Source organism: Athene noctua, chromosome 16, assembly GCF_965140245.1.
Source record: "Athene noctua chromosome 16, bAthNoc1.hap1.1, whole genome shotgun sequence".
In the NCBI taxonomy this organism is placed as follows: domain Eukaryota; kingdom Metazoa; phylum Chordata; class Aves; order Strigiformes; family Strigidae; genus Athene; species Athene noctua.
The window spans coordinates 14765697-14831560 of NC_134052.1; the positions used below are offsets into that span (position 1 = coordinate 14765697).

At 44.2% G+C, this 65864-nt stretch overlaps 2 protein-coding genes across 18 annotated transcripts; both read left to right on the forward strand.

The window, feature by feature from the left end:
* The first annotated feature begins 7209 nt into the window (after positions 1 to 7209).
* ARFGAP1 (ARF GTPase activating protein 1) lies at positions 7210 to 31765 on the forward strand. 15 transcript variants are annotated; one of them, XM_074919937.1, is made up of 14 exons: positions 7210 to 7334; positions 10856 to 10919; positions 11844 to 11953; positions 13302 to 13473; positions 14658 to 14758; positions 15511 to 15600; positions 16253 to 16352; positions 19016 to 19072; positions 20072 to 20104; positions 21406 to 21435; positions 23304 to 23360; positions 25396 to 25455; positions 26672 to 26748; positions 27215 to 31765. In XM_074919937.1, the coding sequence occupies exons 2-14, from the start codon at positions 10860 to 10862 to the stop codon at positions 27567 to 27569; spliced, it is 1302 nt and encodes a 433-aa protein (XP_074776038.1). In that variant the 5' UTR covers positions 7210 to 7334; positions 10856 to 10859; the 3' UTR covers positions 27570 to 31765. The 15 variants fall into 15 exon arrangements, with proteins under 15 accessions (XP_074776038.1, XP_074776041.1, XP_074776039.1 ...); XM_074919940.1 differs by having other exon boundaries at positions 26678 to 26748; XM_074919938.1 differs by having other exon boundaries at positions 16256 to 16352.
* A 10816-nt stretch (positions 31766 to 42581) lies between these two features.
* On the forward strand, positions 42582 to 60185 carry LOC141966916 (DEP domain-containing mTOR-interacting protein-like). Of its 3 annotated transcripts, none has more exons than XM_074920168.1 (9): positions 42582 to 42778; positions 50652 to 50830; positions 54030 to 54153; positions 55361 to 55539; positions 56157 to 56342; positions 56699 to 56839; positions 57163 to 57233; positions 58660 to 58764; positions 59950 to 60185. In XM_074920168.1, exons 1-9 carry the CDS (start codon positions 42693 to 42695, stop codon positions 60073 to 60075), a joined length of 1197 nt encoding a protein of 398 aa, XP_074776269.1. In that variant the 5' UTR covers positions 42582 to 42692; the 3' UTR covers positions 60076 to 60185. The 3 variants fall into 3 exon arrangements, 2 of the variants coding, with proteins under 2 accessions (XP_074776269.1, XP_074776270.1); XM_074920169.1 differs by lacking the exon at positions 42582 to 42778 and adding an exon at positions 48846 to 48910; XR_012634631.1 differs by lacking the exon at positions 59950 to 60185 and having other exon boundaries at positions 57163 to 57373; positions 58660 to 58720.
* Positions 60186 to 65864: the final 5679 nt, after the last annotated feature.

Consider the following 65864-nt stretch of genomic DNA (forward strand, 5'->3'; position numbering starts at 1 on the left):
CTGGGCGAGCGGTGAAGCTTCCTGCCACAGGACACTGTGGACGCTTAAAATGTATTCGAGTACAAATGGATCAGGATAAATCGTCTGCCTGGGTAGGAAGAGGAAAGGGCCTCTCTCCTGTCTCCTCAAAAGAGTAATGTTGGATGCAGTGACAGCACCTAACTGCGGGTGACCAGAGGTTGCCACCACTCACCTTGGGCAGCCAGGTATAAGAACCAGACCCTGTGATATTCCCATGTGTCTTACTGAAGACTTTTTTTTTTTTTTTTTTTTTTGTAGAAAAAGATTACTGAACCAGCTAGAAAGAGAGATCGAGATCGTGAAAAATGTGTGAGGACTTTTGACCTTCTCATTTTAAACTTGTAATTTTTTTAAACCTCCCATTACCTCGGGGTAATAACTAGAGAGCTGTTACAGAGCTCAGCTGCTCTGGGACTGAAGCCAGCCAAAGCCAAGGCTATCAAAGTAGAAGACCTAAGAGAGGTGACAATAGCACAGACATGTCCTCCTTCTCTCCAGAGGGACCAGAGAAGCCCAAACTGAGCAGCGCCGTAGTGGTACACCCTCAGCAGGCGATGTCCAAAGGAACCACACTCTGCTCTTCCCCTCCTATTGCAGCCTGGCGAGTACATCGCAGAGAAAAAGAGCCCTGGGAGAGCAAAGCACAGTGTTTTAAAAATTGTTCTCATCACTACACAAGAAAGGGAACAATCTCAATGACTTCCATGCTTTGAAATGGTTCCCCAGCCGCCCAGGGCAATCTGTAAAATTTATCAGAACCAGTGTGTGGAATCTGTCATCTTCTCTCTGATCCCTGTGAAGTCTTGGATGTTGGGGGGGGGAAGGCGGCTCCTAATCAGGCTTTTCAGCATTTCTGCACCACCGTCATCTACATTCTGCATTTGTAATTCCCTAATATGAACTTGCTGAGCCGCACAACAAATTCTCATCACCCTTTGATGATCAAGTGGAGGACGGCAGAGGTGGAAGGCAGATTCACTAAGCTCTCTGGTATGTCAGAATAACAGCAAGGTGAACAATTTGTCCACATCTCGTGGATGCAGGTACCTTGTTTCTATCATCAAGGGCTTGTACAAAGGAAACACGACTGGTATCGCCCCTCCCCTGGATCAAACACATAGGCACCCTTTTACCACTACGGTGGAGTCAAGGTTCAAATTCACACTTTTACAGCTTTAATAAGATGCCTTGACAATTCTGCCATAACATCCCACAAGCAGCCTTTCAAATAACTCCATTTCTACTTCTCCATGGCTGTAAAGGAAAAAACGTAGAGATAGAAACACTCTGGAACCTGCCAGCATTTTTGTTAGTCTGAGGGGGGTTCCTTGTGCCACGGGCCATCACCTCACCCAAGAAGCAGCACTGAAGAGCCTCCCTCATTCACTGAAATTCCCAGTCTGTCTTATTTATAACCGAGAACACGAACCAACTACTGAACTACCTTGGGAAATGCTGCTCAAATTAGGGTTATAGCAGCTCTGGGGATTGCACGCCAGCATTCTGGGTGAACGACACAGGTGCTTTCATAGGCACGGCCTGGAGTGGAGAGGAGGGAGTGCCCCAAGGGTTAATTCATGCAGGAAAAACAAGCTGTCACAGCTGACACCCCAGCATCTCAGCCCATGCAATCTGAGTAGCTGGCATGATTGCAGCCACATTTCCAGCTGCAATTTCGCTAGGCACTGTGACCAAGGAGTAATTCAATGCAGCTGCCAAGGTCCTTGGGTATTGATACCAAGTGATTATTCAAGGTTTCCATGCAACAGTTGCATTTCTCAAATGATATGATTAAAAACAAGCCAAAAGGGTGAGAGCAGTCTCCAATTTGGGGCGGTGGCTTAGGGCGCTCTCATTTAGACAAGCTGCTTCCCTATTTGCTTAGGAATCATTTTTTCCTCTCAAATGATTACAAACTGCCTCAAGGTAATTTAACAAGTCTCATGCGATACGATGGAGAAGAAATCAATAGCAAGTTTCTTGTAGAGTGTCTTTTGAAGGACATCTACAGCAGTACGTGCATGAGTGTACGGTGTCAGGAGCCGGTGTACATGAGTACTGCCCCGAGGTGGGTATGAAATGTGCACTCAAGCACATGCATACACAAAACACAGCTACTTTTCTGCCGTGTTTCCAGTGATATTATTTCCAATCCCAGCCAGCGAGAGATAATATGTATTAAGAAGTCAGCAGTGTCGGGTGCCACCAGGCTGAAGGAACATTTTTTACACACGTTTACTTCAGAAAGAATTCATTGCCTTGGAATTAAGCCACGTGAACCAGCCTCCCAAAGTTCATTCGGAATATCCACAGAGTAGATACAGGTAGCTGGCAGCACTTCCAGGCTTTTTCATCCTGCCTGGGCCATGCTAGGTGGCCACTCTGATAGCTTTGATTGACAATGGTACACACAAAATTAAAGCTGTGTGTAGTAATAGCTGCTTGTTAAATAAAAGCTTTTGCTTTTCTGTTTTAATATCAGAGGTAAGGCTTCCTGCTGTCTCATACGAAGACTTTCCAAATTTTGTCTCATTCCTGAAATGAAAAAAAAGTTCATAGGCAGAAGGTCTGATGGAGGTCTCTAAACACAAGTAGCTGCTTAAGCTTTTCTTCAGCTCTAGCTATGAAGCGGAGAAACATAATGAAGCAATGTCTTAGTAGCCTGATTGATGGGAGAAATGCACACATTAAAATGCACTCCCAGCTGCATGGAGGAGCGGGCACAGTGAGCTCAAATCAAAAGTGAATTTCCTATAAATATGCAGTGGAAGGATGGGGGTTGATTACTCTCCTGATCTTGTCTGTGCTTTGAAGAGCTGGACATGAAATTCAGCACTGGAAGTCTGCAGTGTGTGATCCTGAGTGTAGGCAGGACTCCTCATTTTAGCTGTAGGACTAAACTTCTGCTTAGTCTCTCGCTTCTCTTGCCTCACCACCAGTAGGGCTGTACTGGTAATTAGATGGAGTTACAGATTTCGCCAGTGTCAAGTTGACTGAGGAAATGTATGAGAAAAGCCCTTATACACGGGTTTCTCAGCTGAAAAGTGAAGGACAAAGTAACGTTCCCTTGTACAATGAGAGGGAAGTGATTATTTTATTAAGTGCATGTGGCATTTCTATAACCTGATGGCAATATTCATCGTAGCTGGGTAAGGTTGCTATGCTGTGGCTGCCAAATGCAATGAATGTCAATACCCCTGAATGCTATAATTAATAATAAATAAATCTTATTTATTCAGCATAATAAATACTACTAAAAAACCTAAACATTTATTAACAACTGTGCTGATGTTTGGCAGAAAGTATTTCACACATTACTTTTCTGATCTTTTTTGTTAGGTAACATAATGTTAGTAGCAATGAGCCTCTGTCAAGATTTACCAAAAAAATAACACAGGCCCTGAAATCACTCTGAGTTCTCAAGCCTATTAAGTTAAAAATGAGATCAAGTCTTTGGTGGCTCAGGTGACAACCTGCTTACAGTTCCCAGGGTGATATTCAGAGCACGCAACGCACAGAATTACCAAAAAACCCTCCAAGAAAAGGGTGTTATCACATTCCCGTCAATTAATGAGACTACTTATGGAGCTAAAAGGGCTGAGTTTGGGATTTTATTATTATTCACACAGTTATAGTTACATAAGTCGTAAGTAATGACAACGCAGAACTGGAATGGTGACATTTATCACGCAAACAGGTCTATTCCTTGCTCTTTGCTCTTCAGATTTATTAAACAGATTTATCTAACAAGGGTATCTACGCTTCTTTTTGTTCCCCTCAATTTAAGCGTTGTGACAACCTGCACATTACTCTGATATAGTGTCTAATCTCAGGTGTGTTGGGAGAGAAAAACACAATAAAAATCCACAGCTTCTCAGTCCACGACAAGTGCTGCTAGTACCGAGTATTGTATTCAGCCCACATAGGTATTAATAAAAAAGTCAAAACAGGGTTTTGCTACTTCTCTTTTTCCTTTAATATTTGAAGATTTATGAGGAATCCCTCCCAACCCCATGCTTGTGCTGTCAGCTATTCTGCAAGGGCATTTTTCAGGTATTTATGTGCAATTTAAACTGAACGGTAATGCCACTTCATTTATGTCAGGGACTGCAATATTTAATAGCCAAAATCGAGTCTTAGTAACAGATTAGAAAGGTTTGAGAAATCTGTATAAGAGGAAAAAGTGAAAACGAATGCTCTTTGGTTTAAATCTTCTTCCGGAGACTTTTTTAACTAAGAAGTTTCAAAGTCATCATTCAAAATCATTAACTTACAAGCAAAATTACACAGTAGGTAGGTTACCTTAATAAGCTTTCACTTGCTATTTGTCTTCCTCACTGCAATTATGATGAATATATTCACAAAATCTTTGCAGAATTGGGCTCTACTTGTTTTCTGTGCTCTCAAATTGGACTACCCTTTACATGTTTGAGTATTATTCTTTCCGAGCCAAGCAAAATTATTTCTATCTGAAAAATCTCAACATGGAAAACAGCTCAGAGAGATTGTGCCTGCCTCACATTTGACTATTTTATCCTGTAATTTGTTTCTTATCGTCGCATTTCATATGTGCTTGGCGGTGGGCATAACAATTTTAACAATGGCAATTGTGCTAAAAATATTTGTGACTTAGTTTCAAGCTAGAATCAGTTCATAACTAGAGAAAGGGAAGAAGTAGGGAATACAAAGCAGGATGCCTTTGCAAATGTTTCTTGTTGGCATTACCTGTTATCTTAGAATAGCCATTTGTCACACATTGCAGAGATGGGAAGAGAGCTACGCACCCCTCCCAAATTCCGAGAACAGAACAAACTGGACTTGCCAAGGAATGGCGTGCATTTATTTGCTTGCTAAGAAAGGCAAATGTCTGTGGCTACCCTTTATTCCTACTGAAAAGCAGACAGTCCCACCCTGCAGCCTTCACTCGTGCAGATTAAGTCTTTGCCGCTCACTGTACATCACGGATGCACATCAGGACGACTCCTGGTTCAAGGCAAAGTGGCAATTATTATTCCTCTAGTGAAAAAAAACAGAAGCAGTATTTTGTGATCAGGATTGCTATTTGGTGGTAACAATTCTGAGCCTGAAAAGACAAAGCTGCCACTGCAAGAGTTTGCTGCCCAGAGTGAGTGTGAACATGCGTGTTTGTGAAATGAAGACCACGGGAGGCATCTGTCTCCTAGCCCGGCATCACAGCGGATGAAAAATGTTGCCCAACACTGCTCCCCTGAGGCTGTGAGCACAAGTACTGAGCGTGCAACACTTCCAGACCCGCTGCAGGACCACCACCACCACCAGCCACTGGACTATCTATGAATTACACGGAAAAACTAAGATTAATATTCTCATTAGACCCTAAAATACAGAGTCTGTGTAATCGCAACCTCATTGCCCATAGGTTCATGTTTACCAGAAAATAATGGTGCTTATCAGAAGAGACCGCTTTCTCTTTAACTGCAAATTATTTAAGCCGAGTTTGCTTTATATTTCGTACCTCTCCCTCTGTCCTTCGTTTGCGTGCACACTGAAGGGCCCGTTATCTTGATGCAAGGGGGTTATGTATGTAGCTAAAATTAATGGTAATGAAAATGGTTCCTGTTAATCTCCTGCGCACCGAGAGTGAGACAATAGCTCACTTCTTAAGTATGAAGGCCAGACTAGGAGTTGCACTGAAATGAGCAGCGCATTGTCTCCGTGGGATTCATGTATAAATGTTAAAGCATTGTTCTGTGCCTACAGTTGATGATTAAAAGGAAATTAGTGCATACAGCATAAAGGTGCTCTCCTGGCACATGCCTCCAAGCACCACAGAGCAGCTCCAGGTCCTCTTCCCATCCGATACACCCTCACCTTTGGGGAGGATCTCTGGAGAGATTCCCATTATCCTCCGACACCAGGCGAAGCGAAGTTTGTGCTTTCCAACCAGTCCCTCAACCTGCTCTCCCGGCCTAGGAACAACGTGCAGCCTCAGCTGCAACCCCCCCCTCCCACCCCCAGTCAGCTCACAGAAATAACCACCTGAAAACCCCCCCCGTAATTTGATATAAAATCACCTTCATGGGCCAACCTCCCCTCAGCGCTAAACCACCGAGCGGGGGTGTGATTTTGTTTTTCATTTTTCCGTCTGGAACCGAAGCGAGCGCACACAGTTCGCTGTAAAGCTTTATTTCGGTTTTGCTTGGTGGAAACAACTCTATCTATATTTTCTCCCTTTTGTTCCCTTAAATTCGCTCTCAAAAGAACCCCCTAAGACTTAGTTTGACGTTTTAGAAGGCAGGCACTCCTTATGCCCAGGCGATCCTTCCACCCAACGTGCATACGCTACAAGAAAAGTTTACCCTATATACTTTAAAGTCAGGAACACTCATACATTTTCCAAGAAATCTCCACCTTTCTGCTTATGTACTACATTTACAGAATACTGTACACTACGCACGCATGAGGGGGTCTCGGGTTTGGGGCATAAGCCCCCTGACTCCTTTTTCCGTTTTATGGTCACAAGTCTTTTGAGGATAATTTCTTCTCCTTGGATGTTTCCCAACTCTGTTGTCCGGCCAGTATGTTCATCCTTACGCGCCTTGTTTGAGCGTTTCCACGAGGATGTATCAATTCACACGGAGAGGAGATTTTTCTCCGGAGCTTTTAATCACTCAGGCCTTGGGAAATACGAAGTTAAACATCGCTTGGGGAAAGAATTTCTTAACATTTAAGGTGGAATGGATGGCTAATTATTACAGGACACAACTTGAAGGCACCAACTGCAGAAAAAGTGTGTTTCTTCCCTCAGTTTCGCGGCTCAGTTTGGCGCCGAGGCCCGGCGGGCTCAGGCCCGGCCGCGGCCCGGGCCGCAGCGGGTTAAGGCGGGCTCCCACAATGCCTCGCGGCCCTGCAACGTCGCCGGCCGCGGCGGGGGCAGCGGCTGCGCCGTGAGGCGCCGGGCGGGACCGGGAACCGGGGGTCTGGCGGTGCCGCGGCAAGACCCGCCGGTGCGTTTATACCGGGCTCTGTTAACTCTCCCGGGGCGGTTCGGCCATCCCCGTAGACCCTGCTCGGGGCGGCGCGGGGGGGTGGTGGTGCCGAGGCGGCCTGTCACACGGGAGGGTCGGAGGCCTGAACTTCTCCTCCCGACGGCCTTTCCCTCCCCGCTGTTTTACCCATCTCTTTATTTTTTTTTTCATAGAAAGGAGAAGCCGGTGCGCCCGCTGGGAAGCCGGCCATGTTCTGAGGGAGGCCTCCAGCACTCAGCGTGGATCCAGCTAGCGCAGGTGTGCGGGAAGAAATCGCCCTCCTCGCCTCCCCCGGAGGAGCTCTCGGTAAGGCGGCTGCGCTTCTGAGCAGGCAAAAACCGCACGACTTTGAAAACATGCAGCAGCTTCTGGTAGATATTTGAAAGTGAGCCTTGCCTGCGCCGTGGAGGTGGTTTGGTAGTTTGGTTCATCAGCTGGCGAGGCCTCTGGGGATTTTTTGCCCACAGGGAACCGTCAGGGCCGTGGAGTCGTGCAGCCCACGTCACCGGCTTAATCTTGGCGCACTGAACTGCAGAGCCCTTTACAGCTGGGCTCTCTGAATTTGCTGCTGCATCAGAAGAGCAAAGTCCCATTATAGCTCGCTTCCACTTAAAGTGTCTAGTGCCACTTCTGCCTTTTTGCTTGCTAAAGATTCCTAATGTGGAAACTCATATGGTGCATGTCTGGTATTTGCTCTGCAAAGAGGTTGTTTGGGAAATAAGAGTGTGAGATTGGTCTGTGTGAAGATGTCTGTTTCGCCTTGGAACCCTTAGGCCAAAATATTTATATTCTTCAATGAAAACTGATTCTTAAATGAAACACTTTCTTTACTGCTCATGTCCATTTACATCAGATCAAAACAATATACATTTATAAGATGTCTGCACAGTTTTACCTAAGTTTTTACTCCTGAAATAAGCTATGTGCCCAGTCAGGTACTAGGGCTCGGCTTTTGGATGGTAAACAATGATAATTTGATCACTTATAACTTTGTGGGCAAATACAGTTGACAATAGGCTAAGCATCTCTAAAGATGTTACCTGTTAGAAAACGTAAAGCGGGTCTCTCTTTTTCTTATCCTATCCCCCTTTCCTTCATTTCCAAATACTTTGGTGGATGAGAGAAGGGCACAAAGCTGGTGGCCTTGGTCACTGCCTCCTCTTGGATGAAACTCTGCTTTCCCACCAGACGGACATGGTGATCTGGTCAGGGAACTCAGTGCTTCTGGAATGGGCATGTGTTTAGACTGCAGCTGGCCAAGGTCTTTCTTTTTAAAAGTCTTTTATCAAAAAAAGCAGTTAGAGCAGACAATTGCTTCCTCTGTCAGCTTGGAGTCAGAAATCTGAAACTTGTACTGTATGTAAACACTGACATGCTGTGGATTTTGGCTGTTGTAGGATGTGGATATTGTGGATATTGCCTGTTGTAGGATGGATGGCTCTCTCTGCTCTATAGAAAATTCCTGGCTCATGCAGAATTGGGAGTGGGAAAAGGCTTTCCTGTTCAGCTCCAGCAATGATCATTTGCTGTTGAGGCTGGAAAGCCTTTGCAGCCTCTAGTCTACCTCTGTGTGTTATTCTGAATGAAAATGTGAGGAAAGGGAGGAAGAAATGGTAAAGGAAGGATAGCAGTAAGGTGAACAAGCAGCCAGCCAGAGAGAGGAACCTTGTAACTTGTTGGTAATGTAAAGAAGTTGCTGGGGAAATACAGCCCTGAGGAAAGGGGAGTTGGCATGGGAAGAGAACATAATAAAAATGGCAGAGAGGAGGGCCTGATTGTCTCTCTGGCCTGTGACTGCTATGGGATTTACTTAATTTCTGTACTGTAGAGGAAGAATTTTCCCTTACCTTGCCAGTGACAAACAGTGGAATTGAAGACGTGGACTTCGATCCATGTAAATGTGTTTATGTCTCTGTTTAGGACGTGAGCAAACACGTTTTATATGTAGTGCTATTTCCCTCCTCACATGCATGTAAGTTATGTAAAATTAAATGTTGCTATTGGAGAAAGTTTGTTTCATTATACAGGGGGTCATTTGCCACACTTTGTTTCCCATTTCTGAAAGTTACACAATTTCCATTTGATAATTGATAAAAATAATTCTCTCCAGTTTTAATTTGATGCAGGATGACTAGAAGATATTACTCACCATTAATTACAGTAACCTTTTCAGTTTAAGCCACTTTTTTTTTTTTTTTTCACAGCTTACCTATTTTTGTCTAATACAAATTAAGATCAAAAGGTAGCCTGTCAGTGAAAACACTGTCCCTTAAATTACACAGAACTAAGTATTTGGCAGTGAGATGTTTACGAAAGAAGAAGTGCTTTAGATAAAAGGCAGTGAGTTCTGCCACAAATAACTTCTGCTTTTAACAGACATAATAGGTAGGTACAATGTTGAGCTTATTTCTCTCTGAATCGTGTAGTCTTCGCTGGTGTGGAGTGTAATTGTGTGTATTGTACCACTGTGGTTTCAGTTCACAGAAAGGCTGTTCTGCTTTAGAGATTTCTCAGAAGTTGATGTCATGTTCAGAGAAAACTAATCTTTTCTTACCTGTAGCATTTGTCTTTTTAAAAATAGATTTCCTCTTATAATTAAAGATTTGTTCTCTCTCCATCCCCTACTGGGTTGTGGCAATTGTATGTAACACTTAATCATTTACCTTCGAAATTATTGGAAGATTGTTAATCCTATTGATAATTTAAGGATTTATGACTGTTTAGTTAAATAGCACACTGAACAAGTGTCGAAAGGTTTGTATAAAGACATTTCTGCCTCTCAGATCAATATTTGATGAAAATGTTTACCTGCTATTTTTTGCTTTGTGTCTTGACTGACAAATAAGGTTGACATTTAGTAGTTGTTGAGGTTTCTAGCCAGCCTCGTGACTTCTCTGTCTTTTATTATGTCTTCGAAATTTGTTTTCTAGAGTAGAAATGAAAGGGATGGATTAGAAGTAAAAAGATATTATTTATTTAAATTTAATTTAAATATCACACTACCAAATTCATTGGAAATATGGATTCATTCTTTATCTAAATTGCAGTCTTGTGCTGCACCCTTGCGCTTTATTTCTTTTAATCATGAGTGTCTTGTGTACTTCCAGTTTTTTCAGGTTGTGTACTGTAAGTCACATTTTTTTTCTTAATGTGAATTTTATCCGTAGCTTGGCACAGCTCCCTGCTGCTGCATTTCATGCTCCATAAAAGTTAAGAGTGAGATGATGTGGTCTGCTAGTGAGACATGACTGTTGGAATTAGAATTCTATTTTGTGTGAAAGGTCCAAATAATTGCCTTATTTTCTTAGAATTGAGTTGATAAGCAAACTCAATATTTCTGGAAAGTCAGTTTTTTGTATTTTCCAGTGACGTGTTCTTAACAATGTGTTCAGGACTCCGAAGTGTAAGAGTTTTCCTGCTATTTTTTGCTTAGTCTGTTTAGTTGTACACATGTGATCCCGTGTAATCAGGCGTGACTGTAAAGTGCTCTCAGAAAGGGTAGCGGATGGGACTGGCAGCAGCATCAAGTAAGAGTCTGTTTTTATACAACACGTGGCATAGAAGAGTTTCCATATTTGTCACTCCTGTCCCCTTTTCAGCTGTGGCTGAATTTCACCTTTCCAATGAATCGATGAAGTTGACTAAATCCCCCAAAACGTGTAAAGTAAATGGAAGAGTAAGGCCGTGGGTTTTATGGTGGTTTGTTTGTTTGTTTTTTCCCTTGCAATTGGTTGTGAATCAGTGGTTTAGACCGCAAGGTGCAGAACATCTTACCGATATCGAATTCTTGAATTTGACTTAGTTTTTTCTTTTTTGTACCTTTGTAGAACCATGGCGAGTCCAAGAACAAGGAAAGTTCTGAAGGAAGTCAGAGCACAAGATGAGAACAATGTAAGAAAATGATAATCTCAATCTGTTTTAGATAGGTTTTGTAGAACTGAATTTTCTTGTTACCTACTCCAGATATATGTTGTGCTCTACTACAGCTAGTGCCTTTATAGCACGAGTATGGGTGACTAATGGTGACCTATACATTGAGATATCTCATATTTGTGTTAGCTCCAGTGATTTTTATTCACATATGTATTATAATACATTGCTGCATGTTTGGCACAAGTCTTTCAGAAGTTCTAGTAATGCTGTAACCCCCAGAGTCTGTTGAACAAGTGATGTCTTGGGCACAGGTTAATTAAAATGGCCAATTTCTAGTAGCTTGATTATAGGATACCTTAAATGTGATAGCCCATGGATAGGTTCAGGTATGTTTATATCAATGCATTAAACATTGAATGGTGATTCCAGTCTTAGGAACTTAAGTTGTTACACTCTATGAGCAATAAAGCTATTTTTAATCTATTTAGATCTGCTATCATTTACTGCCAGACTGTAGTATGACTGAATAAATGTTCCCAACTTTAAATGTTGCATCTTTATTTTGCCAGGGAAACCTCAAGAATTCAATTTAGTTACTTTCTCCTCCTTCAAGACAATGTGAAAAGGAAATCAAATTGAATTCTTTGCTCATTATTTTCAACTTGCTTATCTGTATTTCCTCACTGGTTTTTGGTAGCCAGTACAGTAATTTTTATAATCCAAATCAGGCAGGTTAATGAATATTTCTTTCCATGCAGCATAAATAAATATTTGAAGGGAGCTTATGCTGTCAGGGAAGGTGTTTCCAAACACTAAGAACTCTCCCTTCTGAAATTATTTTCTGTGTGTAACATTTTCATGATTTGACTTTTTGAGCTCTACTGTGAAAACTTTGCATGGACAAGAGATGGCTGAGTGTTAGAGAGAATTGTTTTTCTGCAGGTCTGTTTTGAATGTGGTGCATTTAACCCCCAGTGGGTGAGCGTGACCTATGGAATCTGGATCTGTCTGGAGTGCTCAGGAAAACACCGAGGCTTGGGAGTTCACCTCAGGTCAGCCTTTCAAGCAGACGATGGACTGAATTCAGTTACCTCGGGGTGCATTAGGGTTGTGAACTGAATGTGTTGTTTCGGAAGGCTATAGAATGTCTCAAGTCCAACATTTCATTGGCAGTTTTGCTTCATGCTATAATTAGTTGGGGTGTGTGCTGCACGGGTGCAGCTGTATTATGCCCCGTTCTGGAAAGCAATGTCTCTAGTTGCAACTGGAGGTTGTGTGGTGGTGTTTGGTAATACTGCATTAGTCCTTGTACTTTATTCTTTTAATTTTGTATAATCTTTACAATTAAAACCAAAGTAGTGCTAGAGCAGCTTGAGAGTTGAGCAGAAAAAGTCACAGTATGCTTACAGAATGTTTCTGTAGTGTATGCAAGCATATAAACCAGTTTTATTCTGTTCAGGTGATTATTTTTTTTAATATAAATGACAGGTTTTGTTCAAGAAACATGCTCCACTGAGATGGGAATGTATGGAATAAGAACTGTTACGTGTTCTGGAGACACACAGTGTGTGTGTATATATAATGGGGGCAGAGCATGGGATAGTTTCTCAAATGAGAAAGGGAGAGAAAGTCCAGGGGAGAGATCACCAAAGCCAGGAGGCCATTCAGAAGTACGTGCTTGGCTTTTCAAGGAGTGATTTAAAGCTCATTAGTGAATAGAAATTGCATAGGAAATGAGAGTTTGGAATTATTCCATATGTTACATGAAAGAAAAAATGAAATTACTGAGATGAGGATATGATGAAGGGTATTTCTTTAGGGACAAAAAGAAAGCAAGTGGTCAAGATACAAGTTGTTTTTTTGTGCTTTTTTAAAAATACAGTTTCATGAGCAGTAGCAAGAATTTATGGCTCAGAGTTGAGATGCTAGCTGCAGTGACAAATGCCCTGAGATGGGGTCAGGTTATAGGGTGGGCTGTTTTCAACAGCTGATGGTCCTTATGAGCAGAAGCATGGAGTGGGACAAGAGGTGTCCTCGCAGGTCACTTCAGTGTAATTGTGAAAATAAACAGGAAAAGAAAATGGCAGAGTGAAGAAGTATGGGAAAAGTTTCTTTTATATAGTGGATTAGATTAATTTCTGGACTTGAAGAAAGCTTTTTTCTGTCACTTGCCTTCTCCTGACAGTCTCCTTGGAGTGCAAATAAATGACATGATTTTAGCTTGTATATGAGCACCTTCTTATGATTTTCTATCTTTCTATACTTGGAGAGTGTTCTCAAACATGTTTGCACTCCCAACTTTTAAGATATTTTTGTAATAAGCTTTTTTATCTCCTTGCTGATATAGCAGGAAATTATAACAAACTGCTTTTAATTTTTTAAAAAAACCCTGCTTTTCAGTTTTGTACGTTCTGTAACCATGGACAAATGGAAGGATATTGAGCTGGAGAAAATGAAGGCTGGAGGTAATAGCAAATTTCGAGAGTTCTTGGAGTCTCAAGATGACTATGATCCCTGCTGGTCAATGCAGGAGAAGTACAACAGCAAAGCTGCAGCTCTTTTTAGAGATCAGGTAAGCTCAGTTGTGTGTGTCCTCATCCTCTGCTGTCTGAAAACATCAAAGTGCTTTGTAAGCGCTTGTTTATGAAGCATGGGGGAGAAGGAAAGTAGCAAACTTTTGAACCTCTGCTGTGGTTCTTGAAAGGGATAATTTTTAGAGTGCTTCTTCCCAACTTCTGTAAGAATTTTCTTTAGAAACTTTCTTTACTGTGTTTAGTTGAGATGGCTCAGATGTTCATTACTGCAGTTTGTTGCAACTAGTTAGCGGAGCTGTCCTAATCCACAGCAGACAGTTTACTGCTTCAGCACTAGAGTTTTATCCAAGTGATTGCTGGTGTGTATGTAGTTACAAAACGGTAAATTAATATGGCAAACACTGTCAGGCTAATAAACAAGTAAATTGGTAGTTGTAATGGTGTTGTTATTTTTTGGGAGGTTTGGAATTTCCAAAAATGAAATGACAGACATCTTGAATTCATGAGCTTAGAGACTTAGAAAGATTCTGTATTTTATTCTGACCCTGCCATGGAAGTGGTAAGAAGGTACATTCTGGGCTCACTGGGATTTCCATGCAGCTTTGAAGTTTGTTGTGTGTGTGGTCTCTTTGCATCTTTAGGAGTTGCTAGGAATAGGAGCTGGTTGACTGGAGTATCTTGCTGAAAGCAGAGAATTCCCAAGTTCGGTGCTGTAGGCCTTTTAGTACATGGAACAAACTGCAGAGCTTCTGTGGCAGGGCCTTTGGAAATTTTTTATTAACTTGCAGAAGTTATGACTTGGATTGGAGGAGCAGTATGGGGTGAAGAGATGAAGTTCAGGTCCTTTGAAGGAGACAGGGAGAACATTTAAATTCTGTGCATGTGTTTTAGCTGCCCTATGCTAGAGAATAAATCCACCTCTTTCTGTTCATTATCCTGTGATTAGTACTTAAGTCTCTGTTAATCTTGTCTTTCCTCTTCAAACTAAATTTGTCTGTTTGAAGAAGTTGCCTGAAATCAGTTGCCTGAAATAAACTCCATGTTCAATTCAACATTACTAGCCTGAGACTCAGAAAATCAGTTTCTTGTGAAAACAGAACAATTGATCTATGCAGCTGGCAGCAAACTGGAAAAATGACTGGTCCTCCCTTTACAGGACCAGTGTATAACTTGTATGAAAAATTTGACCTAGCATTCTTGATTATTTTCCTACCTCTTCTAGGTGGCTACAGTAGCTGAAGGCAAGGAGTGGTCCATTGAAACTTCTCCCGCCAGGAACTGGACCCCACCTCAGCCTAAAACGTCTCTCTCTTCCACTCATCGGTATGTATTCTTGTTATTTAATGTTGATATAGCTACAGCAGGATCAAAACCTGACGTTAGAATGTCTGCTGGTTTTACTCTGTTGATCGTGTTGTCGGAGCAAGCATTTCTTTTGCTGAAGTTAAGGAATATGAGGTAACAGGGCTTTAATTTCTGTAATAATTCCCACCTCCTCCATCTGAACCGTAAATTATGGCAAAGTGAGAAGAGCAGAGGACAAGCCTTGCTGTTGTCATCTTGACTTGCTGTGACTGACAAAACAACCCGAGACTAGTCGTTGCATCAAGTCACACGTAGTGTGTCACACCTTACCTTAACTCACTGCTGTCCCTGTTCGTGCCAGCAAAGAAGAAACAGACTTCTCCTTTATGGTGCTGATTACAACAGCATGAAAGCTGGAGCACAGCACTTGTGTTTTTCTGCTTTTGCATGTTGTGTTTGTTATTCTTTGCACTAAAGAATCAAGTTAACGGAAAAAGCAGTTGTAGATCAAGCAAACAAGCCCTTCGTGCCTGGCCATCATCCAGCGAGCTCTGGGGCTAGCTGGAGTCTGAGCAGCATTGTCTGGGTCTGCCATTGCTTTATTCATTCAATACTCTGGTGGCTTTTAGTGGTTGCATTAGAGTTCTCTATGTGATAGATGAAAGAAATAATCAATTTTGCACCTGTATTATGATGACATATGTCAGGCTGCACTGCTGAGCTAGTGGGTTTTGCTTTACGCAGTTTGATTCTTAAATCTTTCATTTCAGTAGTTCTGCTGGACAATCTCAGACTGCAACTGCCTCTTCTGACAAGGCTTTTGAAGACTGGTTAAATGATGATGTTGGCTCCTACCAAGGGTAATGCAATATTTATTAACTTTTTGAGTGCCTGGCCCTGTAGCATAATAAAGACACGGATGTTATACTACAGCCACGTAGCTGTGATCCTGATTCACTAGTTAACAGTTACATCTTGTTTACTATTAAAAATATGTTGATAATATATGGTAAAGATGAAGGAAAGTGCCTCTTTAACACGTTTATATAACAAAAATGTTTGAATAGCATTGAAGAAAGAGCTTGTAACTCAAAATGTTACTGTGGTGAGCTCTGAACTAGGGAATTTTTAGTCTGTATAGTATTGAGTTAAACAGGCATATTTATAAAGCTAACACTGTTTTCTTCTTCCTTTCCTTTTCCCATTTTCATGTATCACTTCATTAGGATTTACTCAGGCTTCTGATGGCAGTGATCTGTAAACCCAGAGAATCCTTAAAACCACGTTAGCGTCCGTAGGGGACACTTTAATTTGCAAGGATTCCCCTGTGGATCCTTGTTGGTGTTGTCTTTATGAAGCGAGTGGTTTTGTATTTGGGGTGCTTTAGGACTTTTTCCAGGTGTGTTTTGGAGTCTGTTAAACAGTTGTCATTCTTTCATGCTTTTCAGCTTTTGTTTAATGGTTTTCATGAATCCATGCTAATACAGATACTATTTACTCTTTTTCTTACAGTAGTGGCCAAGAAAATCGCTACGTGGGGTTTGGAAACACAGTAAACCCTCCAAAAAAAGAGGATGACTTCCTGAATAATGCTATGTCTTCATTGTACTCGGTAAGGAATTGCTTGAAGCTTTCTGTGACCTGAATTACTATTTTCTTCTGTTTTATCCCCTGTTGTGGGAGAATATAAACAGAGGAAGAGAAACTAAAGATTGCAGGTAGATATGGAGAGATGCAGAGTATTGGTTGTATTCTCAAAAGAGTGAAGAAGATGCTGGTGGACCGTAACAGGCAAAATGAAGGGAGAAACTTGAGCCAAATGTAGGAATTATGTCTGGTATCAGCTTATAGAAATAAGGAAATGAGGATATAGCAATGGATTAAGAACTAATACTCAACAGAGCTTGGAGGAGGAGAAAAAAAAAGTAATTACCTGTTGGGAATAGCAGTTAGGCTGGTAATGCTCTAAATAGATTAACTGTATTAGGTATATTCAGTGGAAAACAACTGGAATGTGTGTGTACCTGAGTGCCAGAAGCCCTGAGCAGTGATGAAAACATTTGAAATACTTGTGACAGGGTGCGAAGAGATAACAGCATATGGTCGAACAGTTGTCACGATTAAAGTAGAGATAGTGAAAGATGCGTTGTTGAAGGAAAATGGGAATAAAATTGGAGGCAGTCAGGGACATATTGGTGCTTTGATAGGCTGCAGAGTAACAGTGCTGAACAATATTTGGGATTTGGTGTGACTTTGAAATACAGTAAGGTTTTTTCCACCAGGGTTAGTGGCCAGCAATCTCCTGTAGAGCCTCCTTGGTCTAAATATCCACACCAGGTTCCATTGTTTGGATTTGTGGGTTTTTTTAAATATATTTCACGAGTATGTAATAGAAAAAAGTAATGCTTGAGCCTTTGAACAGTATTCCAGGTGATCCCATAGGGTACTTCCTATAGGTCTGCTGAATATTTTCTAATTATGTCACAGATCGTAGGCCAGAGAGTTCCAATTGGAAACCACATCTATAATGTATGGCAGACGTGCTGAGCAAAGGAGGGATGACACTGTGGTGTCCAAGTTACCGTCAAACATTATTTGATTACATTATCTCATTGAAACTTATGATTAAAATGCCCTCTTGTGACCACAGATACATACTACAGTGCAGTTTTGAGTCGTTTATTATAGTGAGATTGAATATTTGCATGCATATTCATCCTCGTGAGGAAACCAATTTTCCTTCCCCTGCATTACGATTGTCTTTTCCCCACACGTGCTACATTTACGCATATACATTATTTTCTGCTGTTACATATCAGAAGGAGCATCTTCTGTGTAATTTACACCGACTACACTATCCAACTCGTTCTGTAAAGAACAGATGTAATTGCAGTTTAGGTTGGTCTTGAGTCCCTTGAGACTCTGCTTAACAATAAAACTACAAGACACATCACTTTGCCTTTTTTGCAGTTGGAGAGAGAATTATCTTTCAGTGTTTCAGCACAGGACAAGAAAGGCAATTAGTGAAGAGACTTCAAAGGGATAGGCAAAAAAATATTTCTTGCTGCTTTTTTAAAAAGACTTTTCCTCAACCTAACTATGTGTTGTAGTTGAATTAAATGGAAAGGGTAATCAGAAAAAGGTCCTGCTATTTACAGATTTTGTATGGAAATTAACTTAAAAGGTATCATGTTACCAAAACATCCCTCCTTGAAACAAAACATCTGCACTTTGACAGCAATCAAACTGATAAAAGGCAGTGGTAGACATGGATATTAACCTCGAATTCCTAGTGCTGTGTTTAAAAGATTCTGTAGCACAGCTTAAAATTAGGTGGTGGTGATCTGCAAAGAACAAAAACTTACATCTGTTTCTTCATTATTAGAGACAGGGGAACCACAGGAATGTTAAGTTTGTTTCTGGTTTTTATCCAATTAAGTATGATGGGGATTTTTTCACTTGTTTTACTGGGCAGATTCTGGATGAATGAGTTACTAACAATAACTGATATCTAAACAGTTGTGAAGAGATTTTTTTAAAGATTATGTTAAAAAAAAAAAAAAACCACCTCAAGAAACAACAAATTTTGAATCACTCTCCTGCTCCACTTCCTTTTAGCTGGTTTCTTAATCAGTAATTAGAAGAACCCTTTTCTGATTCATGACAGAAAAGTCTTAAGAAATGGCCAATGGTTTTCAGATCTTCCAAGAACCAGTGAGGCAAAATAAAGCTTTGTTTCTTTTGTTATTGAAGGTAAAATTTGCAGGAAACAAGGAGGTTGAAGCTTTATTATGAAACAGAAAATTGCTGAATGGATGCTTTATGAATAACTACCTGATGGTTTTGAGCACTGATTCTTGTTTTCTCTTCAGCTTTTTCCAGGCATACATTTTAGCTGCTCATGGATTTATTTTTTTTTTTCCCACCCATCCAATCTCTGTTTTCTAAGGTTTTAATGTTCTTTTACTTTTCTTTGGGCAGGCAGAGGAATTTTTTTTTTTTTTTTTTTTTCATGTAGCCATTTTTAGTAGAATAACATCTGGAGCACTCAGGTTTGCTCAAATTGCAGCTATTTTGACACAAATAATGGAAGTTCATCACTATTACAGTTAAGTGAGAGACTAATTCTCACTTTTACTAGCAAGTAGTTCTTACGATTACAGGATAAGCTGTATGGGTGAACATTTTGACTTAATTTAACATGTAATACTGAACACTTGGTTATTCACTATTATTCTTCATGTGTAGTTTACGATATTCTCACTTTCTTCAAAGGGGTGGAGCAGTTTTACAACTGGAGCAAGCAAAATTGCCTCAGCTGCTAAAGAGGGTGTAAGTAAACAAAATGCATTTTGGTGTAATTCTTGTAAACTTGGAGATTCTTTTAATGTTCTAATAGTGATGTCCAGGACAACCTAAATTCTGCCCTCTTGTGTATCTTTGCCTGTGGCATATATAATAGATGCATATTTAATGGAGATCTCTGCCTTAATTATTTCTCATGGTTTTGGGTGGACACTTTTGTAAATTTGTCCACTGGACGTAAATATCAAGTAAGAACTCAACAAAAATTTTTATTAAAAAGCAGAAATTTCGGTCTGTGTCAAGTGAGGCCAAATTGCATTCTTCAGCAGGAATTTAATACCAAGTTACAAACTGCTGATGGTTTTATATCTCTTTCCTTCCTTTGTCTTCTCTAACTACAGCATTTTTGTCCATTTAAATAGAAAGTTTGTTGGGCAGAGGTTGTGCCCAGAGGGATGCTGTGGGAAAAACTGAGACATGGGTGTCAGGCTCTGCATGTTCTGCAAATACACGCACTTGGGTGACAATCATTCAACTTAACTGTAGACTGAAACCAGAAGAAACAAAAATTTATTACATTTTGCATAGATGATGATGGAAAGAGATGAAATATTTTTGTGAAAATAACGCATTACAACTTTTTTCAGTTTTGCTTAGTATTCTTCCAAATTTTTAGGAGCGTAACAGTTCTCTCTTAACTGTTACACTCGTAAACTGTTTAAACTCATCTCTTTCTTTGGGTGACATTGAGAGACAAAAATACTGATAATCATCCACATCAGCCCACCAATCTAATCAATATTGAAGATATTTTCTTCCCCCTGTTGTAAGTTGAGAAAGACTGGTGCTTTCCCAGAGCAATCTGGAATGCCAGAGGTGGTGATACAGATATTCTCTGTTCACTGTGAAATTCTGGCAAAGGTCCATTCACCTCAGAGAAGATCATGTAATATTTCTAAATGTGTGTACTTAAAAACCAGAGATTTTATTCCTAGTAAACTTGAATGTCTTTGTTTCTTTTCACAGGCTACCAGATTTGGATCTCAAGCAAGTCAAAAGGTGACTACAGATTTAGCTTTGTCTTATTGACTGCAATTGGCTTTAAATGTCATGTATTTGCTTGCACCAATTGATTTAGACTTGATCTTCAACAGACCAGTGTGTTTTTCCTTCACAGTAATTTTTAGGTTCTAGCTTTTATTTCCATGGGAATTGCAATCCACTGCAGTGATCAAATTAGGCAAGAAATAAACAGTGATACTCTGCTGTGTATAACTGTCGGGTGTGTTGGAGAGGAAGTAGAATGAAATGCTTACAAACTTAAAATACCCTTATATTATTTTGTGAACATTAAATGTGGTCTATCTTGAAGTAATTTTCTTGGTAATATAATATAATGCAAGCCGTGTTTCCATTGCTGAAGCCCATTAAGATATTACAAATGTGAACTGCTTAATATTGTTATTAAATTAACTTACTTGTGTTTGTTTAAAAAAGGAGCAATTACAAAAGCATTTCCTCTTTCAAACTAGGGTTAAATCAGGGACAGTCAGACCTGAATTAGAACTCTGACACAAGCAAGATCTGTTTGCATGGAAAAGTTTTAAGTTCAAATGTAAAAATGTGGAAAAAGAATAGGACTCTTACTCTGCCAAAGTTCTGTGAGAGAGGGCTTGCATATATTAATATATGGTACAGGGAGTTTGGCTTTGAACTACAACTCTTGTATGTCTAGCATTAGCCTGGCGTGCTCCCTGATGTGCAAAGGATGCAACTGCTCAAAACCAACTGCAGGTGTTGGTGTCCAGACAGATGCAGGCAGTAGGATATTAATGCTCCATGTAGGCAGCCAAACTTGTGCATGTTTTGTCACAAAAATGTCTTGTTTAAAGCACCCAGACTTGATACTTAGAAGCTTTAAAGTATTTACTGCTTGGCTTACGTAAGAAAACTAAGTGTTTTACAAGTCCTCCTCTTTCACTCCTCCCAGCAGTTTCCCTTTTAGAAAACTGTTCTTCAGTATTGTCAGTAAATATAAGTGTCAAAGCTCATCACATCTACTGACAAGGACCACAGCAACGTGGTGCTGTAGAGTATAAGCTGTGTTATCGAAGCTTAAATTTTGTTCCTGAAACATCAGATCTTTTGCTCCGTAGAACAGATTTAACATCTTTTTGATACAGTATATTGTTTAAAATTATTGTCCAATGCCCATACATACTCACTGTTTGTCTTGTCAGTAGATGTTAAAATTGAAAAAGGTTCATGCTACTTTAACTTGCCTGAAAAAATGCTGCCAATTTTTTGCTAAAAGCTGCTTCTACCTTCCTTGCTCTTTCTCTTTTGCTGTCTGGGTAAAGTTTTGGGGCTACAAGCAGCAGCCAGAGCCGGTAACGCCCTCACATATATTCTTGTGCATGGACTCCTTGTCACTGTTCGTGCTGAATATGTGCATTTGCTCTTGAGCTGTCTTTTTTTATTTTTTTTTTTGCCTTAAGTCAAATCTGTTTAGAATAATGTGTGTTTCATACAGTAATGTTTCTTCAAACCTGTTTAAAATAGGTTAAACTGGATAGAGATATCCAAGCTCTGCACTCTCAGAAAACATGCTGTACTTTTGTCCACGCTCTTCATAAACACAGATGACTTCAGGATTTCTGTTTGCATGTCTGATGGAGGAATGCAGAACACCCAGAACTACCTTGGGGTGTTGTTTGAAGGAGGGCTCTTTAGTGAATGCCCCATTGAGTAGTGTCTGTAATGGTGGTGAAGATGCTATCCTAAATTCAACAATAGTAAAGATGAAGAAGCAATTCAGATGAAAACAGAATTGTACCCAAATCTTTCCATATTCATGAAATTACATGGTTGAGTAAATGGAATAATATAAGAATTCTTCCCAGTTCTAACAATGACCTCACTTAGCATATCTGAACCATTAATCTTAGTGTGTTGCACTCTTTATTATAACATAAACAGTTTGCCAGGCTTAATAGACTGAAGGATTTTTCAAAGATTAAAAATCTCCTTTTTTGTTTTCCTTAAACACCTTGTAGCCTCGCTCCCAGTGGAAACAGCTTTACATGATTTGCATTCACATTTCTTACTAGGTGGGAATGGAGTTACCTTTGGCCTTTGTCTTCTCAAATAACTTGTGAACTGATCAGGAGGAGAAGTGTTGGAGATAGTGGTGGTTGGGTGGCTAAGAGAGAAGGTTTTTAGACACCTGGGAATCTGTGGAGAAAAGATACTTGAGGTGATCCATCCCTAGGAGGAATATGAATGAAGGCCACACCCTAACCCAAGTTAGTGATAAGCTATAAACCCTTAGGAAATGAAACTTCATTAGACTCTGCTAATGTTTAGGAATGAAGTTTGTCTCACAAGCAAATTGGCCCTTTTGGATTATTTGGGCTAATTCAGAAGGTAATCGGTATAATACAGCAATTCTGAAGAAAAGTTTAAATCAAAGGCTTATTAGAGTAGTAAGGAAAAAAAAAAATATTTCAAATGAAACATTTGCTAGCCCCTCTGTCCATGTCCATATTGTCTTACGACAAGTAATTTTGGGAGTTATGCTGTGAGCTTAACGTTTTTGTAAGATGCCTCTGAAGTACAGTATCCTGACACATCATGTTCTGGATTGCAATAGATTGCTGAAGTGAATTGATTTCTCTCCCTGCAAACCTGGAGCTGTAAAAAAGATGACAAAAATCTTGTGTCACAGTTTTGCCTCTTGTGTATTGCTTAGAAACAATTGGACTGTTACGAATAGGTGACGAGAGCAGCATTCCAAGACAGGAGAATTGGTGAAAAATTGGCCATAAAGATCTAATTGTACAAATAATTCCATTAGTAAGGAAAAATAAAGATGGATGAGGTCAGTTCTTCCAAATAATCAGCTGCAGGCATTAGCAAGGGGCCCACCTTCTAGGCTGTTGCTGGTTGAACCATTCTTCAGCTTCCAGTGCAAGGTCACACTGTGCTTGGGCTCTGGGCATCTCCAATGACCTATTGCTATGTACATCTGTTTTTAATTTATTTTCTTTTAATGTTTTCTGCAGCACTGTACTGTGTGTGCTTTTCAGCTCATTCTGCTTGTATGAATCAAAGCTTTAAGGCTTCACCTGGTTTTGGAGATGCTGCTGAGAAATTAGCCTGCAGATGTTGGCTGTGTTTTTTGGTTTCTGTTTTTTTTTTTTTTTCTAAAGGAACTGACTTTGATAACTGACTTTGTTTTTGTTTTGCTTTTAAATAGGCATCAGAGTTAGGTCAGACATTAAATGAAAATGTTCTCAAACCTGCACAAGAAAAGGTAACTTTGGAACTAGTAAATTATTTGCAGAACATGGTTATGCTGACTTAGGGAGTGATTGTCTCCTCTTGCCACAACTGCACAGTTTGTCAGCGTGTCCTTCTGGTTTTTTATATACTAGTACAGTAGCAAAGGGGAAACATTAAATACCTCAAAGCTACTGTGTTACCAAAGAAAGGTTAATGAGGGTAATTTCCAATCTTTCCATGTCCACAAGAGTCTGTTACATTATTCCCCGTTAGATACTATTTTATAAATTTCATACTTTTGATAATGGAAGCTGGGAAAAGATGAAAATGCACCCTAAATGGCTATAAAAATCAGTTATTAAAAAGAAAATATGAATAGTAGTATCTTTGAGTGTTAAGTTTATAGTGTTTTACGCATCTGCCTGCCAGCGTTTTAATTCACCTAAGCATCTTTGAGCCACTGTAGTTCATCATCTGCCTCATCTGGGGCAGTAGAATTTGGGGCAAAGGTTTAAGGTGAACGACAACAGTTTATCAATAGAAGTAAGATGTTCTTGCAAACTATTTTTGGTATTTGTTCAGAACTTTCTGGTAGTTAATACCAAGTTTTGTGTGCATTCCTACTCCAAGAGTGGTCTAAAGTAGCATTAGCAGTTCTAGTTACTGTGGTGTTTCTGAGAGGTCAGTGTGAAGCAGATTTTCATCTTCCCTTTACAATTGTTAGTGACCAAACCCACGTGGCTAACGGCACTTGCAGCAGCAGTTGGAAGAACACGCACGCACTGACCCGAGTGAATGCAGACAATCACTAGTGGGTGTGTTTAAAAAAAAAAAAACAAAACAAAAAAAACCCAAAACAACAAAAAAACCCCAAAGGCAGTCCTTGGAAGTGATGAGTGATCAGTGACACCACAAATTTTAGTCACAGATCCTCCCTAGTGTCAAATGTCGCTTACCTGTTTCATATGATTAAAAAAAAAAAACCAACATACTTTTTACATCTTTCCCATTTGGCATGCGTTTGTTCTGTGCTTCTAGAATTTTGGATCAGCTCCAAAATTTTGATGAATTCTTTTCTGAGAATGTGGTGCTCTACTTACCTACGTGCTTTTTCCCAAAAGATAGTGGCTTTGATAAAGCAGATTAATTTGTCTCGTGTAAGAGAAGCAGTGCCACCACTTTGGGATATGGATTCATTTTCAATTTGATAAGAATGGTTTAATCACATTACAAATTAATTTGTCTTGCATTACCTTTATTAATTCAACATTCTTTACATAGCGTTTCAAATCGCAGCAGAAAACTCTTAATTGGTTTCTTATTCCTCTGAGTAATCCACAACTTATTTCAGGGTGCTTAGGTGCGTTATTTTCAGGGTTGTTTTTAGGGTGCATTTCCTGGAGCTGATTTTTATTTTGTAGGACAATTTAAGGAGGATTGTTACTTTCTGTATTTTAAAATAAAAAGTGTTTCCCTTAGGATGTTGTGCTCTTAGTTCTAAATAAGGGTTATTTTCTGAATTCAGTGGTTGCTGCCTGCACATGTGGTTCTACAAAGCCACTTGCTTTGGAACAGCTGCCATTTATTAATTGATAAAAGGCACCAACTGTATTCTGGTTGACCAAAGTTGAATATTTAAAGAAACATGTATAAAAGAGAATAAAATGGATCTGATAGAGTTTCAGTTTCTCCAAACCATTTATTTTTTTTTTTACATAGTAAAATATATTTATAAAATGTCAACATTAGCAGGTGTTTTTTGCACTGGTGTTTTTATGCTCAGCATTAGTGTAATGATACCTTCCTCAAACTGTGTGTATATCAGTAGAAAATTCCCGCAAGCTTCAAAGGGCTGAGATTCACTCTGTTATAGATCAATGGACTCTTACAAGTCTTTTTCAAAACTTTTGTTTTGATCTAAGTATATTTTGATTCACTTTCAGTTTGTTCGTTTTTTTTTTTTTTTTACACTTTTTGGTTTTAGCTGTTAAGCACAAGCAAGCCTGTCGTAAGGTTTCAATAATACTTTGTTTTATGACTAATTACGAATACTTTGATTCACATAGGTGAAAGAGGGCAAAATATTTGAGGAGGTCACCGTGGGGGTGTCGCAGTTGGCCAGCAAGGTATGAAGTGGCCTGCCTGCCTTTAAGGAGGCCAAACAGTAAGCCAGTCTCCATATTCTTACGAAAAGTCTGTAGTGAAACAAAGCCACAATGCAGCTTGAGTCTCTGCTGGTGCCGAATACAGAAATTTTGAAAATGTAATTTTCAGTAAGCAGTACTTCTGTTGGGGTGTTAAAAAGCTCTGCAGGTATGAGGTAGCTCTTGTAATCGTTTCACCGAGGGCATGATGTAGAGTTATAAGACAGCCAGTCGCCCAAGCTGAGAAAGAAAATGTCTGCTGGAGAATATGGAGACAGCTTGCCTTACATCTGTACAGTTAAACTTACTAATGTTCTGTGCCTTTTTTTCTTTGTCTTCCTTTGCTATCATTGCTTGGTAATGTGGTAAGTGCTGTCTACAACTGTCAGGTGCAGAAGTCCTGCACAATCTAGTGCCTGTTTTGGTAACTGTAGGGTGTTACCTAGGAGGGTCTGTCTTTCTAGCGCTGTGAAAGTCAGCACTGGAAGCTCTGTCATGTACCAGCTTAGTGCCTTAAACGTTGGGAATGTTTGAATAAAATAAGTGACGTTACCTGTTCTGTTTAGAGCCCGACAACTTTAAGTCTGAATTCTGGGATTCATCCTCTCTATCTCTGACTTAAGAATACTAAATTCCATGGGTGTCACTGAATTTGTGTTTCTAATCCAAGGCCAGTCTGTTACAGTAACCCCCAAAGGATTCTCCTGGTAGTCACGTTCATTCTAGAACTCAACTTTTGAACTGTTTTACCTGGGCAGTGAAATAATACTTCTGAAGTGGGGTGAAAGTAGCTTTCTAGGACAGTAAAAATAAAAATACTACTTATATGAATCAGAACATCAAAACAGCAGCGCTGTCATTTTAATTTCCAGCATTTTTGTCAAGGAAGTCTAGGAGAGAATTCAAAAGCTGTTATTGACTATGATGGATAAAAAAGCTAAACTATTATGGATAAAAAAGCTAAACTTCACCTACTTTTCACATCTTCCAGCAGCATGATGAAATGTATATTCCTTACATCAACCACGTAACTGCCCATCAAAAATATTAATAAATTGTGAGTGAAATTTTCTGATGAAGTGTGTTCTCTTGATCTGAACAAGTGGAGGAATGTGGTGTGGAGGAATTTTGCTGTTGGACTTGGAGGAGGTGTTGGTGTAGTCTGAATGAATGGAGTGTTGTTTCTTTTTTTCTCTAGGTTCAGGGAGTGGGAAGTAAGGGATGGCGAGATGTCACCACTTTTTTTTCAGGCAAACCAGATGATAATTCTGAAAGGTATTTTTTTGTTATTATTTTCTGTGTCTCTTTAAACATTTAATTTTATCTCCTGTATGTTCTCTGCAGTATAGTAGTAGCAGGTATTTTTTAAATATAAAGAAATTAATCTATCTTTGCTAGTAGTCTTCCTGTATGTAATATGGGAGAAATTCAATCTAACTGTTTGACAGTTGTAAAACTGAGAACAAAATAGTGCGTGGCACCTTGTTTTAAAATTATTCCAACTGCATATCCCCTCGCCTTGGGGTTATTGGTACTTAAGGCTGTTAACAAAAATCTATGAATTAGGATATAAGCTTTTGCCATTTGGAGCAGTATTTTTAGTTCTTCTGCCTTTAGACTCAGTTTTTGTTTAAGTAAAGGGCAGTAGTGTTATAGTTTTCTTCGCTAGCGTTATTTTTATTATGTTTCTCATAACTAAATTTATTTCTACCTTCCTTTTTTTTCTGTCCCCCCATAAAAGACCAGCTGAGGGAGACAGTTACCAGAACAGTGGAGGGGAGGGCTACCAGAACAATGCTGTAGATCAAAGCTTCTGGGAGACCTTTGGCAACTCGGATCCACCAAAAGCTCATAAATCTCCAAGCAGTGAGAGCTGGACCTATGTGGACAATTCCACAGAGAAGAAGAGCTCTGACAGCTGGGACGTGTGGGGCTCAGGAACAGTCTCCAACAACAAGAACAGTAACAGCGACAGTTGGGAGAATTGGGAGACCAACTGGGAAAACACAGGAGGGGAGAGCAAGACCAAAAAACCTCCTAAGGCAACAAAAAAGGCGTCTTCAGCTGATGATGGGTGGGATAACCAGAACTGGTAGAACTCTGTTAACCCTGTTTTGCACAGCTAGGAAAGGGAGGCTATGCTGGCTGATTGAGGGGAGGAAGTCTTACATGCAACTGGAGTATCTTGGTTGACCTTACCGATCTGTTACTTTTGTGCTTCCCATTCATTCTCCTTTCTTCTACCCCGGTTTAGGGAAAAAAAAAAAGTAGCATCTGAATCTTTTATTACATAAAGGTGGCTGTCCCTTTTCTAAGGAATAGTGATAAATATATTCTCCGTGCACTACTGAAGCTGGATACACAGACTTTCCTAACACAAATGTTCAAAGGAAAAAAAAAAAAATCAGTGCAGGCATGTTTTCATGGTACATCCTTGCATGTGTAGGTTAATAGTTATTCATCCAGTCCTCCTATAATTTGAGATGACCTGAGGTGTTTAATGCAAAGAAAGGACAGGATGTGTCTTGAAAAGATAACTGTTAAATAAGCAAACTGTAGTTGAACAGATCTAGTTCAAATGCCTTATGGATTGCTCTGACCTTATTAAGTCTGGCAATTCAAGATGGTCTTTGAGATACTTTTTATTGGAGCTTTGGTTTTAAACTTTGAGATTTAATTTTTTTTTTTTTTTAGTCTTTTAAAACTTATTTTCTCCCCTTAGAATTAATAAGAAATCTAGAGCTAGGTGTTTTATTTGTGTAAACTCACAGTTTTGACCTGAGCTGTCAAGGGATCTCCAGAATGGCTCCTTGCTCAGCAGGTTAAGAGTTTGCACAGTGCAGCTCTCCACCACAGCTGTGGTGTTCTCCTTCCTTACCTACACCCTTCCCCCAGTTTGAGTATTTTATACAGTCTGTTTTTGCTCTCTTTCTTCCTTCTACCCATCTACTTTATCTGTTCTGATAAAAATGAAATCTTTCTGCTGCTTATGGCCTTTTGAAGATAGGTTTGGCAACTTGGCAGTGAAAATCTATAAAAAAGATTCCAGTCAGAAAAAAAAAAGGGTGGAAAATATGAGAACATTGAGGAGAGAGGCTGGCAGCAAGCCCCTTTCAAGATGGAGTAGATGTCTGGATTTAATAGCAAAATTTAAATTAAGCAGACGTTTTCCAGATTAATCTTTAATATGTCAATATGTATCTCTCTTTCTATCATGTATTTCTCCACATTTTCTTTCTGGATCTTGTTAAACACTATATTGGAAACTTTAGAAGCTCCTTGTCAGCATTAAGGAATGGAATAGAAGATTCAGCTATGTATCAGTTTTGACCTAACAAACTGCTTTGCATGACACAAACCATAACTTCTACAGAAGAATTATGACTTTAACAACAAAGGTGTCCTGTGTATCCCATTTTATTTTTGGGGGTGGGTTGTAAATGTACACTCAGCCCGAAAACAATCAGCTGACTTGAAAACTTCAGATTATGATATCATTGTGTAGTCTGCTGTACTACCAGCATGGAGTTCTTTACTGTGGACCCTGTAAATCTTAATACATACCTAAAAAGCATTTTCTTTTTAAAATTTGTTAATTTGTTCAAGCAAACAACTAAATCGAAGTTGTCAAGGTTACCTTAAATAATGCTTCGTATCTTTTTCTCTTCACGGAGGTTTTGGAGCTTATGGTAAGATCGAGGGGTTAAGGAAGGAAAATCATGAATCACCTCGAAAGTAGCAAATTTTAAAGGCTTAAGTCTAAGTAAGTAGAAGCAGCTCTATTTATAGCCTGATTCTGTATTTCTTTAGTAGGATCTTTCAGATGGCAAACAAGGTATTTTTCTAGTCTTCTCTAGCTCTGTCCTGCAAGAGTTAGGATTTTTTTTTTTTTGCCCCTCCCTTTCTTCTCCTGGTGGCATGGTCTCTGCCACTCGTGCAGCAGCACCCGGTGCCACTCACCACCCAAGCACTACTCAGCTGAGCCCTGCCAGGCACCCACCCTTTGGAAGTGCCCAAGGCACGAGAGATCTCAGTTTACAATTCTGCTCGTGCTACCACTGGCAGAAGTTTACAGCTCGACTATAAAACGAGGATTTTGTTCTGCTTTTTCCTCCAGTTCCAAATAGACCTTTGTCATAGCTTAATTGCATGTCGAACGTGACTTTTTTTCTGCATACACCTCTGTATCTCTGTATTTTTCTGCGTACACCTCCGTTGCCTCCGTGTCTGCTGCCCAGCGGGGAGCTGTAAGGCATGTTCTCTGCTCTGGGGGTGGTGCTGTGTGCTGTGCGTGCCGTGGGGCTGCCCACTCCCCCCCCGACGGTTTGACAGGCTTTGTAAAGTGTAGCGGTAGCGGCGACGGCCAAATGCACCTGATGGGTTGTGCTGTCTGACTGCTGGTGTCTGTCTGATGTGAAGCTGACTCAACTTCCCATGTACAAATTTATTACAGTTTCTCTTTCATAAACCTCCTGAAATAGCTTGTAGCAGGATAAGCTTTATTTCAATCCATTCAATCAGCAGTATTGTGATGTGTGTGCATACGTTCTCCTCAGCTGTGTGGTTTGCCTAGGAGAAAACTGGTTTATTTATGTATCACTTGCAGCTACAATTGGCATGAGCCATTTGTTTGTTCTTCCGGTTTTATTTTTGTATCTCTTGAAACTTTATGTTCTAAATTAAACTAAACAGCCTGAGCCCTACTCAGGCAGAAGCTTTGGGTAATGATTTTTCTTCCAGTTGAGGAGCTGGAGAACTGTTCTGGTGACAGAACAGTCACCATCTCTTTTTGCAGTGCTGTAGAGAGTCAACAAAAATGCTACAACTCCTAGAAAGGTCTTAATGGAAGATACTAAAACCCAATAGAATGGCAAAACATGTAACCAGCCACAAAGCTAGTATACCAGCTGTACCAACTGGTCTCAGTTGGGCAGGCAAATCGGTATTTTTTTATGACTTGTCCGAATCTGAACGCTTTACTATGTCTTCCGGAGGAGAGGATGAAATTGAGGGCGTTTTCTTTTGCAAAGCCTTTCTTTTACTGGATTTTACTTTTTTTTTTTTTTTTTTTTTTTTGCATAGATGGCTGGGAAGTTTCTGCAGTTTGGTGGAATGCAACCAAGGCACACGTGTGGAGTGAGTGTTTATGAATTAGACTTTCTTTTATCCTTCCTCCTCACTCCAAATCCTCCTTTTTATGGGCTGATTGTGAGCACTGTAAGAAGAGGCCTTGAGTACAGTCTGTGAGAGCTGAGGGCACCCGTCTAAGTGAAGGTCCAGCCCTTGAATCTGAGTGAGCACGTGGGTTGCACGGCCGTGGTGTCACTGTGTGTGTCACCTGTTGCACGGGTGAAGAGGGTTCCACTTCCCTTTCAGTCCCACGCCATGTATTCATTTTAAGTTGTATAAGCAAATTGCCAGGAGAGAGCACAGAAGGTGAAGTGACGACTGCAACAGTTGGACCTTGCAATGTTTGGTTTAAATTTCCTAGTGTTTCAAAGCGATTTATTCCTTTGTATGGCTTCAACTTTGGAAAATACAGAGCAGCTGGATTCCTACAGGTAGCCTGAAACAAGAAAACTTCAAGACATTCAAACTAAGTGCCACTTGCAAAAGAGTGAAAGTCTTAGAGAATGTTCCTGAACCAGGAACCTAATCCTAGGGGTTAGGGATTATTTTAAAGTGTTTCATTTGTGTCTTGAAACCTGTTAATTATTTGAAGTAGTGCTTGGCCAACTCCTTCATAGTTGAGACCTCAAGGATAATGCTGCTGCTTTTATTTTCCAGGCCAGACTGTGTAACATTCCATGGGTTCTTAATGTATTTATCAGTGTAATGATCTGTGCAATAATTTAACAAGTGTAGGTAAAACCTTTGTTGTTTAATCCAGGATATGTTTAAAGATACAGTGGTCCTCTTGGAGAACAGCGATCTAGCGAGGAATTTCAGTTTTCACCTTACTTTGGCACTGTTAAATTTCAGTAACCCTGTTAAGAAAGTCTTGAGCAATCAGTGATTTAAATCAATCAAGACACATTTCAATGTCCGTTGTTAGAGTTTGATTGTAATAGCTTGGTGACTGCTAGTTGTAGAGCCCTCTTTCATTTTCATGCCAGCAGAAACTTGGTCAGTATGGAGTACTGTATCTTTAATTTTCCTGATGTGTTTTTTGTGAAGTTCACAGGAATGGCAATTTCGGTGAACACTATTCATTGTTCTGTAGAGTGGTACCGGACTTGAACTGCAGTGTCATCTTTTAAAAAGCATTATAATAAAGCAAAGAGATATGGAACAGGATGGTGTTCAGCCCTTTTTCAGGAGACTTTGGTTACTTTTAAACCCGTGTGCATTAATATAGTTTATGTGGCCTTTTGAATGAAGTTAAGTTTTGTTATGGTTAGCATCAGAGAGTAAACTCAAAATGAGATCCTTCCTCCTTAAAGTGGGAAAGTATTGTTACAATGTGAGTATGAAATTGTCGTGTTGGAAGAGAGTACCTGACACTAACGGCGTGAGCGTGTGTCCTGATGTGCTGGTGTCATGCGATTCTTCGCTGCCAGTGTCGAGAGAGAGCCAAAAATAGGTGAATCGTCTTTCTATTTCATTGGATTTTTGTAGTCTGAACTCTAACTTAAGATCAGTTTGCATTAGGAACAGTTTTAAGACAACATTGGCTGCCTCCTTTATTTAAAGAGAACTACAAAATAGAAATTTAAGTAATTGCGAATAGATTTTCGTACTCTGAGGTTTTTATTAGCTTGTCTACAAAGGCACCTACCGCAGGAGAAAAAGCTAACGTCTAAAGCAGTTTTCCTTTCCAAGAAGCACGATTCCTCCGATGAATCCTCCAGCGGGTGGTGACGCTTCACATTCCAGTGTCCTTCATTACCCAAACAGCCACGCGAGTGCTCCGGATGGTTGATGACTGCACCGAGCTTTGTGTAAATTTAAAATCTCTTTTATTATGTTGTTGGTCAGCAGGACTGAGTCCTGCTTGCCTTGTAGAAGTAATGGTATTAATTTTTACACAAAAAAAGTGGACATTTGGGTTGGGTAATGTCACTGATATTACTGCACTGATATGCTATGTCCATTCTTGCCACAACATCCTACATTAAGGGCTGCTTTTTGTGTTGGATGCAAAGTTTTCAGCTGCAATTACTTCAAGTAAACAGGATATACTGGTTCTGGAGGGAGGTTGTTGGGCCTCTGACAGCATATGGAAGCCAACGACCTAGAAACACTCAAAATACTGTGGAAAGCTGTAACGTGTATCCTGAATTTCAAGCTGAGCACAGCCAGAAAGGTGATGGAAAAAGAGTTTGTAGGCCAGGAAATATCATAATCATTGACCTGAGGGAGAAGAGATCACCACTACATTACGATGTCCAACTCACTCCTGCTGGGTCAAGGTTTCTTTGTCCCTTCCCAGCTGTTTGTCTTTGATCCCAGTAACACGAGCAGGTTCAGCTGAAGCTGTTTCACCCTTGTGCAGCTGTTGATGCTCTCGGAGCAGACAAAGGCTCAGGAGGTGGCTCCTTGGGTGTCCTGGGGTTCACAGCTCGCTGACTTTAAGGAAAGAGAAGTGGAGCTGGGTTGCGCTGGGGGAGGCTGTAAAACCCAAAGCTCTGCCATATATGTAGCTCTGTCATTCATCATCTGTTAAGTCACTAATTTGCAAAGAGGCCAAGACACGTTGCCTGGGAGTCTTGGCTCCAGCTGTTTGTGCTCTGTCAGCGAGAAGCTGTCTCTCATCCGTGACGCAGGACAGAAAAGGTTGAGCCTCCTCTTCTGAGCAAGCCGCTGGTCTTTGTTCTAGGTGAGATAAAACTTCATCGTGTTTCTCAAATGATGCTCTGCCAAGCTCTGAACTTCACCAAAGCTGCCACAATGGCAATGTTTAAAGAGCCTAAAAATGGAAGAGATGAAATAAATACAGACAAGACCTCCTAGGAGGACCCTACTTGTACTTGCAGTCATTGAGGGAAAGTGGGAGAGACCGAGTCTCTGGCGGGGCTGCTTACAAGAGCTGCCAAGAATGCAGTTGTGTTGTACCTCACCGGGATCGTGATGGCTGCTTGAGCAGGAAAATCCAGTGCTATCAGCTCTTTGCAGTTTGTAAACCAGTTTTTGTCTTTCCCTTTAAGCTCTGCCAAGGCGCGCTCCCTCCGAGAGGCTGTTCAGCGTTGCCAAAGCTGTTGAATTTTACAATAGATAAATCAGCTTCTGCCAGGAAACACAGAAAGGCTGGAGTGTCTTCCTAAAAAAATTTTTTGCCACTTCTGATTGAAGTGCTGCTGCTTAATATCAGCAGTTCTGCGTTGGATTGCTCAAGTTGCCTTAATATAACAGTGTTTGACTACCTAGCACAAAACCCTCTTGTATATATGTTTTTTGTCCTACTCCACTGACATGGATGGTTAATATATGTAAATTGATGTGCCAGACTACATAAAGGCTGTTGTGATCAAGGTCAGACTAGGAATTTTCTTCTTTACAGAAACCTTTCTGTTTGTCATTGCATACAAGCTTGTTGCAATTCAAGAGTGAATTGCTTTTTTTTAACTCCTTCACAAATTTCCTGTTGACTCCAGCCATCAGCTGTCACTTTTGGGATGTATTCCAGTGCAATACACTGGGCTTGAGTTACAAATTTAGTCCATCTAGACAGGGCTTAACCATCCAGTTTAGGCTCCTCACTGTTACTGCAGTATGGACAAGAATAATCTGGATCTAAGACTGCTTGTAAGTCTCTTAAACTCCTTGCCCACACCAAGGTGTGTCTCCAAACCGGTTGTAAAACTTGAGTATAAAGCATATCAAAATAAATACCTCTTGTGTAGCCTAGGCTGCTAGTGATAGCCAGGCTAGTTAAATTAAACCTCTGCAGAACAGACTTACCTGTCTCTACGTCTGTTAAATGCCTGTCCTCTCAGTGATGGTTGTGAAGGCTTTTTTTTTTTCATCTGGAAAAGGCCACGCACCCTCCGGGCTCTGCCTGTGTGGCAGTCCAGAGACTCTCCTGCCTTTCTTCGTTCATGACCCATCTCCTTCCAGAACCCACGAGGTGTCAGAGGGGAAACAGCTCCACCGCGCTTGGTCACCGCTGCCAGCGGAACAGGAGGTGTGACAAGGAGACTGAAGCTGAGCGTTCAGGTGAATTATGTCTGGATATCAGCGCACGTGGGAAACGCTCGCGCTGTGAGTGGCTGCTGCGTGTCGCCAGCTCAGGACCTGTGAGTCTTCCTTGGGCTGTTGTCCGTGTGCTTGTGTAGTCTTAACACAAGCTGGGCTCTGCAGGGTGCGTTCCTTGGGCTGAAACTCCTCCGGATCAGTCCCAGTGCAAACCCTCTCTTGCACTGGTTGTGACAGAGGACTGGGGCAATGTACCGGCTCCCACAGAAGATGCTATTTTCAGAGCCTGTGGTCAGAGGGAGGCTGCTGGTGAAGTCTCACTTCTCCTTCCTTCCTCTAGAGGGGATTGTGTTACTGTGCATGGGTGTTGAAGGAATTTAGCTTAAACAGGGTCTGAATTAGCTGGATGCAGGGTTAGAAATGTGTTCCTGCTTGTGTATCTGCTTATCCGCAGTCCCACCCTGATCTCCACCTTTGACTTTCACGCTGCGTTAAGCCTACACGACGCGAACTTCTCTCCCCCAACCACACACACCTACTCCTTTGATTTTACTTGCTACCTCACATTTTGGCTCTTCCTCCTCTCTGACTGAGTGCACCAAGCTGGCTGGAGGCAGTTTAAAACTCAGGCTGTAATACATACCAGGTTCTCAGCTGTTACACTAACCCGTTGCCCTGGTCCTTCGCTGTTAAACCAGTGTTACAGCCCGTTCTTTAGGATGAGGCAGCAGCAGACTCACGGTGTGGAGCCGGACAGGACCGTCCTCTCCATCACTCCTGATGCAGGTGTGGCACAGCAACAGCCAACAGTTCTCCTTCGTGGATCGTGATAGGATTACACTTACCCTGCCAGGAGCTGTTCCTTTGGCCGTGTTCAGTGAAGGCTAATTGTAACGTAATTACCACATTCCCATTACAGCACGAGACTGGAGACTTGCCCATATCTGAAGCTTGAGGGTTTATTCTCTGGGAGGAATGTGGGTCCAGGATTGATCACTGCATGTACTGTGCAACATCTGACATGGCCCTGACCCATTTTAGGGCTTCCAGGCCATGCTGGGGAGCTGTGAGTGCAGCTCTCCGGCCTGCTCCTCCCTGGGAGGCTGCTCTGGAGCTGGAGCAGCAGAGGAGCATCGCACAGAGCCCCAGAGCAGGGACTGGGAAGTCTCCACGTCCTGGCCAAGTGGTCTACAACCCCTGACTTCAATCTTAACAACACGTTGAAGAGCCTCACCCTCAGGGTGAACGGAGGGAATGAAACTCATCTGGCCCACCCCGAAGTCTCACACCCAAGCACTGGTGTGGGAGCTGAAAGTTAAAGATTATTGACAGTTTTTAACGTTTCTTCTAACAGTCTTCTAAATGTTGAAGAATAGAGAAGTGAAGATGGTGCAGGTTCCATGTCTTGTTGCATAAGAGTGGGTATTTTTGTTGTTGTTTATTTTTTTCCCATGAAAACACGTTTGTTATGAAAATAAGTAATTGGTGGTGTTTTCATTAAAGCTGTAGGTCCTGAAGCAATGCAACTGTGGGAGAATTTAATTTTCCAGGGGTATGGGGTGTTTGTTGGGGTTTTTTCACAAGCTAAAGTTCTATCCCCTGTAGTTTCAGAGAACCATGAATGACCTGTAATTGTTTAAAATGTGAAGGGAAACAATGATCCCCCTATTTGCTATTTTGAAGCCAGCCAGATTACTTTGACTTATGTTTGATTGTTTGGGGTTAGCAGTCCTCCTTTTCTGTGGAAAGTAATAATATATATTGTTCTGACACCCAGATTTATTTTCTGGAACAAACGAAGGACGCTCAATGACACGAGAGCCCCAGCTTAGATTTATAACTGGCTAATGAGGAATTGCTGAAGAACGTGCTCATTTTCTGCCACTAGGAGGTAATAAATCCCCCCAAAAAAACTTTTTGGGCTCTAAGAACGCTGCTGTCCAGTCTCATTATCAGCTTCCAACACAGAAACAAAGGAGCCTCCATGGTGCAACACGCTCCCCTGGTGCACAGCAATCTCAGGGCTGGCTTTCATGGCTACAAGACCCTTCCCCTGGGTGCCGTGGGATGAGAGATCTCCCCGGGAGATGCCTCCAGCATTGCTGAGCTGCTGTTTTTAACTGTGTTTCTCGGGAGGTGTTTGCTGTGAGGTAGCCTCTAGAATTTGCTGTGGCATTGACATCAATGAGTTTAAGCAGCAAATAGCCCCAGGGGTGGATTGTGAGCTTTACAGACAAATATAAACTTCTTTTTTCAAAGCAGCAGGGAGAACCTGGCTGTCAAACAATGCTGTGCTCTCTGCTGCCCAGCCCGGCTGGCCAAGCTCCAGCCCAGGTGAACACACCTCGCTGGGGACAAGGATTTACCCCTGGGGAAAATGGCAAGAACAGCCACAGGGAGATCTTTCTCACTCAGAGGAAAAGCAGGCCCTGCAAAATTGGGGATTTTATTGTGTTGATGTTGGCTGTGAACTCCTCACTCCTTTAGTTTTTGGTTTGGGTTTGTTGGGTTTTGTGGTTTGGGGTTTTTTTGCTAAACTGAATCAAAATCAGCGGGTGGGGTGAGAAGCGATGGCTGATTGCCAGCTGCAGACTTGCTGGCACCGCATGTGCCAGCTTGGAGCAGGGAAAAGCTGAATCTCAGTCTGTTGCCAGGCTCTCCTACCCAGCACGGGAGATTTCTGCAGCCCTCCGCTTGAAATGCCGAGCCTGAGCTGCCCTGGGGAGGATGCAGTTAGACAAAGGACTAAGGCAAACTTTGCAGCCGCCAACAAGGATGACTGTGACAGATTGTAGCGTCTCCTCTGTGCTCACTCCTGCCTTGTTGCTGCAAGTGTTCTTTATAAATAGGGTTTTTAAATCTTTTTTTTTTTTTAAATCGTGCATTTATAATTTAAAAACAAGCTCCTGTCTTTTTCTCAGCCCTGCTTGAGAAGAAGAAAAAAATTTTAAAAAATAAGGAAAGATCAGTGGGTGCTTAACCTTCTACTTGATGTTGTAACAATGTTGGGAGCTGAAAACCAAGATACCTGACTGCGCCCAAGGTGCCTCTGTCTTTTCTGAACACTGAAGAAGTCAAACTACTTACTAATCTACTGAAACAGAAAAATTCAGACACTACAGTTCCTCTGGAGAGGAGACCTAGATGAAGTGACTCTGCAGTGTTGTATGCATATTCATTGTAGCCTTGGACTCCAAAGCCATAGCATGAATAGCAGTTTTCATCTGTAGATCTAGCTGATAGCTAATGATCTAATTAAACCCTGCACAGGTGGGGGAGACCTATCTAGGGACTGTTTTTCTCAGCCCTGAAATGCTGTCACCTCCAGGGTGGAGTTAGCATCAGTTTTCTCAGTTTATTCCCTTCAGTGACACAAAATGCTGTGGGGGAAAGGTGTCAAATCTGCACAGGACACTCCTGAGGTTAATTAAGAGCTGGGTGCTGTGAGCATGGGGCTCACCTGACTTTGCTTTAATGTCCCTTTTCTCCTGAACTGATGAGATGCTCTTCCCCCTAAACACTGGGGTAAAAATCCCCAAGGTTGTGACATCCAGACTGCTGTGCTGATGGTGAGGAGAAGTTCCTCCACGCCTGGATCCTTCCTCTGATGTGGACCAGTCACAGATGCCAGGGAAAGAGGATAAGAAATGGTGAGTAATCTCTCCACTAACACATTCTTGTAGTTTCCAGCAATGAAGACACAAGTAAGCATCCGGATTACCATGTCCTATGCCAAGACCTGTCCTGCATGAATTTACCTAATCCCTTTTTTAATCCATTAGATTTTGAAATTTAATATTCAGCAATGACAAGTTGCACAATTTAATTTTATGCTGGTGAAGGGGAAAAAAAAAAAATCCTGTAATTTGTCTTAAGACTGCTGACTCATTTCATGAGCTTGGCCCTGGTCCTTGTTGGGAGAACAAGTCACCTTCTCTGTACCAGTTATAATTTTACAGCCATCTTCTGTCCTCTCATGAGAACTTTTTAGTCTCTCTAGCTGCCCCTCATCCACCATCCTCAGCAGACCTGGGTATCGCCGGCTGCTGAGTACTCCCAGGACTTGAGAAGGGGAGATAATATATTTTTAGTAGTTTCTCTTCCTTGTTTTTGTGTCTTAAGTAGACACATTAATGTCTAATTTAAAGGGTACATTTTACAAGGTTATTTATGGAAGTAATAAGCTTTTCTCCTCTTGTGTTTTTCATGAAATAAGCTGGCAAGAGCTGAAATCTGTGTTACTGTAACAGCAAAATATTCACTCTTAGGCTTGGAGCTTCACTTGAAATAGTCAAATAGTCTCTCCTTTTATTATTTTTATTATTATTAGGAAGACATTTAATATCCAATGAATAAAACAGCAGCAGTTTCTCCCTAGGTGAAGTGAAGAATACCTGATGGAGAAAGAAAGCAAAGGGGGAACCCCTGGTCTCTTGTGCACCTCTGCAGTGAGAGGACACGGTCGTGGGATCGGCCAGGGCAGCAGGCGAATCCTCTCAACCCGTTATGCTGGTAATGAGGTGACATTAACCTTAGATCATTCTGCTTTTAGCTCTGTGCTACTGTTTCTACCATCGAAAGCAGCCCTGGGCACGCGGTGGGCACGGGAAAGCAGCTGCCTGCAGGTGCTGTTGTTTGGCAAATTCCAAATTAGCCCTGGGCTAGGAGAAGGGATGGCTCTGCGGTGGCTCTGTGGGTCGGATGGCCTGGGGAGTGATGGGCGAGAGCTGGACACCAGCTCTGAGGAGGAACACAGGGCCCTGCTGTGTGCGGGCAGGGTGCAGGAGCCGCCTGCCCGTCTGGGATGGGATGGGCAGGTTTGGGGGAGCTCTCCCCACAGCACACATTCACCTTAGGAATGAAGGATGCTGCAGCGGCGGGTGGGGACGAGCCCTGCCTGCCCTGGGAGCCCCTCAAAGGCCCTTTTGCTGAGACTGGCACAGACCCACCAGCATCAGGACAGCGGAGCAGACTCCAGATGTTCTGAGAGCTGCCCCAGGGCTGCCAGCGTGCACAAGGGGAGCCTGTTTGCCTGCGTTTATGGCCTGGCGTGATCCGGCAGAGCCCGGATAGAAGGAGCCTTGTTGGTACAGCCCATCGCTGCTGCTCTCCACGCAGCCGGGCTGCAGCGCCTGTTTGACTTGGACTGGAGCACTGAGGGTTGTTTAGCCCCACCAGCTACACCTCTGCTGCTCCTTCATCAGCAGAGAGCCGGCGGTGATGCTGCCGGGGGAAGGATAGTGTAGCCAGCAGGAGCAGGGAGGTGACAGTCCCCCTGTGCTCTGCACTGGTGAGGCCACACCTGGAGGGTTGGGTCCGGTTTTGGGCACCTCAATATGAGAGAGATCTGGAGGGGCTGGAGCGAGGGCAGAGGAGGGCAACGAGGCTGGGGAAGGGCTGGAGAATCAATCCTGTGAGGAGGCAGGGCAGGAGCTGGGGCTGTTCAGTGTGAGGAGGAGGAGGCTGAGGGGAGCCCTCATCCCTCTCTGCAGCTCCTGACAGGACATTGCAGAGAGGCTGGGGCTGGGCTCTGCTCCCAGGGGATCAGGGACAGGACAAGAGGGAACGGCTGGAAACTGCCACAGGGGAGGGTCAGGCTGGGCAGGAGGAGAAAATGTTTCCCAGCAAGAATGGTCCGAGAGTGGAACAGGCTGCCCAGGGAGGGGGGAGTCCCCATCCCTGGGGGGGTTTAAGGGCCGTTGGGATGAGCTGTGGGGGATGTGGGGTAGGGGAGAACTTGGTAGAGTCAGGCTGAGGGTTGGACTCGATGATCCGGAGGGGCTTTTCCAACCTGAATGATTCTGTGAGGACCAGTGTACCTCCAGCTACAGCGGTGCCCTTACCCCATGTCACCCATTCCTCTGTGCTCTGCCCCCATATGCAGAAACATCTTTCCCCACCCTCTGCTCAGACTGTGCTTTGTACCTGGCTGTCTGGAGATGGGCAGTGCACGCCCTGAGTGCTTGCACAGGAGCACTGGTATCTCATGGTGTCAGGGCTTTGTCCCCCCGCCCAGGTCAATGGAAAGGATACGGACGTGGTGGAACAACTCGTGCAAATCGGTGAAAGCCTGATGCTGGGCTCTGTTACGGGGCAAAAAACCTAGTGGGTATCTGATGAAGTCAACCAAGTTTGCAGCCGTCCGAGCAGGGAGAAGGTGGCTGCCAGACGGGGAAATCAGCAGCAGCACCTACAGCCCTCAGCCAAGTGATTCTGCAAGCTGCACCGCGAGGAGCGAGCTGCAGGCCGTGTGCTCAGCCCTCGCAAGGTGTGCCTTGGCACCTACAGCTGGCACAAGAGCTGGGTCTCTTGGGATGGTATGAAAATCCCCCCCTGACTTGGCAAGGATTAGCAGTGCTTGTCAGTGACCATATCAGCAGCTGGGTGTTACTGGGCTCCGCACCCCAGCCTGGACTCTGACGAGCTTACGAGGCATCTGTCCTCCTCTCTGAAATGTTCCAGCATCCATCTCTTAGGGATCCAGGAGCCCAGCGGTCATCATCTGAAACCTCACTTCTCAGGGCTCGGTGACGAAAAGAAAGCGTTCCAACGATTTGCTTTTGGAAAAGAAGTCACAAAAGGTAAGGGAGCCCGGGGAGGCACAGGCAGCCCCGGGCCAGCGCGGGCAGGAGGGCAGGCAGGCTGTGAAAGCTGGTCCTCCTCCGCCCGCCTGCCCCTGCGGCGAGCCGTGGCTTAGGACACTGAGCTCCTTGGGGACTGCCAAGACTGGTCCCACGTGCCAGCTCGCTGCTGCTCCGCGGCAGGAGGCACACAGCTCTCCCTTTGATTTCAGACCTTGGCCCTGGCGCCGCGTGCTGCCCTTCTCGAAACACGCACCGGAGCTTGTCTGATTTAGTGATAGGATGGTGCAGGGGGGATGTAAGCCTGGAAGGGTCTGCTCGTGCTGATGGGGGTGTTGGCTAACTAGCTCCTCGCTGACAAACTGCTGCTAATGATGGTCTAACTCAATTAGACAGCTAATTAACGAACAACTAACTAACATCATTTAATTTATTAGTGCTTTGTTAGGCTTCGTATTGAAGCAGAATCTCCTTAGCTGATATGATTTCCTTCCTTCAACCTCATTTCCACATCTTTTGGGAGGTTTCCCCCCTCTTTTGCATTTCTGAGGTTTGGTCCTTTATGCCAACCAGTATTTTTCACTCCTGCTTTAACTAAAGGAAACACAATTACACACGCATCCAATGGTAATGGTGCATGGAATTAACCATCTCCACATCCCAGTTTTTCTGCCTATTTCCTTGCTGAACACTACTGCTTTCAGGTCAGCTCTGGCCTGCAGAAAATATCTCAAATAATAAAAATGACTGGTAGTAGCTGAGGCAGGCCTCAGTGCCTGGAGGTAGATTTTTAGAGGCTGTAGCTAGTACCACCATACAGGCAAACAGCTCGGCACCAGCGGAGTCCCAGACTCATCCGTGCCAGTTCTTGTTAATTATCAGCCTGTGTTTCTCCATCCAAGCTTTCTGATGGCTGCTACAATGCTCAAGCTGCTCTGTACCCACTTTTTAGGAAACGTGGCCATGGTGTTGAGTTCAGCCCACCCTGGGGAGAGGTGGAAATCCTGCAGGGAAGAGGTTGGGGGCAAGCCGCATGGCTCGCGTCGGGGAATGGCACATCCTGAACCCTTCATCGGAAAGTTACGGCGTAAGGCAGGAGGTGTTTGTCCTTCTTACTGCTAATTGAACCGCTCATCCTACAGCCTGCGTATGCCCAGAGCCTGCTGGAGTCATCTACACAGAGGGAGCAGAAAGGACACTGTCCCCCGCCCGCTGGAAAGCAGACCTGCCACCTTCCCGGCTCCCAGCTGAAGCCTGGCCAGGGACGAGCGGGTGAGAAACCAGCAAAGCCAGGATCAGATTGCAGCAGGCTCCTCCTCCAGAGACTACAGAGAGGGAAGGAGAGGCGGGGAGCTGGAGCCAGCAACTCCAGGCTGTCTACCTGCACCTTGCCAGCCAGGCTGGGGACCGCGCAGGGGACCAGCATCTTCTCATCCCGCATCCCATGGGCTGTGCGGGCTACCCCGGGCACATCCCCCCACCGCTGCCCACCTCCTGCCCGGCATGGAGGGCCTGAGCTCCAGCCTGAAGAAGAAAGCCACGGAGCAGCACTACAGGGCCGAGGTGATGATTGCTGGAGAGCAGCTGAGGTAGGAGGTGATGGGGCCCTCCCCAGGCTGGGGCAGGGCTGCACCCCGGGGCTCCCCACTGTACCCTGTTAGGATGCTCAAGGCTTTATCCTTGAGCGAGCCCTTCCCCGGTATCTGCTGATCCTTTCTTCACCCACCAAACCAGTGGTGAGCCAGGTCCTTTCCCGTATTACCTTGTCCTGCTGCTCCTCTCCACGCATCCCCTGTCCTTTGCCTCCAGGTGCCAAGGGACTGGCAGGTGGGTTTAGATGGAGACAGGATTTTTTTCCTCCTTTTGCATCTTCCCCCGAGTGCAGAGCCTGATGTGGTGACACTCTGCAGCCTCCCCAAGGTCCCTGGTCCCTGCCTGGACAGGAGCAGCACCGACTCGGGGCTCCTTTGGACTTTGGGAGTGATGGGGGAGGTCATCCCGTGGGTGCTGTGCACCCGAATTGTTTTGCACAGCAAGACGTGGGGTCTTCCATCTCTTGAAATTCACTTGTGGGAACTTCCACTGGTTTGTAGTCCCTGTTCTTGAGCCGCTTCTGAGGTTTTTTTCTTATGAAAACAGAAATATGTTCTCCAATACAAGAAAACCCATGTGGCTGAGAAAATGTGTTCCTTGTGCATCTGGGGTCAGACTCCCCCTTTCTTCTAAGCATGTGGCCGTAGCTTTTCTAGCTCCTGAGCAGAGTTTGCTTGTTTGTGTCTAGAACTGTTCTGTTTTGCTTTGAAATGTGGGTGGAAAATAGGAAATAGATCCTTGAGTAATGTAAAGAGCCCAGATCCCAAGTGTGCTAACATCAGATTCCTAAAATTAGCTCTGTCCGTTCTCAGTGAGTCATGTTAGCCTCAGCTTTATTATTTTTACTGTATCAAGGATTGATAATTCCAGCTAAGGATTAGGGCTCCATCTTGAAAACACATCCAGTGTTCAAACTGGTTGGTTTTTAAAGATGTAGTGATGGTTAGTCACGTTTCTAGTTTACTGTGTTTCACAGATATTACGTCCTAGCTCCAGAAGTTAAATCTTTTCTTCGGGTAGTGACTGGGAAAGCTGCTGTTGCAGGTGGAGGCTGCATCAACCTTTCTGCCTTTGCAGTGTTTGCAGTTCATGTTGTAAGCAAAGCTTTGAAAATGAGTTTAACTTTCTTATAGGGAAAAGCATCAGCTGATCTAAGAGTGACATCTCATTTCAATAATTCAGTGTAAGAGATGTAAAGTTATAACTTTTGCTATCTTGTGGGCAGGGCAGGCTTATTTATATTTGTATTTCCAGTATTTTACTCCTCTGGAGTGACTGAGGTTTAAAATGGCTCCTATAGCCTGAGCCAAAAGAGGGTCAGGTATTCAGAGAAAAAAATGAAATAATCAATATGTGTTAAAACTGAGCAGTGTGCGTGCTAGGGGAATGATGTGGCTTCCTCGTGCCTTTCAGAGGGCAGGGGCACGTCAGATCCTGGAGCATTTGGTGATGGTGACTGTAAGGAGGAGAAAGAGGTACAAGAAATCTGTGAACAGAGCTCTTCTAGTCTACTGCACGCTATGCTAGTTCTTCCGAGCAAAGTAAAGGCTTAGGTCAAATGCTACAGGTTTCTGAACACCGATAATACCAACTCCCTTTTTCCTCCCAGCATTTGTCTGGAAACTTCACTCCTTATTGGCAGCATGAATGTGCTCTGGGCCTCTAAAAAGGATGCTAAAAGCCTGAAGGGAGCCAAAGGCGATAAATTTTCTTTAGTGCAACTGGGATAAAGGTGAATAGAAAACCCAAAATATATGTACTTTTTGGGGCATCCATTTTTTTTTCTTTCCTTTTTTTTTTTTTTTTTTTTTCCCACCCCACCTTATAGCTGGAGTGCCTTGGAGTCTCCTGGTTAGGGAGCTCCCAAAATCTGGGATATTTTTTTTTTTCAGACCAAGCTCATGGCAGCAGGTTGCAATTCGTTTCTACCCTGGGGTGAACGTGATGCAGGTTATCTCTGCTGGAAGGGGCGATAGGAAGGCTTGGAAACAAGGGCAGAGCAGAGGTTCGAGCCCTGAGCCCTCACTTCAGATGCTGTCGTACACTGAAGACGTGGTGCTGGGGGCCACGTACTGTTTTGCAAACACTGCAGCGCAGGGAGCAGACCCGATCTGCCTTTGGGCAGCTTTGGCTGCTTGGTGCCCCTGACCTGCTCTTAGAATGTCTTGAGCTCGTCGGTGCGTGGAGAAGAGCAGGTGGATTCCATCCAGCACAACTGCTCTCGTCAGCTGCGTGCTGTGGGTGACGGGTGTAAAGGCCACGGAAGGAGCCCGGCGCTCACAGGGATGGAGAGGTGGGTCCTTGTGCCGGTGGCTCAGCACAGAGCAGTCTCATCCTTCTGCTTTGCTCTGGGTAGGAACCTGTTCCCAGTGCAGGAAGACTGGAATGAGCTGCTGGCCAGCACGGCGTGTAAAACCCAGGGAGGAGGGTGAAGAGATGGACATCAGCCTGCAGTGGGGCTCCTCCTTCCCTCGCTGAAAGGAGAGCTGAGCACTGCAGAGAAGAACACGCTCAGTGCTCGAGCCTGTCTCTTGCCTTCTGGGGATCTTGCAGCCTGGCAGATAAGGAGTTAGTGATAGGAATCTTCCTAGGGCCTGGATGCCCAACAGGCAGCAATGGGGAAACTGAGGCAGAGAGGCTGGATGATGTCTCAGGCAACAGCAGATGGGGCAGGGCTAAATGTCTGTGGAGTGGTCCCCTGCTTTTCCCCAGGAATAAAGAAGCATGTAAAGGAGCCCTGACTCTGTAAACCTGGATCAGCAAATACACTGTTGTATTTACATAAAATCTCAAACATTTGTTTTTCCCTGTTCTCCGCTTCCTGCCCCGCCTCCCCACTATTGTATTTAATCAAACAAACCTTTGCTCCATCTTCACAGTTCTTTGGCTTCCCAGCAAGTTTGCAAATCCCTCCGAGTTTGGTTTGGCTGGAGGGATGAGTCTGTTCAGTGTCAGGGTGTGCTTCCCAGCCAGAAATAGCTGCTCGAGCGAGGGGTGAGGGAATGCTTCGTGGGGATGGCTGGGAACAAACTGGATCCTGACGGAGTCGAGGGGAGCGGGGAAGCTGTGCTTTGGGCTGTCTGTCTGTCTGTCAGGGTCCATTTGTTTCCACGGGGATGCTGCTTTCTAGTCTATGGGGAGGGAAGAGGAGTTCTGGGTCTTGATTCTCTCCCCATCAAAAGGACAAAGATAATAAATTGACACTTTGGTCTTGGTTTTGAGGGCTTCTGTCTCAGACTCGTTCCTCACATCTGCTGTCGGTCTTTTTTGTTTCAGACATATGAACTTGCATAAAAATCACACCAGTTTTACTGGGCGTTATGTGGTCCTGGGTGGCATTCTGTAAAAGGCTCAATTAGTCATTTTTAATTGCAACAAATGGCTTATCTGAACAGAGATAGCCTGGAACAGCTACTGCACTTTGAATTCACACCCTGCTGCAATCTTTCTCAAGTATAGACAAGCCTCTGTGCACTCTCCTCTGGGTATTCCTCATGGTCAAGCGAACTGGCTGTTCTCTAATAACCCCGTTAAGCTGCGTTAGTCACTCTTAAACATAAAATAAACTTGGTAAACTTATGTCTTGACCAGAAGAAGTGAGAGGAGAAGGAGAGTTTTCTATGAAGAGCAAAACTGTGATTTCAGCCACTGTCCAAGATTTTCAGTGGTGCCGAGTGTTTGGTTTGGATGCTCGGATTGAGACGCTGTTAAATAAAACGCTCGTGCTTTGATGCTCTGGACATTGGGCTCACTCAAAGGTGTGTAGCTGAACAAGCCAAAATTTGTATTCCTGGCCAAAACTCTTGGGTCCACAAGAGATTTGGTGTTCTCTGTTGAACTTTGACCTCTTGAAGTAGGGATGTTTTCCTGGAGGGATCGCGGGACACTGCTTGGTGTGGCGGTTCACCGGCTGAACGTTATTTTCAGCTCTGGTGAACGTGAGGACTGGGAAGTAGACTTGTGCTTGCCAGGGCTTCTTTTTGAGATACAAGTCCTGTTTTCCTATACATACATTTAAATACAAGTAGGAAGAGAAAACATTTCTGTGCAGCTTTGGGCTGCCACAGGCATGCAAAGCTTTCCCCTCTCCCCTAGAACAGACTGGGAGTGAAGCGAACTGGGTTTTACTGAGCCCGGTTGCAGGGGGAGTTTTGCATGAACGTGCCTCTGCAGCAGCTATTTTTGCAGATGTGCTGTTGTGGTTGTTGCTGCCTTTTGCTGAGCACTTAGTTGTTTGTTTGTTTGTGGTTTGGTGTCTTTTTTTTCTTCTTTTCCTTCTGTAGAGATAGGAACGGAAAAGATCCTTTGGGTGACGCATCTTTCCAGGGCCATTCATCTGTACGTAACCCTGTGGGAATGCAAACCAGAGTTAATATCCTTGAAAGATTCACCTTGACATTTGAGATGCTCAAGGTGTGTTGACATGGGTAGGAGGTGATGGAGAGCAGCCCAGGGAGATGTTCCCACTCCATGCTGGCACGCACGAGTTCTTGGTGCAGAATATCTATCGCTTTAGGGATCGCTCTAGTTGTGCAACTATGACACAGTGAAAGCAGCACCTTTCCCAATACAAGAAAGCCCTTTGCCTTCTGATTTAGACGCTCAGCTGTGAAATTGCGTGAAATGTGAACACACAGAAGTAATTGAAAGAGGAGCTGCTTGGGTTGCCCTCCAGCAGTGGACACCAGTAACGCTGCTGGGAAAACGCTGGCCTGCCAGAGGAGCAGGGACGCTGTGTTTGGAACAGCTGAAGTGACTTAAACTCTTGATTCCCTAGAGGTTTGGGGTTTTTTTTTAGTTGGTTTTTTTTTTTTTTTCCTGGTTTTTGTTTGTTGTGGTTTTGGTTTTTTTTTTTCCTCCTATTTACACTGCTGTGGATCTGCCTTTCAACAAGGTTACACAGGATGAATAATGATGTCTTTGTAGTGACCTTGACAAAAGCCCAATTTGGTTACCCAACGCAGCCTACCCAAAGCAAACACATGTGAAAGCAGCTCAGCGACTGCCAAGCGAGGAGTGTTTCATAAGAGTCAACTCTCGTGTTCTGGCAAGTATTTTATCCTTGCTTTATTCTGCTTGCTGCCTTTTTTTTTTTTTTCCCCTTTTGAAAAAGTAATATGTACACAGGGTAGGTTTTGGCATCTAGAAGACTCCTAATACTGCATTACACATCCTTCCTGAAAGCTTTTTTATCTGGAAGCACGATTGTAAGCCACTCGGAATTTCACAGGCTTTGTTTTTGCAACACGGACTGGTTTCTAGAGGGTGTCAGCTGAGCTGTTCGAAGACACAGTGGTATTACGTCCTTCTCTGTCTGAAGGACAGAATTTGTCTCCTCATAGTTTATGGGAAATGGTAAACAAGAGGGAAGTGAAAAGAACACAAGGACACTCGAGCTGTGCATCTTCCGCCGCCCTGGGCCTGCGGGCAAGAGAGCAAACTCATCACGAACTTTAAACAGCCTGAGGATGCTGCTGCTCCAGAGGTGCTTAAATACCACTTAATTCCTGTCCTGGCAGTTGTTCCAACAGAATAGTTTCAGAATAAGTGGGCTTTGGTTTTGTTTTGTTTGGTTTTTGTTTTTTTTTTTAATCTTATATTTTAGTAGTACTGTTTGCTGAAAACCTTTTCTTTTTTTTTCTTTCCCCTCAAGATTTGTGCATTTTCTGCAGTATTCTGAAACATCATTAAAAAAAAAAAAAAAAACCAAACCTATGGGGAAATATTATTCTCCCAACCACTTTCTGCTCAGGCCTTGTGTGAATATGGTCTAATGTATTATTGTGGGTGAAGATGTGTATGTATTTTATATATATATATAGTCTCTGTAGACTCCTGCAGACTCTTGATAGCAGTAGAGTACTCTTGGTACTTTTCTTATCTCTACTAAACATGCCTCTAAAGTGGCATCCCACTTGCTGATTATGAAGGAAAGAAAGCATATAAAAAATGACTGCTTGTCTTGTCCCATAGCAGAGGGATGTCGCGGTGGGGGAGCTTCTCTGTTTGCTGTTGCTGCTGACTGTGCCCGATTGCATTTTGACAGTGGCCCATGAAATAAAGGAAGGAAAAAAGCAAAAATAACCTCTAAAAACAATAGGCGGCTGTCTGTGGACTGTTCTATTCAGGTAAAATCCATATGGAGAATGACTGCTTGTCACTTGTGGGAATGAGCCTTCCAGATAAAAATACTGAATATAGACTTCAGTATTTGAGGGACGCCTGTCAAAGGCAAAGCCGGGAGCTGGTTCTGCATGAATCTTTAGGTTAGTGTTTTAGTTACAGGGAAAGTTTGAAAATATCGATTAAGATTTATGTTGGCTTGTAGCAGCCTCAGCATGAACTGTAACAATCAGTTACTCATCCTCCATGCAACAAAAGGTTTTACCTTACGATTTCTGAGACACTAGTATTTGTAAATCCTACAATATAGGATAAGCCGTCATTACCTGATGGATTTTTGAAACTTCTCCTGTGGTGCCTGAAACTGTTGTCCAACATGCTGTGTTGTACACAACTTCTTCAAAAAGAACAAAAGAGGCATGACATAAGACAGGCTGCAGTGATGAATGCCTTTGTAAAATATACTGGCTCAAGGCAAAACTTCATCGAAATGAGTAATTTGAAAACAGAAACATCCTGGAGTTACAGAGGAGATGTTTAATTAATATCTCCCCTCTGCTGCATGCACTTGGCATTTTCCAGGGTTGGTATTTTGAGAACAGTCATGACTACAGGGCAGAAGTTTGGCTCCTGGACAGATCTTCTGCCAAATTGGGTTGGCTTTGGCTTGAACACATAAGATCTCTGTGCCTTGTGGCTTACTGAGTTGTGAAGGTCCTTTTAAACTTCAAAGTTGAGTAACCTTCACCCACATATGTCTTTCCATTAGAGTCACAGATGAGCCATAACATCAGGGTTTTCAGGATAGGATGGTTTTTGTTTTGCTAAACTCTGTCCCGGTCTATCCCAGTTTAATCTAGAAAATGCCAGGACTGTTGTCCACTGTTGCTATGGATTAGTGGGTACGTGGATTAGTAGGTAGGGCATGGGGTCCACCTGGCACTTGCCTCTTGGACCCATGTAGAAGAAATGAGGTCTCCTGTTACTGCCCCCACCCTGAGCTATGACGAAGGTTTTGTCCTGGGGGCACCTACATTCCTGATTTCATGGTTATCGGGAAGGATGAGTCTCTTTAACGAAGTAACAAGTGATAGGACAAGAGGGAATGGCCTCAAACTGCCCAGGGCAGGGTCAGGCTGGCTCTGAGGAAGGATTTCTGTGCAGAAGGGGCTGTTGGGCGTTGGAATGGGCTGCCCAGGGCAGGGGGGAGTCCCCGGGATCCCTGGAGGGGTTGAAGAGTCGGGCTGAGCCAGCGCTGAGGGATCTGGGGGAGTTGGGAAGGGTCAGGGGGAGGGTCAGGGTTGGGCTGGAGGAGCTGCAAGGGCTTTTCCAACCCAGAGGATTCTGGGATTCTGTGAGAGCCAGACACAGAATCATGCCAAGATGACAAGTATATGTACTACTATTTTTTTTTTTTTTTCTGTGTTTTGACCCTTCTTCACAAGCTTCAGTTAGCTGCTGTAGATTTTTTAGAGACTTGATTAGAACAAAAAGACACGCTTCTGACTAAGACTCGTGCAGGCAATTATATAACCTCTGTAGTGGTAGGAGGAGAGAAGGGGATGCTGGAGAGGCTCCTTAGGATTGACTGATGTGGTCTTGCAAACTCAAGTGCTTTGGTTGGATTTATAAGTCGCTGGGTGCTTGCTAGAAGTCCCAAATCATCAGTGGTTCCTCTAGGCTGGGCTATTAGACCCAAATCCTCCTGTAACACCAGCTATGCTCAGGGGCTGTTTTTCTGTCTAGGCTTCGCCTCCACGATGGGAAGCTCATTAAGGACAGACGTTACCACCTCCGAACATACCCCAACTGCTTCGTGGCAAAGGAGCTCACAGACTGGCTGATCGACCACAAAGAAGCACCAGACCGAGAGACGGGCATCCGCCTCATGCAGAAGCTAATGGACCATTACATCATCCATCACGGTGTGTGGGTTTCTCTGCTCCCCGCTGCGTCTCCCCCGGGGAGGTGGCTGCGTTATCTGGTCACCGTGTGTGTCCAGCAGCCCGTGGGAGCGTGGTCAGGTCCCTGTGCACAACCCTCCTGTGGCTGAGGGCTCCTGGAGAAGCTGGGAGGTGATGGGCAGGCGTGAGGCTCTGTGGGGTTGGAGCTGTGTGAAGCTGCAGTGCTCTGGGGGATGTGCCAGCTCCCTGTCCTACAGAAAAGGGATTTGGGCTGTGCGCTGGTAAAACAGCACCTGAAGTGCCTCATTTGAAAGCAAGTTCAGCAACACCTCACCTACATTGCCCTACAGCCGTTGCATCAGCAGCCGGTGGTGGATATTTTTTAAAAAGCTGGTCTAGCTCACGTGCAGAAACTGAAAGAACACATGCTTCAACTCTGCAGGGAAGTTCATTTTTTTCTTAACTGTAAGAGCCCAGAGTTCCTCAGTTTCCCTGTCCATGCTGGGGTGGGACAAGTAGGGGTGTGGAGTCAACACCACTCAAAGCAAAAAGTCATTTGGTACCTGAAGCTGAAGCAATCCTGTAGGAAGGCCTCCCTTGGGAATTAAGCGTGTGACACTATTTTGAAGGCTTATCTACGGAACCTGTTAAAAATCATAAAAAATAAAAGGGGGTGAGGTGGGGATAAAAGCAGCTTGGTTCTCAAGCCCAGATCTTAGTACTCAGGCTTTGTTCTTTTTAAAAATTATTTGGAACTTCCAGCAGTTTGGGATTAATTTGTGGTCTGTGCCTGTCCCTGAGCTGCAGAGCAGTCCCCAAGGTCCAGCCCTTGGTCCCAATATAACAATAGGAAACAAGGGCATATTAGCAAAGAGCTGTTTCTTTTTTTTTTTTTTTTTGTGTCAGGCCTAATCAGGAATAAAAGTCCTGGATATTCAAACAGGCCTGGGAGACCCCTGCCCTTGGTGGGAAGGGTTGTGGCTGAGCTGCTGGTTGAGCTCTCTTGCTTCCAAGTCCTCAGGGGATGAGCCGTGGTAATCTGGAGTAGGGCAGTAGTTTGTCACAGGAGGATGAAGCTGAGGAGACAGAAGCAGGTGACAACTTTCCCCCCCCTCTTCTTTAGGGTCCAGAAATAGCTGCCTTGGACCACTGCAATGCAAACACTCTGTTGCCATCTGCTACTTGCTGAGGTTAATGCCCTTTACATTAAGCTGCCTTGAATAAAAATAAACAGCTGCTGTGCTTTATCACCAAAGTGTAAAGTTGAAGCAGTGAGTTCTCAGTTAACCATTAACACTTAAAACTGATTTTTTAATTTTTTTTTTTCCATCTCTCCAGCTGACAGTTTCAAATAAATCCATTAGTTTGTTAAACCTGTGCAGCACTGGGTACCAGTGCTGTTTTGATAGCTTATCACGGACGTGTCCCTCCTGCTTCCATGATAATTCCTGGCAGGACACAGCCGTTGACTTTCCGACTTGCCTTATGACCATTAATTTTTGTTGGTCCTATAGAAACAAGGCTGCCTGCTAACCGCAGCGCTGCGCCAAGTGCTTTGCAATTGGCTGTCTAAACTGTTTGCCCTCTTCTCCACTGGGATCCAGAAGACGATAATTATCTCATGAAGATCATTATCTGTGCTGCCTCTTAATGGTCTGATGTGGTTTGAGCTGTTCTTCTATTACTTGCTGGAAACACCTTAAAATTGGACTTCAAATAGCAAAAAAAGCTTCGGTTTTCTAATGGGTGTAGTCCTGTAAGGTTTTATGTTCAATTCCCAATTGCAATGCCATCGGAATCGTTGCTCCTTGGAGCTGACAAAATGCAAACTTTCACCTTTTAAAACCTTCTCAACCTGCTTCTTGCTTGATGAGTCCCGGGCTTTAGCGTCCTGATTTCACATCCAGACCACCCACTGCTCGGGAGGACTGATGAACTCCCAAATAATCTGACACTTGGGAGCATTTTGCTGCTTACCAAAAGGGGAATGAAGTTTCGCCAGCCCGCTCAGAAGAATGAACAAGCGCTAAAATTTTTCACAAGAAGTATCTTGTATAATTTGAATTTCACTCTAGTGGGTTACCTTACTCCAGCGAGGAAATCTTTGTGGTTTTCTTTTCTAGTCCTTTGACTAATTTTCTTTGTTTTTTGGGCATATTCTTGACTACTTTTTTTTTTTTTTTTTACTGCTGAAGCTTCTTTAGTCATATTCTTGACTACTTTTTTTTTTTTTTACTGCTGAAGCTTCTCCTTCTTGCTTCAGATGGGCGGACCTGAAGAAAGGCAGGCTGGCTGCTTTGGGCTGGACTGTGATTTTGGGGCTGTGTGGTTCTGTGGTTTGGGTTTTGGTTGGGGTTTTTTTTGGTTTTTTTTTTTTTTTTTTTTTTACTTGTAAATCTGTTGCAGGCAAGTTTATCTCAAGGCTGAATCCCAAATATTTACTTGCTAAATGTTGCATGCACTTTACACAATCTGTAAATGCATGTCTGTTCTCATCCCCAAGATGAAACTGAGGCTTTTCATATAGATTTGATTATTCCAGTTGAATGCAACTTGCTTTGAAGAAAATATTCTCACTTGAGGTCAGTTTGCTGTGCAAATGAATTGGGCTGAGTTGGCACAAAATGGTGTGGAAAAGTTGGTGTCATTATACGTTTTAGCTTACAGTTTTGATGGAGACAGAGGTGATTTTTATGGGGTTTTGGATGAAGCGTGGGGTTTTTCCTCCTGTCTTCCAAGTTTACTTATATGTGGCAGTAGCTTCTAAAAAAAAGCAGATTGAGACAATCAGTTTGTTTTCTTTTAGTCTAAACCAAAACATCAACGTTTAAATTTAAACAACTGAAAAACCCAAAGACCAACAAGAAAAAAAAAAAAAAACCACCACAACAGAAACAAACAACAAAACTTCCCAGTTTGTTCTGATGAACATCTTAGTGTCTGGCTTAAAATGTAGACTCAAACTGGAGCTTTTCTGAGGTCTGTTCAGTGAGAATGAGCTCTCCCACCAGCACGGTGTTTGTAGGCACCCGATTTGGGGAGCGAAGGCTCGGATTCTGGTTGCTCCGTGCTATGAGGGGCATAGAGAAGGACATCGCCTGCAGCCCCCGTAGCTTTTAACCAGGAAATGCCACCCTCCTGAGCCTGTGCAGGTCTGTCTGTCCCTTAGGGACTGACAGCCGCCCGCAGCACTGACATCCCTGCTCTGAACTGCTTTCAGTCTGCGACGAGCACTCGGACTACAAGGACGCCAAGCTGCTTTACCGCTTCCGCAAGGACGACGGGACCTTCCCTCTCAGTAAGGACGTGAAGGTGTTCATGAGAGGGCAGAGTCTTTACGAGAAGTACGTGAGTCCTTCCCCCGCAAAACAGCTCCCAACGAGGGGCGGTGGGAGCGCGCTCTGGCTGTGCTTGCTGCTGATGCTCTACAGCCGGGAGCTACAGCTGGCTTTTCTCTTCCTCCTCTGCACCCTGTGCTGTACCACTGGGAAATGCTGTTTCCTGAGCCCTGTCACAGCCACAGGACAACGGGCCCCTTTGGGGCTGGGCCAGGAGATGGATTCTCAACTCGGATGCTTTTGGGGACTCCAACACAAGCGCGGGTCCTGGGACCTGGCCCGGGCTGCAGTTTGAGTGCTCCTGGGATGGGCCTGTCCAGTGGCCATTCCCAGCCTCCCTGGGAATGTTGCTCCCACCAGCACCGTTAGGATTTACGTCCCACCAAAATGAGGAGGGTAGAGGATCTTCAGGGCCCTGGATCCCTGCACCTCGCTTAGCCTATTTGCAAAAGTTGAAAGGAAAAAACTAATTCTCAAGCAGTAAAGAAAACTCCTCCCGCCTCAAAGTGTTTAGTTTTCTTTATGTTGATTGTTTCTGGTTCTAAATCTAAGCTATCTTCCCAGATAACTCACGAGTCCTTTTGTTAGACTGGGTTCAACCACAGACCCACCCTGTTTCCTTTAACAGCCTCTTCACATCATCTGCATCCTCAAACCTTGGCAATCAGATTCACAACCTGGCACTGAGGGAGAATTCCTTCAGCCAGGCTCGGGGTGGGGGGAGGATTTTGGCTCCCTGCCCTTCTGGCAGACACGCATCCCTTGTACTTTGCTTTTACTCAGGGGTGGTGGCCGTGGGACGGGGAGAGCATCCCGCGTGTCCCACAGCTGAGCCCGCTGCACCCTCTCGTGGAGACGCTGCATTTAACTCTCGATTATGCTGCAAGCTGAGTATGTGTTTACAGAAACGCACCTTCTCCATCAATTTGGATTAACTGCCATGTGGTGTGTGCGTTCTGTTTCTTGCTTGGCTTTCCCCCGCGGGCTTCAGCTGAGGCCGCAGCTGAACTGGTTTTGCTGAAGCTGCTTCCCCCGCTGTGAGAAGATTTACAAAGCTGCCTGACTGCAGCTCTGCATCTCTCCCTCCCTTCCCGCTGCTCCCAGGCAGCACCGTTTTGGCTGTAACGCTTTACCCGCTTCTCTGGGCCTCGCTTCGGCCGGCTGCAGCCCCCGGGTGGGATGGCAGGGCTGCACAGCATCCCCTCTGTGCCAGGCTGGTGAGCGTGGAGGAGTCAATTCTGAAGGTGAGAGAGGAGAATTCGGTGAAGTACCAGAGGACTTTCTTGGGCTGCGAGATGGTTGACTGGCTCGTTCAGGAGGGAGAAGCGGAGAACCGAAAGGAGGCAGTGGAGCTGGGACGGGCGCTGCTGGAGCATGGGATCGTTCAGCACGGTGAGCGAGGGTCTGGCTGGAGCCGGGATGGAAAGCAGATGAGCGTGGTTGTCAAGGCTGTGCTAGGAACAAATCCCCATTCATGGTGTGAAACAAGTGCTGGTCAAGTGCCCACTTGGAGATGGCAATGGGGCCTTTTAGTTCTATGTTTGGAGCCAGTGACCTTTGAAATTGGATCAATCTTCCACCACCCACAAAGGCTTTGAGTTGAAATCTGAGCTATTGCTCTTCAGTTCTTCAAAGCCTCCGGCCGCAGGACTGGGATCCACCCCTGGGTTTGGAGGGCTGGGCTGTGAGGATGTAGGGTTCTGCTATGCTTGGCTGGAGATTGTAACCATCTGCAGGAATTAAACATTCAATTCAGAGGGCAGGGAGTCCTCCGAGTGTCTTGGGGCAGGTGGAGGCCTGTGACTCGGTGGTGCACCCCCGGGAGATGACACCTCTTGGGGAGGTGGCCCTGCTCTTCCTCCTTCCCTGCAGGCAGCATTCTCCAACAGTCCAAAAAACTGCCGTAGGACACAGAGACATTAAAAGCAATTCATCTGGGTCCCTCAGTATATTTGCTGTATGTTTTTCAAACCCTCTCAGCCTCTCCCTCCTCCCCTATTCTCTCCTAGTCTCCAATAGGTATCACTTCTTTGACAGTGACATCCTCTACCAATTCTGGATCAACTTTCGCCGGAGGCGCCGTCTCACAGAGTTACTCAATGAGAACTCTTCTCGCGCCCTCTCTGAGAGCCCGGACAGTCCCTTCTGTCTTCGCAAGCTCAATCCGGACCCAGGCAACACCAGCTTTCTCTCTGGTAACTGTGGATGTGTTTGTGGAGGGCTGTGAAAGCAAGGGTTACGTTGCCAGAGTATCCCAGAGCTGAGGGTGTTCCTCCAGGCATCCCATGACCACCCATCTCACTGGTTTGTGGTGGATGTCATGATGCACTGGCAGCCTCCACCACAGCTCCCCATTCCAGGAAAATAACACAACTTACCATCAGCTCAGCTCTTGGTCTTTCTCGGAAGCTGGTTTTATTCTTTCTAAGCTCAAATGCTGTCCTTGGTCCATGGTTACCTTTCAGATGTGGGTCAGGCTGGTGGGGGAAGTTTGTTATTTTAAACTAGTCTGTTCCTTCCTTTGGGTAAATGTTATTTCTGCCTCTTTCAGTCCAGACCAACAAGGAGATCAAAATTGTCTCAGCGGTTCGAAGGAGCAGCATCACTTCCCTCGCTGGAAACTCCAACCCCTACTTCAGCACTACTCCTGCGCTGGTATTCCCTCCTGTGGCTGAGTGCAACCCCAAATCAGGTCTGGGGTTCTGCGGGGCCCTGTGGCTGCACAGGATAAAGCTTTCCTTCAGGGCATGGGCTAGCTCAAGCCTCAGGTCCAAATCCCTCCACTGTCAGCTTGGTGACTTGCAGGAGGAGAGGGTCAACCTCACCTCCGAGCCGTGGAAAGTTGTGCAAGCCCTTTGAAAAACATTGAGATGAATGCAAAGATTTCTGTGGGTAGTAACTGTGGCTGGTTCTAATATCTGTTTGCCAGCCCATGGTAATCCCCAGGCTACCTCGTTATGCACTTTACTGTATGAAACCCCTGATTCTGATAGGATCTGTCACCTTCTGCTCTAGTGTTAAAGAGACCCGTCACCAACGAAGAGCTCCTGTCCCCTGGGGCCCCTTACGTCAAGAAAACACTAACTGTAAGTGACCACAGCGAAGGGTATTGCTAACCCCACAGTACTGAGTGCTCTGCCTGCTCTTTGATAGCTTTCTGCCTGCTGCTCCGACCTCTGTACGTTGAAACTTTGACTGCATGTCACACCGTCACCGCTCGCTCTTGGTGAGTCTCGGTGGGTCAATGTCTGCAGAATGTTCTTGTGGGTGAAAGTGTGCGCAGCCTCCGCTTTAGCTTAATGTATGTCAAAGGGGTGGATCAGGAAAGAGAATATTTCCTGGGCAGAACTCCTGTTTATATTTCCCCCAGCTCCATGCAGACTGTATAATCAGTTAAGTCTTGTGACAGTTGAGACACGTCCTCGGGGTCACACAGGTATCACCTTTACGCATCTCTCAGGTTCCTGCTGCAGATCAGATATGCTGATATGGCCCGTCAGCATCTGAAGGCCACTCTTCCCTTTCTTTGGATTGGATTTTTTTTTTTTTTTTTAAGGACAAAATAAACACACTGTAAAATCTCCAGGATGCTGCAGACAACCTGAGTTTTGGGCTTTTGCTTTTCTAATTATTTCGAAAGCTGTAGGACCAGTCAAGGCAGGGCTGACGGGTGCTGAATGTTGCAAGACAGTTCCTGACCTGCAGATCCTATCCTGCTTGTTTATTTTTGTGTAAAACTTCTCAGCTCTTTCCTGCCGCACCTTTGAGAGGGGGAATTTCACCAGTTTAGAAAGTGTGAAGGCTGTCTTGCCATTCCGGTTTGACACAAGTAGGGTTACAGAGGAGCTGTGGATCAGGTTCCCGAATTAACTGTGCCGTAGAAGTTGGTGGGAAGGAGCAAGAAAAATAAAGCTGGTCATTAGCGTGGCATGTATGAGGATGCGTTGTTCATTCTCCTCCTGAATGTTCTTGCCCTGCCCTTCAACTCTGCCAGCCTCGGCCTTTCATGGCTCATTTCCTTCTGCTTAGTGTGCAGTTGCTGTTATTTATTTATATGGGTAACATGCAAAGTCCTTTGGGAATTCCTTTTCTCTTTTAGTCACATCAGATGGCCGCAGCACTACAGCAAACTGCTCTGACAGACTGAGATCAGAGTGGGAAAAATTAAGAGTGGCTACTTCCACCCTGGAAATGCTCTTCTGTGCCAAGGAAAAGGCGTCGTGTGCGTGCTCTGGAAATGTTCTCAACACGTTCTTGGTGCATGCCTTGTGCTTCAACTTCATGCTGCCCGTGCTTCGCTCTTCTACACTTGCTGGCAGGGGATATTAAACAGAAAGCAGCGTTGCAGAAAGCAATTATTCTGTGGTTGTGCATCTCGCTTGGTGCACAGCCCTTTCTCTCCCACTCACAGATTAGCATCAGGAGCTGAGCTCTCCATCTCACTAGAACTGTTCCATCTCCTCTATCCAGCCCATTCCTTGGTTTTTGAAACCCTTTTGTTCTGTTTTGTAGATTGTGGGGGATGCAGTGGGCTGGGGGTTTGTGGTCCGAGGAGGAAGACCTTGCCACATCCAGGCAGTGGACCCAGGAGGACCCGCTGCTGCCGCAGGGATGAAGGTACTTCTCACTTGTGGTGACTTACCCGGCGGCAGGGACTTATGTCCTGTTTGAGATTTCAGGCTGAACACATCCTCCGTGATAATGCCACCTCCTGCAGTAGAGATCACTTTGAGTCTGCCCATGGAGCTCTGGCGGGGCGGTGAGAGGCGGAGGGAAGGCTGCTCTCTGCAGGCCAAGTGCGCGGTTGTGTGCCTGCACGGCGGCGGGTTTGTCTTTTGCCAGGGCAGCACAGGGGCTGGGGGCAGCTAAACCCCCAAAAAACTCTGTCAAAACTAAACTGTCCCTGTGGTAGACTTTGGGGTCGTAGAAACTGTTTGAGCCGCTAGAAACGAAGCGGAGAATTCCCAGCTCGGCTCCAGTAGCTGTGTATAACCCCAAAGGACCAGAGCTTTATCCTGAACCTGGCTTTCACAGACCCTGAGCTGTGCAACGCAATTTGTGTTCCTCTGCTATTAACGGTGTAGTTCTGTGTGGAACTATTTGCCATGTCCATGAAAGCTTAATAACTTCAGACTGATGCCTTGCTTTGATTTGTTGAGTAACTTCCAGTATTTCCAGCCCAGGTGAAATAAACTGAGGTCTTGAAACTCATTTTAGACCCAGGCACATATTGGGTTTGTGTGTCAAGTTTTAGGCATGAAGGAAAGAAACGTTGAGTCTCATGGTTCCCTATAAAAACCCCAGCAGTGAGGGAGTAATTTCGACAAGCTGATATAAGTCTAAAGTCATGTGGATATTTGAAATAATGGGATTTTTCAAAGGCAGAGTGTGACTCCTTGTTTGCCTCGGGCAGGATTGGAAGGGGATGGATGAATTTGTTTCATTTACTCAAGAGCCCAGTTAATTTCTCCTTACCTAATCTCGTTTGCTACCAGATTGCTAGATGTTAATATTGTGCCTCATTTCCATCCACGAAATGAACCACTGCTCATAAATGAGTTGGTTTGTTTATTTTTTTCTCTCTCTGTTAGCTCACAGTCTATATCCCTTTGGTCCCTTTTTTATGATGTAGAGATCATAGCACCGTGATTATTAGTGTAGTTTACAGAGGGGTAATGTTTTAGAGGTTGCAGGATTTTGTAGCAAATTATTTGCTTTGCAGCCTCTGGCTCGAGTCCATCACGGGCAGAATTTGCCAAGAAGACGTCGGCTGAAGGTAACCAGCCTTTCCTCTCCCTGCAGGTGTGCCAGTTTGTTTTCTCAGTGAATGGTGTGTATGTTTTGCATCTGGACTATCAAACCATCAGCAGCCTCATCATGACAGGACCACGAACTCTCGTGATGGAAGTCATGGAAGCCGTGGAATGAACAAAGGAGTCTCATCCCACAGCTGTTTGGAAAGGCAGGACACTCCACTCAGCAAGGATCGACTGTGGGGAGGGACCAAGCTTGACCATTCACTGTGAAATGTTAGCCAGGTGTTTTAATATATTTTCAAATAAATACATTCTAATGGACAAGTCACGAATTTTGATGTTGTTGAAATATTTGACTCTACCTGTTGTTGAGAGGGTCTAAGCTCCCGCAGGTCCTTTTTAATGCCAGTGGGGTTGTTCAGCACATCATGAAACCGAGTCTTAAACAAGTCATTCACCCGGTCAAGCTGCAAGGCTGGTGGTACAGGCTGGGAAGCAGCAAGAAGTTTGATACCAAGCAGGTGAGTATATCTGAGCTCCCCTCAGTTGTCTGTGCAGTCTACCAAGAACACAATGTGCTTTCCAGATGGCCCGATAAGCCGTGCCATTGACTCTGTCAAGAAAATAAGGAAATGAATACAGTGATATATGCTTCCTTGTAAAGAAAGTCCAAGGCTCCTGCTACTCTCTTGGCTTAGCCACGCTCACAGCCAGGACTGTTTCTTGCAAAGGTGAGACTTCCATGACTGTGCTTTTTGTGCTCCCAACCCCTAATAATGTTTAAATTCATTAACCAGCTTCACCTCAGCATGGAGCCAGGCAGAGGTCCCAAACATCATAGGATGCTATCAACCTAGTGCCGGGAGGCAGTGGGGGAAAGGAGAGACCCTGACCGGTGTCTGCCCAAAAGGAAATGTGTCATGGTCTGAGTGTGAATCTGGGAGGGAACAGAAATTAGTGAAAGCCACCAAAATCCAGCCCCCGTGCCCTGCTGCATTAGCAGACAGTGCAGAATATGGATGTGCAGACTACCCTGAAAATGGACTCATTTAGGATAACGGGTAATAACAAGAAACTGGGGAGGTTTCTTGCTTTCCAGTTCACAGCGCATCCTGCTCGCCCTCAGCCTGCAATACTGTGCCTAGAGCAGAACGATTTCCAGGGCTCCTGCTTAGGGCAGATCCCTCAGTGCAGCTCTTCTGGGCACCAACCAAGTCTTAAAAAAAAAAAAAAAAAATCCTAACCTAAGAAAAAAGTCATTTTGATTTGTGCTAAAGTGGGAGCTGTTTTTCTTGGACGATCAGGTGTCAGCTGTATATTAAGCATTGCATTACTGTTGGCTGTCTTTTTTTTTTTTTTTATTTCCTTGATATCAAGGGCTGTGTGCTCCCCCAGTGCTGGTGCAGAGGTAACAGGACTCGGCATTCCTGGAACATGGTCCAAGCAAGATGTTTGCACTGATAATCCATTGGGGTCCTTCCAGCCCCTAAGTGAAACCAGACAATCTTTTATTTGTCAATATACTCAGTTATTTCTAGCCATTCAGTGCGCAGGCAAAGCAGCATCCATCTGCCTTTTTGCTTGTTAAATTCTGGTTTGCGGTGTTGTTCAGGGAGGGTTTGGGTGTCTGCAGCGGCCCCGACGTTTAATCCAGAGTGTTGGGCTTGAACTAAACTCAAAGGCAGGAGACCACAGCGTTTTGTGGGCACCCTGAGAAAGGTAAGCCAGAAAGCAACAAGCTGAACATAAGCACTGGAAACAGCTCCAGATTTTTCTGGCAGAAACAGAGCGTGAATTTTAGTCCTGGATCTGAATTCCCTGAAAGTGAAGTGCAGGAGAACTCTGCTCTTTTCTTTCTCACCTCTTCCCATTTTTAAAGTAAATTGTAGCAAATCTGAGCAACTACAGAAATCCAGTAGGAATTACAGAAGAGGTAACTCGTGGTATTTACATGTAGGGCAGTGACAACTCTGTCTTCTACGGTTACCAAACGCTCCATGTTTTGTTTTAACAAGATCTAAGTGATTTCTTTTGGTATTATCCTTTGGCCTGTATAATGTGATGCTTTTTAATATTTACTAGATTATAAACTACCAAATGCTTCTTTAATTTGCACAAATATTTAAAAACTATGCGTTTGGGGGTTTTTCTTTCTATCTGAGTTGATGCTTTCAAAGGTGCCTGTGTTTCCTACGGAACAGCAATCCTGAGTTTCTTGCAGTGAGACTGGGAGACTGATGCTGACAGTCCCTGAAGATGCAGCTGAAAATCTGGCCTCCATTTGTAATGAGAAATGCCACTGTCAGTTCTTCCATTCCTGGCAAAGAGGACAAAATCTTCCTGAAAAAGTTTTTGGCGTGGAGCTGGGCGCCTCTCCCAGGCGCTCCTGGGGCTGGGGACCACATGTGGATGGAGGTCAGGGCCGTATCCCGCAGCTGGGGACTCTGAAGCACCATTGAGCTCCAGTTCATGATTCAGCCTCTGGCCTTGCAAAACTTACAGATGTGCTTAATTTCCTTAAACAAATGCAATGCGATTTGCCTTCAGTGCAAACGCAGGGCTCTCAAAAATATTTAATGGGATGTGAGTGGGGCTGGACTGACTTCACCCCTGGGAGCCTGACAGTGGGCGGGAGACACGACTTGTTGCTGCACTCTAGGAAATCAGTGAGCAGCTTCCTGGACATATATTTAGCATTTAGTTAGCAAAACTACGGAAGGCTGTTTACTGGGTTTTTTTTTTGTTTGTGGGTTTTTGGTTTTTTTTAATTTGTTTTGTTTTGCTTTGTTTTTTTTAATAGAGGCAGCCTCTTGCTTTTCCCACACGCTTTATTTAGCTGCACGCAGGGGCCAAGCAGTGATCTCCCCTGCGTGGTGAGAGGGAGGTGGGGGAATCACTGTCCCTCTCCCCCTGCTCTCCCTCCCCTTCCTTATTCCTCCTGACGTCTGGGAATTGAAATCTCTGATCACGCCGAGGAGCAGACGAGGCGCCAGGGCTGCTTCTCCCACAATTTAAGAATGTAGCTGGATTCATCGCACCCCCCGGCTGACTCCAGAGGTCTGTGGCTCGTTCCCCTTCGGGGCTCGGTTCGCAGGGATGCTGAGGAGGGGCTGGGTTGGTCTGGGACACGCGTGGGTATTGACAGAGCAGGGAACTTCTGCAGGGCTTTGGTCTCCGGGAAACTTGGAGCTGGGGCAGTGCAGCCGAGGCGGCACGGGGGTGGCAGGTCTCATCCACTCATGGTGAAGTAGCTTCCAGCTTCAAATTCACTGCAGATCAAGTGTAAACAGTGCCAGGGCTGCTTTGGGAATTCTTTCGGAGGGATGGCTGAGAGACGTGTACATTGGTTTGGGTTTTTTTCCGTCTGTTTCGTGGTTACTGCTATAAAAGGCTGGCAGAGAGGATGGTACCTGGATGGGTTTGTTAGCAGTAGCAGTGGTCTGGGTGGGTTTTTCCCACCTGGAGGTGTGGTGTGGGTCTGCATCAAGCTGATGTTACTAAGCCTGCCCAGGCTGTGGGGAGCTCAGCCTAGAAAGGAAAATTCTGCCTTACTGTTTTGAGACTAGTGCTGGGATAATTGAGGCTTTTAGTTCAATAGTGGAACTGGAATACAGATTTCCGGGAGAGAACAGAAAGGGTTTCATGGATATGATTATTTTTTTTTTTTTAAGTCTGGTTTAGGTCCTTTAACTAGTAAAGCACTCAGAGTGTGGAACAGATTTCTCCCTGCTGCTGGCTACCTCGGGCAGGTCCCTGCTCTCTTGGGCCACGAGGTGACATTGCTTCTGCCAGCACTCCTGTGCAGAGATGGTGATGCCCTCTGGGGTGAGAAAATGTCCCCAAACTGTGGCTGTGGCGGGTGGAAATAACTCACAGTGCTTCCAGATCCCCGCTTTTAGTTTGCTGATTTAAACTTGTGATAGTGATATTTTTCATGGGATTTTATTTTTATTTAATTAGAGAGGCTACTTTTAACATTTCCTGTACAAATAAGGGGATCTCTGACTGCCTTAATCTCCAAATCCCCTCTGAGCACACAGATGGGGTGAGCGGGAAGTGGTGTGTGTCCCCCACACCCATTTTCCAGGTCCTGGAAATACTCACCAGATGCTCCATGTGTTGCTGTCTCCAAATTCCTTCCCAGGGTGAGTAACGGGAGAGAGGCATCAGCGTGCCAGAGGCTCCCTGCCCGTCAGCTGGCTGATGTCACCGTGGTCGCCTCCATCCCAGGGTCCACAGCTCAGACTGGCTGGGGTGGTGGACCAGCAGGGGCAGAAATGGATGGGAAGGGACTACAGAGACCTGGAGTAGGGTCTTGGGGTCCAGGAGGTAACCTGCAGAGAGGGAGCTCCCCCAGCTGTGTATCTTTGACCATGTCAAACGGGGGTGTTTCTTGCTCCTGCTTTGCAGGTAGGAAAATGAAAGCTGGAGAAGAGGTAAAACAGCGATGGGTTTGCCTCTGAGCTAGGAAGAAGAGATGAAGTCCCAGCTCCTCGCTTTAGCCGCAGTAAAGATCCACACCCTGGGGACTGTTTGGATCCAGCCTGGGTTAATACTGAACTTTCTCCTTACTGACACATCAGGGTGGAATCTCCTGGCTGGCTGGGGCCCTGCAGGGAGTTCAGTGCAGGCTGAAGAAGCCTGTGTGTTTATTTTACTGGATTTCTGGTCCCATATAATCCTGATTAACATGAAAAAAAAAAAAAAATCACACACAGTCCAGTGCTTTTGCCAGATTTTGGCATCCCGTTTGCCAGCAGAGCCACGGGGAAGTTGCAAGGGACTTAAGAGCAGTTTGGTGGCATTGCGAAATGGCACAAATGAACTTTTCATTCAGGGAGTTTTTCCAAGCACAGACTTCTTGCTGTTGTTTGGCACATGTACCTCTGCAGCCATGGCAGGCTTTGCTTTTCTTGAGGTGACAGTCAGACTCCTGTAACCCACCTGTAAAATGTCTGTTGTTTTTTATAAGCAATGACTTCATTTTATTAACTGGGGAAAAAAAAAAAAAAGGCAAGTGTTTCCCTTGGCTAAGGGCTTCAGTTACACTGCAGTTGTTCTGTATAACCTGATCTTGAATCAAAAAAAAAAAATCACAGACTGAGCAGGGTGGTTAACATCTCTGTTATAACTTGCATGTTTTTCCATTCATTCTTACAGCAATTTAGAGCTGATTTAAACCTCAGGAGATCATGGCTGGGTCAGTCATGTGCGTGTTTATTTTTTCTTGAAACCTCTAAAAAAGCTGACAGATTTGAAGGGAAATAGGCATTTGCCAGGAGCTTCTAAATACCTGTCCATCAAAATGAATAGAAGTGAAATGTCCCTGCAGACGGGAAGAGGAAGAAACTTATGTATGGTCTGGTTCTGCCGAAAGCGATAAGGCTGAAATGTGTAGCACAAAAATGACAGATGCCAATGATGCGTTGCAAAAGGCCAACAGCATATATTTTAAACCTGCTGTACTGAGACTGAGACGAGGAGGAGGCACTGTTTCCATCGTGGGGTTTTTATGCTGACCTAACATTTCTGTCTCAAACTGAATAAAACTGAAATCCAGGCCAGCAAAAATAACTGAAGGTGCTCGATGTCCGTGGGCTGAGGCTGGCTGTCCTTAGCCAGCCAGCTTTGTCAGGGCTGCAGAGGTTACTTCTAAGTCAAACTGATCCTCTGCCATGATTACTTCTGTAACTGCATCTGTTTTCAGCCCGTTCAGGTGAACAAGTTCAGACAAGACTATCCCAACAAACCCTGAACGTAACTTCTTGGGAACTCCACTGCAAAATAAGAAATAAACCCCTTGTTTCTAAATTGTTGGCATATAAACTCAGCTAGGTCTGTGGTATCCCTCCTGCTGAATAATTGCTTTATCACAGCAACTGCAGGGTCGTTAAATCTGTGGTGTGAGGGGCCCGTGTGCCAGAGGGCTCCTCTAAATGCTTTTCCACCGATGATCAGCGC

Coding starts and splice junctions, on each gene's coding strand:
- ARFGAP1 (XM_074919937.1), top strand. CDS start 10,860: ATGGCGAGTCCAAGAACAAGGAAAGTTCTGAAGGAAGTCAGAGCACAA. Junction 20,105..21,405: donor GATCTCAAGCAAGTCAAAAG/GTGACTACAGAT, acceptor GTCTGGGTAAAG/TTTTGGGGCTACAAGCAGCA. Junction 25,456..26,671: donor TGTCGCAGTTGGCCAGCAAG/GTATGAAGTGGC, acceptor TTTTTTCTCTAG/GTTCAGGGAGTGGGAAGTAA.
- LOC141966916 (XM_074920168.1), top strand. CDS start 42,693: ATGGAGGGCCTGAGCTCCAGCCTGAAGAAGAAAGCCACGGAGCAGCAC. Junction 56,343..56,698: donor CAACACCAGCTTTCTCTCTG/GTAACTGTGGAT, acceptor TGCCTCTTTCAG/TCCAGACCAACAAGGAGATC. Junction 57,234..58,659: donor ACGTCAAGAAAACACTAACT/GTAAGTGACCAC, acceptor TCTGTTTTGTAG/ATTGTGGGGGATGCAGTGGG.